The 72,089-nt window shown below is 39.6% G+C and overlaps 1 protein-coding gene across 1 annotated transcript; it reads right to left on the bottom strand.

Annotated features, from left to right (window-relative positions):
• Positions 1 to 16,002: 16,002 nt before the first annotated feature.
• Positions 16,003 to 54,325, bottom strand: TNFSF11 (TNF superfamily member 11). Its single transcript, XM_028526848.2, has 5 exons — positions 53,940 to 54,325; positions 46,832 to 46,999; positions 22,301 to 22,346; positions 22,122 to 22,220; positions 16,003 to 17,192 (listed from the first exon to the last, which is right to left on the bottom strand). The coding sequence occupies exons 1-5, from the start codon at positions 54,168 to 54,170 to the stop codon at positions 16,771 to 16,773; spliced, it is 966 nt and encodes a 321-aa protein (XP_028382649.1). The 5' UTR covers positions 54,171 to 54,325; the 3' UTR covers positions 16,003 to 16,770.
• Between the last annotated feature and the right edge of the window lie 17,764 nt (positions 54,326 to 72,089).

Here is a 72,089-nt window from a genome sequence, read left to right as displayed (position 1 = left end):
CAGATAAGACACAGCAGACGCTGTGACCTAAAAATGCTTCCAAACTGAAGTACAGAGACCAAAAATGATGGCAAGTACAAAGGAGAATTTGGATGTATGTGAGAAAACAGTAAAAAAGTCTAATATACATGTAATTGAAATCCTAGAGAGGGAGAAATGAGATAATACTTTGAAAAGCATATTTGGGAAAGTAAAACCAAAAGAATAAAATACAAGGCTAATCATCTGACTTCTGCATTCAGGTTCAGTATGGTATGAAGATAAGAACATTCTCTAAAATGTAAGAGGTAAAGATAAGGTAGAGAAGGGGCACCTTGAACAGTGACATCCAGATTCAAGAAATAACAAAGAACTAATGAAAACAGGACAGTTTTGTGAGAAAAGAAAAGGGAACTGAATCGAAAGAAGAAGATTGAGATGACTAAAGTGGAGAGCACTAAAGGCCATGTTTAATTCATTTTTTTTCAATATCCTTGGCACTTGGGCGATGCCTGGCACAGATTTGCTGAGTGAGCAACATCTGTTCCACAGAGAGGAGAAGGTTGTTGCTTGTTCCCTTTAGACTGGCTATTGAAGAGTTGCCTGGGCCATCTAGACACCCATCAGGTGCTACCCTTCAGATCCTTCCTTTACCTTCAGTTTTAATTTGTACTCTTGGCCAGAGATAAGACTTAAGAAGGAGACAAAGAATACTAGGATTTAGGATAGCATGTTGACAGCATCCTTCATTCTCACAGCTCCCTCCTTTTCTCTCTACCTGTCTTCATCCTTTCCTTCATGCTTCCTTCCTCCTTCCTTCTTTCTCTCCTTCAGTATTCCTTGGATAGCTTCCAGATGTTGGTCAATATGCTAGGCACAATTCGCACAGATAAATAAGACACTATCCCCGCACTAATGAGAGGGACAAACAGGTAAATAAGTAGTTACCATTCAAACTTTAAGCACCAAAGAATAAACAAATAGGACTTCATCAGAATAAAAAACTTCTGCATGTCTAAAAAAAATGAAAATGGAACCAACCATATAGGAAAATATATTTGCCAATGACACTTCGGACAAGGGTTTGATTTCCAAAATACATAAAGAACTCACACAAATCCACTCCAGGAAAATGAACAACCCAATTAAAAAATGGGCAAAGGATCTGAACAGACACTTCTCCAAGGAGGACCTACAGAGGGCCCAGAGACATACGAAAAGGTGTTCAGCATCACTAGCCATCAGAGAGATGCAAATTAAAACCATAATGAGATACCACTTCACTCTGGTCAGAATGGCCATCAGAAACAAAGCAACAAACAACAAGTGCTGACGATGTTGTGGAGAAAAGGGAACCCTAGTACATTGGTGGGAATGCAGACTGGTACAACCACTATGGAAAGCAGTATGGAATTTCCTCAGAAAACTAAAAATGGATCTGCCTTTTGACCCTGCAATTCCACTGCTGGGACTCTATCCTAAGAATACTAAAACACCAATTCAAAAGAACCTATGCATCCCAATGTTCATAGCAGCACAATTTACAATAGCTAGATGCTGGAAGCAACCAAGATGCCCATCAGTAAATGAATGAATCAAAAAACTATGGTACATTTACACAATGGAATTCTATGCAGCAGAAAGAAAGAAGGAGCTCCTACCCTTTGCAACAGCGTGGATGGAGCTGGAAAACATTATGCTAAGTGAAACAAGCCAGGCAGTGAAAGACAAATCCCATATGATCTCACCTTTAACAGGAACCTAAATAACAAAACAAAGAAACAAGCAAAATATAACCAAAGACACTGAAATAGAGGGCAGGCTGACAGTGCCCACAGAAGAGAGTAGAGGGAATTTCAGGGGACAGTGGGAAGGGTTCACAGGAACAAACTTAAAGGACACAAGGTCATAAACTAAGGGGAGGGTGGTAATGGGAGGGAAGTGGGGAGGGGTGGGAGGGGGGCCTGGATTGGGAGTAAAAAGGAGAAAACTGTATTTGAACAATGATTAAAATAAAATTTTAAAAAACGGGGGAGTTATGGGGATAAAATGGAGACAACTGTACTTGAACAACAATAAAAAGAGAGAAAATAAATAAATAAATAAATAAATAAATAAATAAATAAATACTTTAACAACAAACCAAGTGCCACAAGGACCCAGAGGAGGGAATGGCTGACTGATAGCCACAAGAACAAAGCCCCATGCAGAAGGATGTTTGAACTCCTCAAGAATGAGAAACAGATATGAGACAGAGAATGGGGAAAGGCTGCCTAGAGCAATCACAAAGGTGTGAAAATGTGTGTACAGTCAATGAGGCAAAAGGTGATATTTTAGTGTGACTGGGGCAGTGTGTAGAGCCCAGGGGACAGAGATTATAGAACAAAAACTTGCAGAAAGAGATTGATGTCAGTAGATGTTTTGCACTTAATCTGTTGGCATTGAGAAGTGATGTAAGACTTTAAGACAAGTGAGTGACATGGCTGTAACCATGTTTTAGAAAATTATGCTGCAGAGCATTATGAAAAATGATTGGGAGCAATGCAGGAGGGTTGAATAGGAAGCACTGACTAGACTTTGGCCACATCAACTTGCTGACACAAAATCCAGTGTTGTTCAGTCAGGAACATATTTCTTAGTCATCTTAATGACCAATTTCTATAATCATTGTCCCCATTGTACAATTGATGCAAAGCAGTTGTTAAGTCATCTAGAAACAAAATGGTTATTGCTCTAGTGTTTTGATCCACCACACAAATTTGGAAGAATATGCCTAGAATAGGTTCCATCATGCCAGAAAGAACTAATGTTCAAAGAATAGGAAGTTTTTATTGATGATCTTTGGTATGTTAGCCAAAGCAGAAGATTTAAGGGGAATTTCAGATTTCAGAAAAATGTGTGCATCCTAGGAATACAACCCTAAAGCACTACTTGTAAGCCAAGTAAGGATGGTGGGAAAGGTTCAGGTGAAGGTCATGCAGCTACAAATGGATTAGTGCACACTGGGGTTTTGCTACAGAAAAAATCTTCCAGTTTGTCTTCTGTACACAAAAGTGGTATAATATCCTTACCAATACTATGTTTCTAAAGCCAAGCATGTAGCTCCCTCTGCTTTCATTTGACTTCTGGTAAGAAGACAATTTGTGCATATTATTGTTAAGCAGCCTTAAAGGGTGGCAACTCATCAAGGCCAAGAGAAGAGGGGGCCCTTCTGTCTCTATCAAGATAAGCTTGGTTATGCTGAACCAACAAACAATTAGAAAAACAAGGGTTGATATCTTGCTCATGCTATGTGTACATTGTGGGAGTCTCTGCTCCACATCATACTCACTCCAGGACCCAAGATGTTGGAAGCTATGCCATATGGAATGCTACTGATTTTGACAGCAAAAGAAAGAGACCTCCAGATGGTTCTGCGCTGGGAATTAAATGCTCCTAACCAATACATGTCACATATCACTTAGCCTACAATCTATGGTCTAGAACTAATCACAAGAAAATAAAGATATGTAATCTGTTTAGATGATGGAAAAGAAAGGAGAACTGAATGTAACCGAATAACACATTTATACCACAGCTTTCAAAAGCAGAATCAGGCCTCTACTGAGCTGAGCCCCTGAGGAAAACTTCTCACTGTGTCTCCATGAAAAGAAACAGAGCATGGAGGGGCTGGTTCCCAGAGGCCTCAGGTGTGACAGCTCCATATTATGACTTGCCTTTTTCAGACTTCACTCTCAGTTTCCAGAGGAACATACATCTGATCCCACCAAGAATTGAAAGCAAGTTGTACAACTGAAGTCCAGGAAAAGTCATTTTTCAGGAAAGTATTTCTATTGACTCTACATTTAACTGTTCCACTCTACTCCATACCAGTAGAGTGGAAAAGTGCTCCCTGGTGTGCCAAGGAAGACCTAGGAAAACACAGTGTAATCTGCTCTTGGTCTTATATCTCTATTCTCCACCCCTCCTTCACTACTCTATTTTCATTAGAGTAGAGTTTCATTGGGGTTCCCTCCTTTGCTACAACTACCAAATGTGTCTATTATTTCAACTTCTCATCTTGCCCACTTAAGTTCTACTTTCCACTTCTCTCTCCAATCCTTTGCGTGCTTAGCTATTACCCAAATATTAAGGCTGTCTTAACTGTCATCTCCTGGAAGCCCTCTCTGAACTTTCTGGAATGGACACTGTGCCGCTCCTCTCTGTTCCCAAGCCCTAAGGGCATATTCCTATTATAACACTTTTTACCTTACATGGAGATCCACAGTCTGTTCTCAAAGTTCCTAAAGTTGAGAACTCTGTCATTCATTCCTTTGTTCCCATTTCCAGTCTGGCACTAATAGGTGTTGAATAAATGGAGGTATAAATTGCTACTAAGCTTCTTGGTTCAGGGTGGTGCCTGCAAATGTTCTTCAGAGTCCAAGCATGCTCCTTTCCTCCAGGCAGAAAAGTCTAACACTCCAGCAGTTGAGTTGCAAACCTGATGAGCCTGTGCCCTTCCTAAGAGCTGACTATTCATCTCATACCTAGCATAACACTGGGCAGCAAGTGGGCATCTGAAGCAGGAAGGCCATTTTCATCCAAGAGTTGGAAGCTTTCTAAGCTTTACCAAGATTTATTCTTCTGTCATGGTCCCTTGTTCCAGTATCAATCCATCATATGTTATGGAGTGGGAGGGAAGAGGACTGAGAATGGGGGTAGATCTTAAACCTCAATGGGATCACAAGTTCAGCTTAAACAGAGAAAAAGTTAGAAAGATGCCATCTCTCAGGAGAACTGACCTGTCCCCATTTGAGCCATGCAGCTGGAAGGGCAAAACCAGCCCAGGCTCCCACCCTCCTCAGTTCCCATGTCACCCAGCCAGTGGAACAGCCAATAATCCTCAGTGGAGGACAGCTCTTATTTGATAAAGCTTCCATGTTTGCTTGTTTGTTTGTTTGTTTGGTTGGTTGGTTGGTTGGTTGGTTGGTTGCGTTTTTACTAGTTAAGGCAGCCGCCATTAATTTATATATAAATCAGCAGATCCCAAATGCACTGTTTTGAAAGAAGAGGCACATGAAGAAAAGAAGGTAACTGCTTTGTAAAATGGAGTACTGCAGCTGTTATGAGAACTAGTAGCTCTTCACTCCATTGTGGGAAAAGCAGTCTTGTAAATTGTCTACATAGCTGATAATGTTTATCTCCTTCATAATGGATTTATTCTATGTAGGCCTAATAATTTGTGAGTGTGTGTGTGTGTGTGTGTGTGTGTGTGTTACTTGGCAGTTATTCACTAAATAAGTAGTCACTAAAGAGGGTTGCAACACCCATTGTGAAGAGATCTTGAAGGAGACTGGACCTGGTTCCAAACTATTCTGAAGGACTTGAATGGCCAGAGACCAACTAAGAGCTGCCTTGCTGACATTTACCAAAATTGGATGAATGCACTGCTTGTGAGCATGATGCTGGGATGAAAGGTTGGAGTTTCCTGATAGGTAGGAATTTCATACCTAGAGATTAGAATAAGGGGACACTGACACTGAGACATTCAGAGCAGAGAAATAACTTTGGGATTTGGGGTTTTCATGACAAAAACTTTAAGAAGAGGTTTAACTCCTGCCTTTGCCTTGACATATGGCATATTAGTTAAAGTAATGCTGCTAGCTACAGTAACAAATAAACTCCAAAATATCAGTGGCTTAACACAATAAAAGTATACTTCTCACTCACATAGCTGGTGTGCCTGACAAACAGATGGATTTCCTTCACTTAAAGTCTTAAAGATCCAAACTTTTCCCATCTGTGAGTCCTTTGACCCTTAGCATCTTCTTGCTTTCTGTCAGCATAGAGGGAAAGGAGTGCTTCTTTACCTTGGCTTGAGGTGACATTTCACTCTGCTCACATGCCATCAATGAGAACATGTTGTGTGGCTCCATGACATGGGGATCAGGAAATATAGTCCCTAGCTGGGCAGATTCTTCCCAGCAACAACCCCAGAAGGGGGAGACATACATTTCTGATGAACAGTTAACAGGTGTTTCTGCAGTCTAGGAATTTGGGGAACTTTTCAAAAATCGGTTCTCACTCAAAGTGCTCAGGATTTCAAATGACTTAGCAGAATGATTTGAGAACATCCAAACACAGGTATGTTGTCTTCAAAATTCAGATCAGTCCCAAAGCATTGAAACTTTGTGTTAGATATTGAGAATTTAAGATGTAGCAACTTGTCCTATATTTCATATCTTTGGTAGCCAGTACTGCAGAGGATTTCAGAATGAACCCTTAACCAAATTCCTGGGCAGTCTTAGAAGTAGGAAGTTATTGCCTAGGATGCTCTGGGAAACGTTTCCCTGCTCCTTAGAAAGGGATATGAAGAAATATGCCCTTTCTTCTGCTGAATGCTGTTGTACCTGGATTTGGTGCCCAGAACTGTTGTGACTATTTGGTTAACACCAAGCAGGTGAAGCCAATACATGAAGGAGAAGAGGTCAAAAAGAATAAAAAGGCAAGAGCCCTGACATATTACACCTGTTCGTGATTAAGATTTCAATTTCTTAATATGCAATGAAAAATTAGGAAATTTTGAGTCAAAGTTGTCTATTGCAGATAAAAGCATCTAAAGTTACACCACCCAAATAAATGAGAACACAGTGTGTGCACGCACACACACACACACACACACACACACACACACACATTCACTCACCCCAATATCTCTTCTCTAACCTACCCTTGCTGTCTCAAAATCTCCTTTGTGAGCCATTTTTTAAATTAGGGAATTTTATTTCTACTAGAACATGCATATCTCTTTAAGTCTTTTCATTTTTCTGAAAATTGGTTTAAATTTTACTCAGTATTTTTTTAATCCTTACAAAGTGCTATATACTCTAGAGTCTAGAGTGTGAGAATTTTAAGTTAAGGGAAAGGGCCAATAGACAGAGTGGTCTTTAAGGAATTATGTAGGCCACCATCTTTTTGGACTTCCTTCTTTTTCACCACAGGGCTCATCACGGGCTGATTGGTTCACCAGGCTGAGAAAGGAACATTATAGACATGCTCAGTGAAGATGAATTTGCCTCTGACACTCTAAGTCATTGCTACTTCAAGGACATTTTTACTTTGCCTGCAAGACAGAGAAAGTGATCCATTGCTACCATGATTGAAGTGTACTCCCCTTCCTCTTTCCCATTTCTCTTTTCTTTTAGAAAAGAAAATGTTTGTTTTGTCTATGGCCATACCACCCTGAATGCGCCCGATCTCGTCTGATCTCGGAAGCTAAGCAGGGTCAGGCCTGGTTAGTACTTGGATGGGAGAAAAGAAAATGTTTGGAAGAGATGGAAGAGATAAGCTTAATCTATACAATGTAAAAACAGAGTTCAACAAGAGAAAAATTATTTGAACTATCAAATCAAAGTAGAACTAATTTGAAGAACTGGGTCAACATAGACTCCAGGACACAATTGAGCCCATTGACCCCTAAAATCTTCCCCAGAAATGACTGCTGATTTGGGAGATGTCACTGAAGCAGGTATGAATGAGCTGGCATGGGAAAGCAGCTCTGGGAAGGCTGCTAGATGTTAGGCCGGTGCATTTGTGTCACTGCTCTCACTGACTTTGAATAATGACACTGTTCAATCCATATGACATCTTGGTGACATGTTGGCACATTTACTGGTTTACTTAAACCCTTAACAATGCAAGATAAGTGATGTGGCTATTATTATTTCAATTCTCTGAATAAAAAGTAGAGTTACAAAAGGTTAAGTGTTTCATCCAAAGTAATGAAAAAATTATTGACAAGACCAGATCTCTGACCTCTCAACATTATATATGCTCATTTTACCCCTCTGTTCCTTGACATGGGATTCTGTGCAAAGGCACACCTGAAAGAGCCCAGACACTAACATGGTCCTCTTGGCTTCATTCCCCCTTCTACTACCCACCCACTCTATATAGTACCAGCAAAAAATTGTGGTGAAAATTCAATGGATCCCTAAAAGCCACAGAGCAAAATTTGGGTGTGGACGTTCACAATTGACAGAGGACACAGATGAATTCATCAATCATGCATTCAATAAGTTTGTATTAAGTTCTTCTCTGGCCCCATCATGTGCTCAGCACATTTGGAACACAAGAGCAGCATGCAGAACACTGTCCTCATACTGAAGCAGCTCACACTCCTCTTGGAAGGCAAGACTAAGACTTAAGAAACAGCCAAAAGGTGGTAGAAGACAAGAGATAATTGAGTCTTACATTATATGGTTAAAACACAAAGGACAATAGGAGCTCACAAGGAAAGGGTGACTGATTGGTTCATGGGGTGGTGGGGCTTACACAGGATTTGAAGGATGGTGACAACTGGGAGGACATTTCAGTCACATTGTCTGCAACAGCAAAGGTGCAGAAGAAAAAAGCCAGATATTCATACATTCAAATCCCTAACACACACACACACACACACACACACACCAGAGTTCATTTAATAATTATGAGTCTATAAAATGGGTTAGTGACAGTCACTGCATCAAATGATAGTAAGGGTTAAATGAGATTTTGGATAAGAACTGCCCTAGCAGAATGCTCAATACTGAGGAGGCTCTCAATACTTTTTTGGCTAAACCTTAGAAGAAATGTGTCTTGCTACTGCCTAAACTACAACTTTCAACAATGGGATGAATGCTGGCATGTGTCCTCTGAAAGAGAAGAAAAAATACAGATATTTCTTAATCATTGATTTTGGCAAACAAAAATGCATGGAAATACATTAACCCAAAACACTAATTCAAAAGAACACAAGCACCTGTATGCTCATTGCACTATTATTTATAGTCTCCAAGATATAGAAGCAGCCCAAGTGTCCATCAGTAGATGAGTAGATAAAACAACTATAGAACATATACACAATGGTAGCCTTCTCAGCTGTAAAAAAGAAGAAAATTTTATCCTTTGCAACAGCGTGGATGGACCTGGAGAATATTATGCTAAGAAAAATAAGCCAGTCAAAGAAAGATAAATACCATATGATTTCCATTTTTGTGGAATCTAATGAACAAACTGAACTAACAAGCAAAACAGAGACAGATTCACAGATAGAGGACAGGATGGCAGCTGTGGGGAGCAGAGTTAGGGTGGAGGGATAGAGCAGAAAGGAAAAAGAACTCACGGACATGGACAATAGCATGGTGATTGCAGAGGGAGAGGGTATAGGGGAGTTAAATGATAATGTAAAAAACACAATGAAATTTTTTTCAAAAGGTAAAAAGTAGTCTATTGATAATTTTTAACAATTTGATGTAATATCTTCCATAAGCCCTCTTCAGGGATGAGAAGGGAAATTCTTTTTTGTGGAAGGACTGGTAACTACAGTGGTATGTGTTACACAGCTAAATTGGCTGGGCTGAAGGGGCTGGTGCCTGGGGAACTTGAAATGTAAGACAAAGATGAAGAGAATATTTACTTTTCTGTGTATCAGGAAGGAATTCATTTTTGGCTCCTGGGGCCATCCTTTGGGGTCAGACTCCTAAACATGTTCCTCTAACAGAAGGAACTAAGCAGGGGGATTCTGACGAACTCAGGAGTTCTTTTTTTGGAGTGGGATAAGCAAATTTGGGTCAAAATAGACCAGGTCTGAACTTTTCAGGGAAGCCAAAAGGAGACTTACTGCTGCCACCACAACCCCTTCTCTGCCCTCTTCTTCTCTCCTAAAAAAAAATCTTGAACAGGTACTTTCAAATATTCATTTAAAGTGGACTAGATTGGTCTACTCCTTAGAGTTTAGCACCTGCATTCTGGTAAACCCAGGGCAAGAATGACTCTTACCCTTTGAGACACCAGTGACCACAGGAATCTCCCTAAGTCCCCCATAAAAATAAGTTGTGGTCTGTAGACATTAATATTAGCAGTGCACAACAGATTCCAAAGGATTTTACTATAAAGCATAGGTAAGAAAGGCTTTCTAACCATGTTTGTTTGTTTCCCTCCTTTTTGCCAGCTTTTCCTGATCAAAAATGGTGGTCAGCCAGAAGCTTCACCCTGTTTTCAGGCCAGTAGGTGTTTCTACAGACTCCATTGTGTTACACTTCTATGGACCAATATTTCAGGCTTAAAAAAGAATTCTTAGGTTTTTAAACACCAAATTTCTGTTTTAAAAGAAAGACTTTAAGATAACCATCATAAACAAACCAACAAACAACAAGTGTTGGAGAGGATGTGGAGAATAGGGAACCCAAGTACATTGTTGGTAGGAATACAGACTGGTGCAGCTACCATGGAAAATAGTATGGAATTTCCTGATAAAACTAAAAATGGAACTGCATTTTGACCTGGCAATTCTACTGCTGAGATTATACCCTAAGAACCCTGAAACACCAATCCAAAAGAACCTATGCACCCCAATGTTCATAGCAGCACAATTTATAATAGCCAAGTGCTGGAAACAGCCTAAGTGCCCATCAGTAAATGAATGGATCAAAAAATTATTGTAAATTTACACAATGGAGTTCTATGCAGCAGAAAGAAAGAAGGAGCTCCTACCCTTTGCAATAGCATGAATGGAGCTGGAGAGCATTATGCTAAATGAAATAAGCCAGGTGGTGAACAACAAATACCATATGATCTCACCTATAAAGGGAACCTAATCAACAAAACAAGCAAGCAAGCAAAATATAACTGGAGACATTGAAATTAAGAACAAACCAGCAATAACCAGAGAGGAGGTGGGAGGGGATAATGGGATAAAAGGGGGAAGGGATTTCAGGAACATCTATAAAGGACACATGGACAAAACCAAAGAGGGGTAGGATCAAGGGTGGGAAGTGGGGTTGGCTGGGGTGGGGGAAGTGGTGGGGAGAAAATGGAGACAACTGTACTTGAACAACAATAAAAAATTTTGTTACAAAAAGGAAGACTTCTGGTCATTGATGGGGGTAAAAGGCAGAAAACTGTACTTGAACAACAATTAAAATAAAAAAGAAAGACTTTATTACCAATTCTTGTTATATTACAAGCAAAAATGTTCAACTGACTTTGAGTCCTTTCAACAATCCAGTAAACATACACACACACACACACACACACACACACACACACACACCTCCTTTAATGGCTATGCCACAGGATACTAATCTATCCAAGCAGCTTGCATGCTAAGGGGATATTTCAATTAACATGTCTCTGTCTATCAAGCTTACTATCTTGTTGAGGGCAGAAAACAAGCCAAGCAAGTTGTCCAGTCATCTTTTAAAAATTAGCTCTGAGCTTCTTGTGTTCACTTAAGGTGTTCAAGAAAACATTCTCCTTTGAAACTGTCCTTCTTTAACTTGTCTCCTAGACAAATGATGAAAAATCAGTGTTAGGAGGAAATGACAGAATATTGGACATGAAGCCTGGTCCCTGCAGGGTTTTTCAGCCCCTAATTTTGGACACAATCTAAGTCAAACATTGTGAACAGTGAAAGGCAGTACCCTGGGGAAAAGTCACTTCTTTCCCAACTGAAAAAGCAGGCTCCTCACTCCTCCACCTGATGCACTTTCTACTGCCTCTAGGGTATTGTAACTCAGAAGCACACAGGCCTTACATCACAGGCCCCTGAATTAATTTAGACCCCAAAGCATCAAAGTATTATAAGATGAGGTCATACTGGATTAGGGTAGACTCTAAACCCCATGACTGAAGAGAGGAAGATTTGAAGACATAGAGACACACAGTCACACAAGGAAGTAAGCCCATGTGGAGACACTGGGAAAATGGCCACATAATGACAGGAGTAGAGCTTGACGTGATGCAGCCACAAGCCAAGGACACCCAGGGTTGCCAACAGCCACCAGAGCCTGGAAGAGGCAGGAAGGATTCCTCCCTGGAGCCTTCAGAGGAAGTGTGATCCTGCAAACACCTTGATTTCAGATTTCTAGCCTCCAAAATTGTGGAAACAATGAACTTCTGTTGTTTTAAGCCACCCAATTTGTGGTTATTGTTATCTTGGCAGCCCTGGGAAATTAATACAATATCTATCTTGGTGTTTCCCACAAAGCAGAGCATAGTGCTTTGCTTAGTGAGCAAAGCACTGCACAGCAGCTAGAGAAAAAGAGGTCAGGCTGCATGCTTGAGCCTTAGGACTAAGGTTGTAGCAAATGGGAAGACAAGATACTAATGGCAGCTCCTCCCACCATTACTGAGCCTCTCTCATGTGCTAGTCAATCCTCACAACTCTTCAACAGAGTCAGGGTGACTCCTGCTTCATAAGGCAGGAAGTGAAATCCAAATGATGGCCACCTGCTCAAGGTTACCACACAAAAGAGCTTATATTCCAAACCTGGTTGACACCCAAACCTATGATCACTCTCCCAGAAGATGTTTATGACTCGTGAAGAGCTTTTGTTCCACCAATTTGAGATTGTTGAGATGAGGCTTTTGAGAAAATAAAGCTTCTGCAGAATCTGTAGGAAATGGGAGAAAATTGTTTTTGTCCAAGAGAGTGATATCCATGATTTTAGGACCCTCATATATAATCTTCAAATATTTCTTAATTTTAAGGGAACTTGTCTCTAAACCAGCCTTGATCCCCAGTTAGCTCTGGGTGTTGCTAATGGAGTAAGTAACTTCTAGCTCATTTCTTTGCCAACAAGAAGAAGCACTTCTTTGAATTTTTAAAACAAAAGATTCTATTTTGTCTTCTTTGTTTGTTTTTCATGGTAAGTGAAATAATATGGTTTTTATTCTTCACTGTCTAACTTATGTCATTTAGCATAACAACCTCTGGGTCCATGTATGGTGATAGATGGTTACTAGACTTAGTGTGGAAATCATTTCATAAAGAATATAAGTGTTGAATAACTATGTGGTATACCTGAAAGTAATGCAATGTTGTATATTAAATGTACTTTAATTTTTTTGAAAAATTTTTCTACAAGATTTCTCTATAGATGTTGAAAGCCAGTAGCAATATAAACAATGCTATAACTAATCTACAACTGATAAGATCAAAGAAATGATCACCACAAATAACTAGAATACTGGTCATGATGCAATAAAGCAAGCTCCTGTAAAGAAAATCAGTTCAACAAAGGAGCATGAATGTGAGGGTAGATGATTAGAAAATAAAACTCTTAAATTACAAGAAGAGAAGAGTAGAAGTATCATTAAAAATGTTATTAGTCAAAAGGATACATTTCTGTTTTATAGCTAAAATCTAACATTTGAGGTGTACAAAATTCTTATTGTAAATGCAACACAAGGCTAAATCATAATAATGTGAATCAATAACTAATTAGTATTTATAAATGCAGCTACTGGTAAACATATTTCAATTTCATAGCCAGGCAGCTAAAGGATCAACTAACAAAGCCAAAAGTGAAGCAAGAACATGCTTGGTGCTAAACATGAATGCTAACCCAGAATGACTCCACAGGCTAAACATGGGACTGAAAGTTGAATCAGAGTTGTATCTGCTACACATACAAGTATAATCCAAAGTCACTGTCTCAGATCAAATCAGAAATTGAACACAGAGTAAGGGTGAGGCTTGAGGTGCTCAAATTCCCACATATGTCACTGGGGAAATAGGTCCCTGGATATTCTAGGATGGCCCGAGGGTGATGCATGTCACAAAAGAAAGGGAGCAGGTGGGGAGGATGCAACCTCACTAAACAAGAATTGACAAATATGTGCTATCTGGGAAAGATTCAAGTTTGCCTGACTCTGGTATAGTTGCGTAAGTTGACTCAAGAAGACAGATGACTTTATATTTGCATGCTTTCCTTTCTTCAGATTTGGTATGTGTTGGGAAGAACATTAAAATGGAGTAGTTAAAATGAGCAAACAATCCAATTTGCCATAGCATCTAATATGTCGTTTCCTGATATGATCTTGTTCATTCCCCAACATGTTTAGTTAGCTGTCTCTGAGGGTGATATGGTTGCATTTCAACCTGGTTGCATTTCGATCAGATGCAGCAGCCTCTTCATTCCCCAAGGACCACCAGAGGAACTAAGTTGTCCTCTGAGGCAAGAGCCAAGGATTAGGAGGGAAAATGAAAAGAATAAAAGACAAGGATCAAAACACATGCAGAAGAGTTGAAGTAGAAAATGGGGTGAGTGGGAAGAACAAGCAGGATTAAAAAGTAGCATGTAAGTGGGAAAAGGTGGGGTTTGGATCCTGCTACTCAGATCCAGGAAAGCCTTGAGGATCACTAGGAAAGAGAGAAGGCCTTTTCCACACCTCCCAGCACATCCACTTGACACAGTTGCCCCCTTTGAGATGCAAGCCAGTGTACATACCATTTCATTGTCATAGATTCATTCCAGCAAAACTCTAAAAATCCCTTTAATGTACACAAAAGTTCCCATTACAGTCAGGGTGCTCTATAGAGGATTTCCCCTAGCATGGCAGACCACCTGCCACGTCAGTTCCCAAGTCTGGCTGGTGTCCCCATATATTGTCTCACTAGATCCCAGGTTCTTTCCATACCTAGACTTGGAGTTTTAGCTCATCTTGGAGGGAGTTAGTTTCAATAAATTAAAATAATAATTAATATTTAAAATTCACTTTTGGAGCCTTTCAGCCTACCCCCTATCCAGCTGGATTTCATTTCTAGACCATCTGCGATCCCTTAGATTGGGTTTGGTCCTAATACCCACTGCTCCCAAAGGCACGCTCCTCATGCTCCATATCACTTACCACACCAGAACGGAAACTACTCTAGGGCAGAAGGAGTGTCTTCCCCAGTGCCTGCTGCAGTGCCTACACATAGTCGGTGCTCAACAAATAACATGGAATGAACAAATGAATGTTTTTCACCTTTGGAAATGACAGAATTACATTATAGGAACACAGGCAGTTAATAAGGTTCTCGATCTAAATCTGTGTCTGTGGAGAGTGAAGAGATTCTCCAATTGCTTATCAAAATTAATTTTCCTTAACCCAGGGCTCAGCCCTTGGGTTATATAATATTGAAATCACATTTTGTACCAATCTACCTTAGATTTACTAGTAGTTTTATAACAATAGGTATGTAAAAAATTGGCTAATGATTGAGTCTCTCCATCTAAGCTCTGATCTTTATAAGTTCTTCTCTGTAACATCTGATATTTCTTTTCTCCTTCCATCCAATCACAGCCTTCAAGAAACATGTATCCACAAATAACCAAGTGCCTTAAATTATGGCTTCCTGTGCATCCCCGAGTAGCCAGTTTTCTTATCTCTCTCTCTCTCTCTCTCTCTCTCTCTCTCTCTCTCTCTTTCTCTCTCTCTCTCATGTGAATGACTAGCTTGGGCTGGACAGCTCACCCACATAAATTTTCATGTGGGTGATCATCCAGTCTACTGTTAATCCTTCTTCACCATGGTAAAGTATTAAATGTTCCAGGATTCCTCCAGGTCAAACTGTTGTTCTGCAAGGCATTATGAACTTGTACAAAACACCATTTTTTCCTTATAAGTATTACACAAAATTTTCTTTTTTGAGTAAAAGAAGCCTCTATTTTTGATCTGGCTACATTCTTGCATACAAATCCCTCACAAAATATTTTTCAAATTCCAAGGTTCATTCATTTAATTGAATCTGTTCCTAATTTTAATTAAATCTGCATTTCTCTGTTACCTTTGGAAAGATAGAAGCCACATTACCATACTAGAGAGGACAAGATCACAGAGCAAGACAGATATTACAGAGAAGCACAAAATCACAAGGCAGATTTTCTTATAAATTTATTTTTGTACCAAAAAATGTTTTAACATTCAAAGGCAACGTTTTTATTGTACAGTATAAAATAACTTCCACTAAATTAAAAAATGGGATTCTTTTGCTGATAAGTCACTGATAACTTTTCCATTTAATATAAAAACAAAATTTATAATTTTCAGCACTTGTAGAAAAACAACCTGTTCAATAATTATATAAATACTGTTGACAGATTCCAGTCGCCCATTATGTATCTTTTTTGGCAATGTCAGCTTTCTAAAGTCAATTAGCTTCTAAATTTGAAAGGCACCTGGTGGCGAACATCCAGTTTATTATTCAAGACATCCATTTTAATTTTTTTGCACAGATTTGACAAGTCTGAAAAATCTATTAAGTTAAAAAGAATGAAGAAATATAATACAGTTGATATTAACAAACAGCATTATTTCCCTTAGCTGCAAGTTTCCCCTAGGGGATTTACAAAGTGCACCAGTTAAATATGTCTGTACATTTAAAACATTAAATATGTCAACAGTAAGACATTTTTAAATATTTTGAATCAAATACTATAGCACAAATATAATTTACAATACTTTGCACAGAAATCATTACATCTGAAATATAACTTTAGATATTCTATAAAAATACATATATTCTCTCTCCTCACTAGAAAAAAGTATTTATTTGCAGGTTCCAGCATGACGTAACAATTCAAAAGAACATAACCCTTCAGATGGACATCCATTTGCAATTACATAACAAACATGTTCTCTACTTCAGCTGCACAGTCGCCATAACTAAGGGCTAGATCCAGAGGACTAACTCCTCTCATGGCCTAAATGCAGTTTTCCATAATTGCTTCAATCTGGTTGAATTCTAGGAATTCATTAGAAAATTAAAAAACCACTGTGTAAGAAGGCCCTTCAGACTGTAACACACCTTAAGTCCAACATCTTCCTTTGGCTGTAAATACACATGTTCTCTACAGCATCAAAAGCTTAGATATAGTCCTCTTATACCATGTGGCCATACCTCTTAGTAGTTTTACACACCTATATACATCTTTCTTGGGTTGTTTAAAAGAATAGTTTCCATACATCCTAAGAAATACATGATAATGCTCCACAATATAATGGTCAATCTAAATCTCGTACTTTAAAGGCCCCAAAGTACGTTGCATCTTGATCTGGATCCAGTAGTGAAGGGTTAGATACCTCAACACTTATTTCCTCACCAGACCGAAACTTAAAAAACCCTCCAACATTTATGGAGTAAAAATGGAATTCAGAATTCCCTGACCAGTATTTGGTGCTTCCTCCTTTCATCAGGATATGAGAACTTGGGATTTTGATGCTGGCTTTAGTGACATACACCATCAGCTGAAGATACTCCGTATCAAGGTCTCCCAAAGTTTCATGATGTCGAAAGCAAATGTTGGCATACAGATAATAAAAGCCATCTTGGTTGACTATTAGTTTTCCATTGCTCAAAGTCATGTTGGAGATCTTGGCCCAACCTCGATCATGGTACCAGGAGGACAACCTTACTTTGTGGGAACCTGAGGAAAGGAGAGGCACATCATTTAAAATCCACCTCTTCAATGACAAGGACATCCTCACAATCCTATGAGGTTGGAAAAGAAACATAGCATAATAGTCATTGTTCCAACAGGAGAATAACTTTTCACAGTTTACTTTCTAAAAGGGGAGAAATACATTAAGATGTACTTGTGCTCTCTGGTAGGAACTCACTTTTCCTACCTTTGAGGAGCCTACAAGTACACCAAGGATAAATATGGTATGTGTTCAGGTAGGAAGTCAGTCATGAATCCTAATAGGAAAGGTGCAGCTAATTGCTATGGGAATTTGAAAGAAGGAGACATGGCCCCCTAGAGCAATCAAGAACAACTTTGTTGAGTTGCTACTGAGCCTGAGAACTCAAAGGAGAAATAGAACTCAACTCACAGAAGCAGAAAGTCATTCAAGGTTGAAGAAAGAAAACGAGCCGAAGGCAGTTGAGAAAGGATGCAGAAAATAAGGAAAGGTAGAGAATTTTCCTACTTCACAGATCCACCTTCTCTTTTAATTCATGGAAATGGTATGTAGAAGGAGGTGAAAGTCTGGATCACAGTAACTTTGACCAAAAGGTCAAATTCCTAAAACTCTATTCTCATTGCTGATTTCCCCCTCCTCCAACAATCCAAATGCCTCCCAGGCTCACATGACTGAAAAGATGCTCCCAGGGGAGTTCAAGAAGAAAACATCCCTGCCATTGCACTCCAGCTTCACAATTTCACAGGATCCTTCATGACCAAAGTGTCACAGAAACCCTCCTGATGGACCAGAATTCCTTTTTAGCCCCTTCCTACCTGAAATGTGGAGACAACCATCCTCATGCTGCTGTTCTGGAGCACTGAAAATTTCTAAAGAATCTTCTAAATCAGCAGTGTGTCCAATGTTTTTCACAGCTTAGGTCTTTAGTGTATTGTGTTAGGTTAAAAGTTGTCAATACCTCTATACCAAATTAATCAATCATTTGTGCTTATGTGCCTATTGTTCAACAAGGTATTAACTAGTGGGGGCGGGGGTTGTTAAGCTATTAAAAGTCCAAAAACACATTTGTCCTCCAAAAGACCTTATAAATACATATGCTAAACTAAGGTTGGCATCTGTTAAGATTTCAATAAGGCAAAACAGAGCTGAGCAGTATAAGACTGAGGTTGGGTTAGCCTCTGCAGCCAAGGCAGCTAAAGAGAAGTTCATGGCTGCCTGCCACCCACAAAGAAACAAATAAGCCTATGATGGGTCTTAGGCTTAAAGTAGATTCCATGGATCCATCAGAGTTGGCAACCCTCTGGTTACAGTGGGATTTTGGGAGATCCTTGCAGCATCAATGACCCATACTGGCTATCTTCCCAGATTAGTCTGAATCCTGGAGAGCCTTGAACACCTGCAGCTTTCTCTAGAGGGCCACAAAAAGGAGAATGCTCCACTGTTTCTGGAGGACCACTAGGTAGCCTGGAATATGGTCTGGAGACCTCAAAACCAGGCTGTTCCGAGAACCAACCGGGTGGTTGGGCAAATGAAAAAAAAATGCACAGAGGCCAAGCTACAGTGGAGCAACCCACATTTAAGCCTGTGAAGTGAAGGCCTGTATGACATTATATTTACTAAAATCCACATCTCATCTATGGGAGGGTGCCAGAATGAGCCTGAGAAGATTTTACAGGCTCTGCTGCCTCCAGGACCCACAACAACACATTCCCTTTTTTACTAGAAGTCCTACCTCAGGTCATCCCAGATTCAAACATCCCAAATGTAAATGCTATCCCATAGACCCAAGTGAGTCCAGGTGCAACTACAAGACTATTCATCACATCCTCATAAATACCAGTAAAGTAATTTTGCCAGACTGATAAATAGCTACACAATCCCTTGGCAAAGCTAACAAGATTAAAGATGTTTTCCACCTCAAATTATCATGTTTCTTTCCTTCTCACCCTTCTCCTGAATTCAATTGTTACACAATCATTTGTCTTATAGTTTATCTCCTATGACAGCTGTTAGAGAGAAGCAGAATGGCAAAGGTGAAGTCTGCCCTCTCAATGGGATAAGTCTGCTAATGTTAAACCAAGTGCTCAGAGATATGGCCTTGCAAGGGAAGAAAGGAACATGAACTGGAGAGGGGAGAAGATGGGACCCTTGACTACACACCACGCCTACTGTCAGCTAAAGTCAGGTGGAAGGAGTGTCATTTCCTATGAAACACATCTCTGTTTTTATCCACTCATTTATCCACTCACTGATCAATTTAGTTGATCAACCATTCAATAACTGATGTACTTTCTATGGGCATTCCACTTGCCCATAATTGAGAATTCTATTAAGCAGTATACCCTCAAGGCAGTAACCACCAGTAGTGGAGAAAACTAGAACTGGGCATATAAAATGAAAATATAACATTTTTGTTTCTGCTTGTCACATAGCCCATGGTGAAGTTCAATTGAAACAATTGACAGTGAAAGCTCCAGAAATTAACAGCAATCAGGAGAGGTCAGCCCAGGGAAGAAACAAAGGAGCCAGAGCACACAGAGGACTTGGATCAAACTTAGGTGGGCTGAGAAAAGAGAGAGTATTGTCAGTGAGACAAACTGTTCAAGTGAAGGATGGAATACACACAGTGCACAGAGGTGAAAGGATGACTCCTGAACAGACAACAGTGGGCGACAAGATGGAAGATGATGCCTCAGTCACGCTGAAGGGCCTCTCATAGCAAATTTGGGTTTCCATCATTAATGAGGCATGATGATGACCTCTCATCCCAGTTCCCCAGTCCTATGGTCACAGGTGTTAGGTTGGAGAAGGGGCCTCTACAGATTTTTAGCCTGAGGATTCCCCTAAAGAAAGCCACATATTCTGACCTCACAAAACACTTTTCAGTTCATTTCATTCAAAAAGTCTTGCCAATCCACAAGCTAACAGTCAATAGAAGGAAGATTCTGATTTTTCTTATGCGTAATTAAGTATTAAGCAGAGGCCCAAAGTGAGCATGCAAAATTAAAGCCATCTTCCTCTGAAATATCTAGTACTGGCCAAAACTGGGAGATAAAGATAAATTGGACTCAAAGGGCTGTTGGTTCAGCCAGAGGAGGAAATTCTATTTTCTTAAAGAGAAGCATACACTACCATATTTCACTCAGTCTTAAACTCAATAACCATTGGAAAATAACCAGAAATTTTGCCTTGTTTTTTGGCAATGATTTGATGCTAGGTGCCTGGAGAGAGAGCTTTGAAAGTAAAACATGCCTGTTATTGCCAAACAGTCTTTGGCACACAGTCTAATGCAATATTTATCATATACCCTATAAAATGAACTGAAGAGATAGATGCAGAGTACATTCATAGCACACACAGCTGATACATCCATATAAATTTGATTGCCTTTGCTAACATGCAAATAGTTTTACACTCAGAAAATTAGTGGAGCTCCACCATAAGGCACATACATGCACACACAGAGAAAATTTGTTTATGAAGCAAGCACCTGCAACAGAATGAATAGTTTAGAAAAATCTTCTGAAAACTAGAGTCAGTTTCTCACTTTCTATGTCTGCAGTCAGGAAAAATCAATTCATAGCTCACGTTATAATGATAGTGGTTTCAAAATTGTTTACTAAAACCTGGATTTTTTAATTCCAATAAATACCTGCCTTAAATAATTTTTAGAACAAAACAGAATATGTATAATTATTTAATTAAACTCAAATAATAATAATAAATTGTGGTCCCTGGGCACTTACTAAATGTCAGTTTCCACATAGGAATGTTAGTGCATTACCTCATTAAATCTTCCTAGCTACCATGAGGTAGATACTATCACCATCCCAGTGAAGAAACTGAGGTACAAATGATTCTAATAACTTGCACAAAGTCACACAGCCAGTAAATAGCACAGTGGGGCCACAAACTAGGCAGTCAGACTTAGAGTCCCTGCCTAATAAAACTGCATCAATCTACTTTTCACAGAAAAAAAGAGGAACATAAGAGCTTGGAATTTATTTCCCTCTGACAAATCCAATTGGCCACAAGGTAATTAGATAATAACCTATAACATAAAAAGCATAAACTTGGGAATCAACTAGAGTAGAATTTAACTTCTAATCCTGCTACCACTGTGACCCTGAGCAAGTAAACTACATGGACCTCAGTTTCCCTGTCTGCAAAATCTGAATGATAATCACTACCTTGCAGGGTTGTAGCAAGGATTAGAGATAATGAATATAGAATAAAATGCCTGATATACATAGTGTGTATCGAATAAATGGCATAATAATAATAATAGCAATAAATGCTAAATTGTCACTCTATCATAGCGTTCTTTGTAATCTTTTTGATGCTCCAATATCCCAAAAGTAAGCAGTGAGGATAATATGAGGAAATGGCTGGGGCATTTAGGTACATGATGCCACAGAGCTCTGGGCTTCCTCATTTCCAAGACATCATCAGACCTCTGTTCACTGGAAGAGGACTATGTTTCATTTTCTAGGGAAATATTGCTTCTTAAATATCACTCTGTTGAGCCCATACCTAGAACTCTGAGGAGATGGTTGACTATATGACTACCTGGATGACTTCATGCATGTCCCAGGTCATCAGTGGGGATGTGTCACCTTCAGCTTGGGTAAATATAGATGAGCATAATAATGGATTGTTTTTCCCAGTTATGCAATCTCAATTGGCAATCATTTGAAATAAACATACTCTGATGATCTGAAAATGAATATACTGGTGATGTCCATTTTGACATGACTGAGAATCAGTTTCTACAATGTGGATCACCCACTGAAGACTAAATGATCTTTTTTCTGATCAAGAAGTTAAGTGTTCTCAGAAATTTGGTAACAGGCTAATAATAGTTCTGAGTAATCAAATGGGGCTGATAAACAACTCTTGAAATATTTTTTAAGCTGGAGACAAGTGCAGCTTACCTGATGGGATGTCACTGGCATTAATAGTAAGATGAGCATAAGGTTGAGTATCAGGCTTGCTCCTCCTGGCCAGATCTAACCATGAACCTTCCACGGTAGCTGGATATGAGAGAAACCATGTTAGCCCCAAGAGTAGTGACCTTATGAGATTTCAGATATTCATACAGAGCCATACTTACGTTTTTCTGCTCGGATGTGTTGAGATCTAACAATATGCTGTAATTCCTAAAATAAAAAGAAAAAACCTATTTATACAAGAATTCAGGACTGTTGGACATACCATGAATAATTCTCTTTCCTTTAAAATATGCTGGAAGTATAATCATAGGGAGTAAAAGTTTTTGATGTTCCAGACAGCTACTTGATATCTGGAAGTTCACCTCAAAGAATAATGTTGATGTACTTAAAAAGTATACTGTCTAACAAAATACTGTCTATCAAAATACTTCAGACAATAAGAGGAAAAAAAGACAAGGTAAATTATGAAACACAGAATAATTGAACATAATTAAAAATTTGTAGCAGGTACACAAATGGAGATAAAGTTATCTAGGAAAATGACAATTACCACAGAACACAGGACACTCTTGAATCTTTACAGAGGCTCTTTTTATGTCTATTTCATTAGTAAATGTGTGTTATAACACTACAGGAAAGAGAGAGGTACCTTGCTCCCAGTGGTTAGTTTTTACTTTAAAAAGCCATAGTTTGTTTAAAGCGCTACATGGAAGTCTAAGAGCTTTTAGAGTACCAATAATTAGCTTAAAATATTGCTGCAAACAGGGGTTTAGAAGCATGAGTCAGAAAAAGAAAGAGCACAAGTATGTAAAGAGAGTAGGTAATTGCGTATCTTAATTGAACCCTGCAAATGGAGCATCCAACAAGTGAATGCATGCGCATCTGAATCATATCCAGCACCCACTTATCAAAACTCTCAGCAATGTGGGAATAGAGGGAACAAATCTAAACATAATAAAGGCCATATATGACAGACCCACTGCCAGCATCATACTTAATGAGCAAAAACTACAAGTGTTCCCCTTAAGATCAGGAATAAGACAGGGATATCCACTTTCACCTCTCTTATTCAACATACTACTGGAAATTCTAGCCACAGAAATCAGACAAGAAAAAATAAAAGGAATCCAAATCAGAAAGTAGAAGTAAAACTGTCTTCATTGCAGATGACATGATACTGTACATACAGAACCCCAAAGATTCCACTAAGAGACTACTAGAACTGATAAATGAATTCAGCAAAGCAGCAGGATACAAAATTAATATCCAGAAAAAAGCTGCACTTTTATATGCCAATAACAAACTAACAGAAAGGAAAATTAAGAAACAATCCAGCCCTGGCTGGCATAGCTCAGTGGATTGAGCACGGGCTGTGAACCAAAGCATCGCAGGTTCGATTCCTAGCCAGGGCACATGCCTGGGTTGCAGGCCATGGCCCTCAGCAACCACACAATGATGTTTCTCTCTTTCTCTCTTTCTCCCTCCCTTCCCTCTCTAAAAATAAATAAAATAAAAGTCTAAAAAAAGATATAGTAAGTAAGACTGTGTACTATAAAAAAAGAAACAATCCCATTCACAATTGCTTCCAAAAGAATAAAATACTTAGGAATTAGCCTAACCAAGGATATAAAAGACCTGTATATGGAAAATTATAAGACACTGAAGAAAAAAATTGAAGAAGACACAAATAAATGGAAGCACATGCTGTGTGCATGGCTAAGAAGAATTAAGATCATTGAAATGTCCATACTACCCAAAGAAACCTATAGATTCAGCACAATTCCTGTCAAGATTCCAATGACAAATTTCACAGAACTAGAACAAATATTTCAAAAATTTAAATGGAACCACAAAAGGTCCTGCATAGCAACAACAATCCTGAGAAAGAAGAACAAAGCTGGACCCTGGCTGGAGTAGCTCAGTGGATTGATTGAGCACAGGCTGCGAACCAGGCATCGCAGGTTCGACTCCCAGTCAAGGCACATTCCTAGGTTGCAGGCCATGGCCCCCAGCAACCGTACATTGATGTTTCTCTCTCTCTCTCCTTCCCTCTCTAAAAATAAATAAATAAAATCTTAAAAAAAAACAAAGTTGGAAGAATCACACTACCTAATATCAAACTATACTACAAGGCCACAGTATTCAAAACAGCCTGGTACTGGCATAAAAACAGACACATAGATCAGTGGAACGGAACAGACAGCCCAGAAACAAACCCACAGTTGTATAGCCAATTAATATTTAACAGAGGAAGCAAGCACATACAATGGGCTAAAGATAGTTTATTCAGTAAATGGTGTTGGGAAAATTGGACAGATACATATAGAAAAATGAAACTAGATCACCTTCTTACACCACATGCAAAAATAAATTTAAAAAGGATCAAAGACTTAAGTATTAGACCTGAAACCATAAAAATCTTAGAAGAAAACATAGGCAGCAAAATCTTTGCCAGTGTTCATAGCAATTTTTTATTGGCTATATCATTCCAGGCAGGGGAAACAAAAAGAAAAGATAAACAAATGGGACTACATCAAACCAAAAGTTTTTGCATGGCAAAGGAAAACATCAACAAAATAAACCCAGAGAATGGGAGAATGTATTCGCTGATACATCTGATAAGGGGTTAACATCCAAAACTTACAAAGTACTTACAAAACTCAACACCAAAAAACCAAACAACCCAATTAAAAAATGGGAAAAGGATCTGAATAGACACTTCTCCAAAGAGGACATATAAATGACCAATAGACATATGAAAAGATGTTCAATGTCACTAATCAGAGAAATACAAATTAAAACCACAATGAAATACTGTCTCATACCTGTCAGAATTGCTATCATCAATAAAACAACAAAAAACAAGTGCTGGTGAGGATGTGGAGAAAGCGGAATCCTTTTGCACTGTTGGTGTGAATGCAGACTGGTATAGCCACTGTGGAAAGCAGTGTGGAGATACCTCAAAAAATTAAAACTGGATTTGCCTTTTGACCCAGTGATCCCACTTCTGGGAATATATCTGAAGGACCTGAAACATTAATTCAGAAGAACATAAGCATCCTATGTTCATACAGCATTATTTACAATCTCCAAGATGTGGAAGCAGCCCAAGTGTCCATCAGTAGTTGAGTGGATAAAAGAGCCATGGGACATTTACAGGATGGAATTCTACTTGGCCATAGAGAAGAAGAAAATTTTGCCATTTGCAACAGCATGGATAGACCTAGAGAACATTATGCTAACTGAAATAAGCCAGTCAGAGAAAGACAAATACTATATGATTTCACTCATATGTGAAATCTAATGAACAAACAGAACTAACAAGCAAAACAGAGATAGACCCATAGATAGAGAGCAGATGAAAGCTAGTAGTGGGGGTGGGGGTGGTTAGAAGGTGGAGGGATGGAGAAAAAAGGAAAAAGGACTCATAGACATGGACAACAGTGTGGTGATTGTTGGGGAAAAGGGAGGTGTATAAAGGACTAAATAGTAATGGGAAAAAGTACAATAAAGATTAATTTTTTAAAAAATAGCAAAATAGAGAAGAAAGAAATCTTTTTTATTGGCTATGAGGAATAAAGTAAATTTCAAGTAATGGCAAGCTTTTATCACTTGTATTTTCCTAGCACTGAATCCAGATAAGGATACCATAAAAATAAAGATATTTTGCCTTCCTAAAAACAAAAGATCTTAGCTACCATTAAATAGGTGGCGTGAACAACACTTTGGGCTTTGACCTTGGTTCAAATCCTTGCTCAGCCACCTATTTATATTGAGGATATTAATAGCAACTCTGTTGTCGCTGGTGATTGTGAAGATTCAATGAGAAAATGCATGTAGGCACTTAGCAGTGTCTGTAAATTCATATTTCTAAATACTAGATTAGCTCTGGAGAGACTCCTAATTTCTATCATAGGAATGACCACACATGCTAATTAACCATCCCTCCTCCATGATGTTTAAAAGATAGACCATATAGTTTAAGTTCTTTGAGTGTCTGAAAGTAATTGCTTTGAAGAAGATGGTAGATAGACATAGTCAGACAGAGATGCAGTGATGCAACTTCAAATGTTAACAGTTAGAAGGATTCTAGAAATGAGACAACACTGACTCTTTTCTCTACCTCTAGAAGCCCCGAGATAGATGAGAATCTGTTGCATTTGTAAAGACCCTTGGAGAAGACAGCACAGCTGACTTTATCTATTCAAGAATCCTAAGGAAATCACAGTGTGACTGACTTTTAGAAAGAAACCTTAGAGGCTCATCCAGGGCCACCTCCTGCCCTTGCTTTGACCCATGGCACTGCACCACACCGCTCTCTCGAGCACCATTTACAGGAAAGTCTAGGCAAATGCTGCCCCTTTGAGTTGTGTAAGGCAGTGGCCCTTACCAGGTATTGTTCTTCTCCCCACACCAGCCGCTTTTCTTTCTTTCCCCTGCTGACCTCCTATCTCCTAAGTCTTGCTCGTAAACTTTGGATTCCCAATGGTATCCTGATTTCTGGAATTTCCTGGTTTGGTCTCTCCTGCATTTACAACAGAGATTTATATATGCACAATGTAACTCTATAAATTTAATGTATGTATGTAAAATATAAACATGCATTTACATACACACATATGTTTCCTTATACATTTATAATGGATATATAAATATATAGTATATATTAATATATTTATAATACAATATATCTATATATTTATATATGTAATATATGTTTACCTGATTATTATCTCTTAAAAAGTTGGAATAGGAACCTTCATGAGAGAGTAATTCAGAGATTTTCTGCCCCTCATTTTCCCTCTAGCTTGGCTCTGCCACATCATCAGAGGGAAGGAGAGGAAAAGGAAGCAAAGTCAAGTATGACATATGCCTACAAATTCCCATTTCATGCTTTTCTACTGAGAAAAACACACATTATTGAGAGAAACAAGGAAAGAGGCTTTGTGCTAGCTCAGTGGTTTTTAGACTTCAGCATTCTTCACAGTCTCTCAGAGGTCATGTTGAAACAGTTTCTGATCTGAGGTGAGGCCTGAGAATTTGCATTTCTAATAGGTGATCTGGTGCTGCAGGCCTGGGGCCTCAATTTGAGAGCAGCAATCCCTCTCACGCCCCAACAGACATCGGGGATGGGCAACTCTGAGACTTTCTTGAAGCATGAGACCTAGGCCAACGAAAACACAGGCTCAAGTCACTGATGGAGCGGGCAGGGAAAGTTTTTTTTCCCTCTCTCCCAGAAATGGAAGTCTCCTGCCCACTAAATCAGTGGTTTTTAGGCCAGAACTGTCACAGAGCCTTTCTGTTACAGGAAAATTGAATAAGCAGCACCATTCAGAAGCACTTTCAATGTGTGCTTAAAGAAAAATAAAAGACCTGTGGCATAACCAAGGATGAATTAAAACTCTAGCTAGAGACTCATGAGGTACTGCTGCTTTCAAGTCATATCTGTTATTGTGTACCCATAGATTGCAATTCCTCTCAGAAACAATACAGAGAAGTTTCCATGAGAAAAAGGGGATAAATATTATGTCTGTAACCTTAGACTACAAAAAAGAAAATTCTCACTATCTGTTCTTGTATCCCCACCCCACCCATAAATTTTTTGCACGCTAAGATTGATATTATTAATCTGCATAGATAATAGCCACAAACAACTTTCTTCTAAGACTACACTTTTGGGGTGCCCTGGCTCCAAACTCAGCCAGTCTAACTCAACTAGATGTTGACTTGGTAGTTTTTAAAAGAAGCTCCCTCAGGTGATTCTAATATGTAGCAGGTACTGAGAAACATCATTGCTATTGAGTGTTCCTGTGGACAGTTGTTTGGTAACATCTCTATTTAGTCATAGATGCATTATACCCTCACACTTTGTATCTATTCCACCTGTTGAAATTAAATAATCTCTTACATTCATAGCCAACAAAGGATTTTCCCTTCTATGGTCATACTTGATACTTACTAGTATCAGAGGCTAGGTAACTATTATTAACCTAATTTTTCAGACTGGGAAATTGAGGCAATAAGAAACACCTTATAAAGCTGGGAATTGACCCTGTGCCACCCGACTCTTCTTCTAGTGCTAAAAGCGCATAACCCTTTTTAAGACACAGTCATCAAATATACCCCTGAAAGCTGAGAGAAAAGTGTCAGTGGACAGTGATGTGGTTCAGCACATGCTACTCCCCAAAATGGCACCTTGGCATATTGAATACTTTAAAGCTGAACAAATCTGAGAAAAAGCAGGTGCAAGAAGGACTACCTGACCGCCTCCTTCTCCCCCTGAAGCAGGTCATAAGACCCTCATGTAAGAGATGTGCTCTCCAAACCTGGAGGAAAGAAACATCCCTATCTTTAAAACCAAAGGATGCTGAGACAGATCAGAATGAACAGGCCTTGCCAAGTTTACCCCAGTTCCCTGTCCTCAGCTCATGCCCCTCTGCCCTATCACATTGTCCCGCACCCTTCCGCTCCTCATCAAACCTAGTTGAAGCATTCAGTTAACTGTTTCTGCAGGTCTTCATTTCCTTAGGAAAGTTCCCATGTCACATAAAACATATACATTTGCACACTTTTCTCTTGTTCATCTGTCTTTTGTCAGTCTAATTTGCAGGGCTCCGGCTGGAGAACCTAGGAGGGTAGAGGGGAAAAATATCTTTTTTTTTCTTCCCTACCACTGTGAAGAGCATGGTTCCCTCCCCGAAGTAATAACTCAGAAAGGAGGCACAGTTTGAGTGGGGATCCGATGAAAAGAGACTCCACATCAGGGAACATGGTCTCAGAACTCCCAGGGGCTTCTGAAAACAGTGGGCTCAGCCCTGGCTGAGCCATGCTCAGGGTCTGGCTGGCGAAGCCCCCAAAATAAGCTGTGCAGATCCTGGGCATGAGGGAGGGGCACCCCATCTCCAAGTTCACTCCAGAGAGAGAAGCCACTCTGTTTTGTCATATTTCTCAAAATCAGACACTTTGCTATGTACATCTAAGCATGGATCTTTCTTGAATTCCCTCCTAATTAATGTTTTCATTTTCAAGATTGTAGGAAACCCTTCCAGAGGAGTATCCAAATTCACTCCAACTGACAATTCCATTTATTTTTTAAGCTTTGAATTAACATTTATTTTCTTCCACATTAGTTCTATACTTCTGTCACATTAATTTAAGTGTTTTAAAATTTGTAGAGTTCTTTATTCCCCAGTCTTATCATTCAGATATTGTTTCTGGTTACTTTAAATTCAGAAAATTCTGATTATCTAATTTGGGGAAACACTACAAAGAATATCCTAATTCTTTTCCTTTGAACAAATTATTCAGATGAGATCTTTTTTAAAAGTGTTTTATTTTAAATCCAGTTGTATATTAATTTTTAAAAACTGATCAGACAGCTCTCTGGATAAACATCCAATGCAATTATACATTGTCTACACTACCAGAATGCCCACAGTTTTGCACAGAAGTGTAGATAGCTTTGACACACTCCCAGCAAACAGCTTCTAGCAGAAGCTAGAAACAGTCTCCAGGGTGAGGAAGCGGAGCAGAAGGCCCTCCCTGCAATCTTCTCTTGGCTAAGAGCCACTAAGAAGAACCCAACGTCCTGTTCCCCAGGAAGACCAGAAATCTGTCTTCTCAGAATACAACATGTTTAGCATCTGTTACATGCAAGGGACAGAAATAATTGCCTCTGGGTTCTATCAACTACCCAGGACAACTTAGGATCATCACCTATAAGTTACTAAGAAAATTCGCATGACTGAACTTATTTATAGTCACACTGTAACAAATAGGCTTTTCAGAGAATTTATGCATTTTTAGATAAACATAATTTGCACCTAAATTATGATACTTCATTTGGCCCTTCAAAACGGGACAAAAAGGAAAACTGAACCACTAGCTGGCAGCCAAATCGCTGCCAATTCAGTGACATACTGCCACCTAGTGGACGCTGTCCAACATGGACAAGCCCGAGGCGCCACAGCTAGGTTTTGCAGATTTGGAACTGTCTTCTGTTCCCACTCCGAAGTCTGGAAAACAATAGAGATGAGGAAATTTCACAACGTTTTAAAAAATCGTCTCATTGTGGTATTTTTATATTTATACTGCATTAACTTTTCATCTTTGCTGTCAAGAGTACATTTGAACAGACAGAAAACAAACGATAATGATTTTTTTTAAATTCCTCTTTTATTTCACTCACAGAAAAATGTTGGAATTTCACAATTTATCCTCCAGGAAAGAAAGTACACAGAAGATCAATGTGGTACCTGTGGTACCTAACATTGCTTTTCTTCAACTTTTCCTGAACTCAACATCCAAGAAGTGCAGTTCCCGGGGGCGTGACAGGGAAAACATGAAGAGAACAGACCTTGTCTTCAGTCTGTTGGGGCCCACCAGGCTAATGCTCATCTTTCTACGTGTTTTAGGATCTTTGGCCAAACATAAGAAGTAGAAAGACACCCCAGAATTTGCTCAATCTTGATAAGTCTGGGCCACTTAGGAGAGGTTACACTATATAAGAATAAAAATACCTATGAGTAGTTTTAAATCCTTTGAGCAGTTATGGGAATCTTACTCAGGGTAATTCCAACATTTACAGCAAATGGCAACTAAGCCTGCCTCTGCAGACTCAGCTGGATAACTGACCCAAACAAGATTTTGATAACATTTCAGTTCAAAAGCAATGTTATTAAGTGGGTCTTAAGTTTGTTTGACTGCAGTGGGCTGTTTCCTCCTTTGTCTTAAAAAAAATAGTATAAACAGATTTAAGCTCCCACTGATGACATCCCCAGCCATAAAGATTCCCTGAAAAGGCCAAACTGGTGCAGTCTGGGTTTGTCAGACCAAAATCCCACCTGTGCATTGTGATGTGAACTGTGTGATCCATGTGGTACCCGTCAATCTGAGCATAGAAGAAGCAATTTGTACAGCCAGATGCTTCGGAAACCATTGGCACCAGCTCCTACCCAGGGTCTCAGGTGGCTGCCTCCCTCCACAATTCAGGCAGCAGCTGCAGGGACATCTGGCTGGTTGAACAAGGATTTAACACCCCGTTTGCCAGATATAATACAGGGTTCATACACTTGTTAACATATGTAATGCATTTATTTTAACATCTTAATGATACTCTTCAAGTAATTCTTCTCCAACCCAGTTACAAGAACAGTGTATTCATCAGCCGAGTTAGCACATGAATGCTACACATGTGTTTTTTCTGAAAATGAATAGTCAGTTTCCTATTCCTGCAGAGAAGTCCTGCAGACTTCCACCTTGTAGATAGCTCAGAAATTCATCCCCTCTTCTCCAGCCAGACGACCACTGCTTTCCTTCAAGCTTCACATTTCTTATTAGGATTAAGGTAACAGCCTTCTACCTCCTTTCCCGGTCTCCTGCTCTCCTCACACCGAGAGCACACATGGGAGCAAGTCCATTCTCTTCTGAAATCCCTTCAGGGGCTGTCTGCACATTTCAGGAACAAGTTCACATTCCTTACAGGGGTTGTAAGGCCTGATAAGGAGACAATTCTGAGATGTTCTAAATTAAAATCACAGTGGCCAGAGAGTAAAAGAGACAGAACAGTTAGCCTTGTTAATAGCTGTGGACCAGCTCGGACAAGACTGCTCACATTCTTGTATATCTGTTGGAACTTCAGATTAATTCCCAGGTGACTATTTCCATGGATTTCTGAGTCAGGCACCACCCAACTTCAGAAGCCTCCATTTCTTGTTACCTGTGGACTTTCTGGGTGCAGCCCACAGCCGATCCACCAGACTAGACACTTCTCGTTATAGACTCCGCCTATCCCAGAGCTGCCCCCTTTCACTTACTCCCTCCTTTGCTTGTAGCTAATGTAAATTCTTGCAGAGGACTCACATCTTTGTCCCCTCTCGCTGCTTGATGTATAGAAGTCTTTGCAAACTCCAAAATGATGGACATGTTGTTTTTCATACCTAGTCATGCTGCTTAGTGGTTTAGATTCCATGTACCAACCCCTGCCCCCCCCTTTTTTAACAATGGCCTAATGAGCACTCTCTTTTAAAAAGAAAGTTAATTTTGTTTTGTTTTGTTTTTGTTTAATAGGCCTTGCACAACTAGGCTACTTACTGTTTCAGGATTTTCTGTTATTCCTCCCCTGTGCCTCCAAACCCCACCACCCCTAAGGATACCCCCAGGTGCCAGAGGTTCCAGTCACGTGGAACTACTCACAGCCAGTTTTCCCCGAAGCATCCTGCCCTCCAGTTCACGAAGACGTGTGTACAGCTGCTCCCTCAGGTGGTTCACATTTGTGGTAAAGATTTTATGCTAGTCTTGTTTACAAGGTACAGAAAGAATACCCACCAGGTGTGGTGCAGAGACAGGACTAGAATCAATGTCTTAGCCTCTTGCCTTCCTCCTCTTCTAAAGCTCACAATAACCTTCAAATGCACAGAACATGGAGGGACTTTTCATATGCACCTGGATGAAGCTGGAGACCCCCCCTCCAGTTCCATATGGAGAGTCAATGATGACCATTCAAAACTACCTCAAAGCAAACTCAGATCAGACTGTGATCTGTCACTTATGTATATATTATGAGCGGTGTAGTGAAGCCTATGTCTCAGCCCAGGCCCTCTGGAGCAGAGCCCTACAGGTTTCCAGGGCTGGAGAGGACAGGAGCACTGGGGCGCAGGGAGGGGTCCTCACCATCCCCGCTGCAGGGAGAGGGACACTGGCGGGTGGAGAGCCACCAGCAGAAAGCGGGAAGGGAGAGGGTAGACATAGCACAGGCTCCAATAATCCTGAAGGTAAGAGCCATCTCAGACTTAGATTGGTAACTTTACATTTTGATCCCTAAATAATTTATTTCTTAATATGAATTACTCATTTGAAAAATTGTCCTGAAGATAAAGCCTTCTTAATGAGCACACTACCTCCCTTACATTTGAGTACCCCCTCTTAGCCTCCTAATCTCTTTACCCCCTGCCTGAATCACCTGCCACCACCCCTCGGCAGCCCTAAAAATTCTCAGGGAAGAACTTCACTGCGGTGTGGACTGATCTCCTCGTGTCACCTCAAGCACAGTCCCCAGGGGCTCATTTCTCTCAGAAGAAGCTGGCTGACTGGAAAAGATGTGTCTTTGCAAACAGATAACATGGTCTCCCCACCAAGGGGTTGAAAAAGAGAGCGCTTTTGTTTCCTAAAGCAGAGGGATGCTTTCCTGGCGGTGTGATGGCAATGCTGGGAAGAGAACATTAGTTTTTATTGTTTAACCTTCATGGTTTAAATGACGATGCTTCTTCTACAGTTAAAGGTCCCCTTGGATTTTCATAAAGCAGCCTTAAGACAGCCCTGTTTAGTCTCCATAAACAGCCCAATTTTAAAATGTCTTGTGCTATGGTACTTATTTAAAAAGTGTGGTGTCAGGGCTTGGCAGTGTGGTGTCCCGGTCGGCCTGCTGTGTGCCATGTCTCTGCCTTCTTCTGCCACTTGAAACATTACCATGGCCCCAACATGAGGACAGCTGTCGACATTCATAAAGTATCACCTACTCTGAAGAAGGCTCATTCTCACACATCCTCCCAGAAGTGTTTCTGGCACTAGGATGAGACTTAAAGAGAAACAGAGGTACCAGGCCAGCCACTGTGGACAAATGAGGCCCAGAAGGAAAGGGGCAGAGTGGCCAGTGAGGGGTGTCCCACCTCAAGGTTCCTAACATGTGGATGCTCCAAAGAGGCAAGAAGCATTCCTCTCGAAGAAGCAGGAAAAACAGCATGCTTGGGAATGACTTCTAGCCCTTCGCAAATCTTTCTGGGCTAGCTTCTGACAATATTAACCAACCAGCCACTTGATGACAACAAAAGTAGGGATGGGCAGAGATCACTCGCTTATTCATTAAACTGGCTGGTTCTTTAAACTTTTGTTGAACACTTATTGTGTGCCTGCCAATGAGGACAGAAACTACACATCACACAGTTCATGTCCTTGCAAAGCTCACATCTGAGTGAGCCCCAGCAATGTTAGACTCACACAGCTGATGAATTTAAGGGTTGAATACAAGAAGCCCTGGGCATGCACAGGAGGGGCTACTAACCCCAAAGGTGGGAAGCCAGGCATCAGTGTGGGCCTCCTTCTGGAAGTAATGCCTGAACTGAATTTTGAAAGACAATTAGAAAACTAATTACAAAAAATGGCCTTGAATGGCATAAAAAGGACCACATGCAAAGACTCATAATGCATTCACTCTTCCATTCCATTCCATAAAGTCGAGCGATGGCTGCCAAGGGCCAGGAGTCCCGTGGGGAGCTCAGGATGCTGTGTTCCCAGGATCACAGCAGAGAGGCAGAGGGGGCTGGCACAGCCAGGTTCGGGAGGGGCCGGCACTTCGTGCTGGTGCGGCCACTGAGCACAAACAGAGGCAGGGTGATGAGATGGGGCACAGGCAGTGAGTCTGGAGACTTGGGCTGGAACATGGAACACACAGGACTTTGTGGCCGAAGTTCAGCAGCTCAGACCTTAGCCCGATGACTCCAGGGTTCACCAAAGAATTTTTTAAGCAACAAAGGACGCGACATGTTCAGATTTGCATTTTAGAAGTCTCTCAGCCGCAAATAAGTGCACTAGAGGCTGTGAAACCATGGACAGGGTGGTCACTGCACTGACCCAGGCAAGAAATGGTGGTGACACCTACATTGAGGAGACAGCAGTAGTAACACAGAATAGGGAGAAGTAGTTAAAGGTTTGTGAAAAGGTGGAATTCACAGGATGGGGGTGGGGTGAAGAGTTGATGAGTAAGAGTGTAAGACCATCTTTTGGCTTCCAGTTTAGGGTTTCGGGGATGACAGTGTGGTCATCCCCATCAGGGAAGGGTAGGTCAGATGAGAGGTACTGGGGAGAAGAGATCTGGAGCTCACCAAAACTTTCTGATGAATATGGGCCTTACAGTCTAAACAAAAATAATAATAATAACATTATTCTTTTTACTACTGTCGCTGCCACTGCTACGACTACTACAACTACCACCACCACCTCCACCTAGTGTTCTTGAAGGACAAAGACTGAGGAATGGGGTAGCACCCTAGTGATGAGGAAACTATGTGGGAGTGAAACTCTTCCAGACGCTGAACCTCAAAAAAGTTCAACCAAACCATGTGTTGTCTGCTCATCTCAGATACAGACTGGTCTCTGCAATGTCTCAGACCCATCTTTTTATACCACACAGGCTTGTGTGGTATAAAACTAATTACAAAAAATGGCCTTGAATGGCATACACTACTTCTCAAACACAGTCACTTCATTCAGTAGTGGTTCCCCTGTCCTCCAGCAGCTCTCACCTCTCCTTACGATGCTTACACACCTTCTCAGTGCCGGGTACTATATGAAGCCCTCCTATAAAGACAGATCAGCCCTACCGGGAGAGGATTTCCAAAATCATAGAACCTAGTCCTGAACTACCAAAACAGAATATTTGTGACAGATATGGGAGTGAGTGAGTGAGTGAGTGAGTGAGTTATTTATTTATTTAAACAAGGATCTCAGGTGATTAGGATCAGCAGATATGGGAAACACTGCCTTGGGCACCCTTCTCTCCAATTCCACAGGCTATAGGATGAGCCACTCCTAGTGGAGTGTCCAGTCTGTGTTTCACCACCCTCCTCTGCAACCCAGGACCCTCAGTTCTGTTTGCTTCTGAAATCTCAGCCCAAGATTCCATGCCATGCAATTAGATACTCCTCTTTCTGGCATGGCCTTTCCCATCTCTATTTCTTTAAAAATGTCAATCCAAAATGTCTTTTCTTCCATCCTGTAGTACTTCTAGCATGAAAATAGCCCACCTTTAATGACACCACTCACTGGTTATTTCCCTCTTGCAAACCACCCTAACTTTTGTCCCAGATCTCCCCTGAGTTGAGCACATTACAGCCAATAGCCCATGGGTGGGCAAAGGCAGTATATGCCCTTGAAGTTATAGGAAAATTCTGTGGATCTTACCTCAGCTTTCCCATAAAGACAGCTTTTATAAATGCTAGATACGACTGGGGTTGATTGAATTGCAGTTCCCAAAACTGTTATGGCAAACAAAGATGAAATCCCATTGGAAAACCACTGCATGACTAACATCTTGATTTGAGAACATCAGTGCCCCAACCCAAAGTTTCCTTGTGGGTTTACAGAAACTTTCTTTGGATACATACTCTTATACACAAAGGCAAAGGGAGATGAATGGAGTTTAATTTTTTTCACCTTATTTTGTTGGTGGTGTGTGCATGCACTTACTAGGAAGCAAATAAGAAATAATGTCTATATAACAACTCTAATGATTATGATTTCATAAGCAGCTAAGATCTACTCAAATTCTATTTAATTCCCCATGTACTTTAGTTTAAAAATGGAAATAAGCTTCTTGTAATAACTGACATAGGAATTATAAAGGAATCAGCTTTACATATAGAAAAAATGCACTTTAATGAAATTTCTGGTTTTAAATTAATGTTCTTGAATCCACAAAACCTACTAAAAACTGCAGATGATGATCAAGTTTTATTCAAAGGTTACAGAAGCATATTCCTAAACAGACTTTTGAACATTCCTCAAAAAGCTACATGGTATTAAATTTACTTTTAAATTTCTATTTCCTGTAAGTTAAATATTTCTAAACTATTTTAAACTTTAAGAAATAAAATCTTGACCATTCAAATCTTTCACGGATTTGTATATTCACAGAGTTAATTAACTCTTACTCACATAGTGACCTCATTTTTCTGTCCAAAAGGGTTTAGTGAATACTAGAGACTGCCCATTGTCCCCTAAAAGCTACTCTCTCCTTTTTTCCAAATAGCTATAGTAAATCCCCTTCCTCAGGCTTCACTGGGAAATGGCCACTCAGCTAGAGACAATATTGTGCAGCCTTCCTGGCACCAAAGTATGCATAAGTTCCTGGCACCTATCATAAGTTCCACCAATAAGATACTACTACAGGTGAGGATGTGTCAATTCCCAGGTACTGCCCTCAGTTTTTCTTCCTCCCTCCCTTTCCTCTGTCTGGAAATGACAACAAATAAAGAAAGAGCTTTGTTTCAGAGATGGAAGGGAACTGTTGAGGATGGAAAAGCCTTCCCATTAGCCCTACACTGCTCCCCTCTAGATTATTGCATGCAAGAGAAAACACTTTCTTTTACTGAGTTCACTGAATGATGGGTCTCTTCATTATAGTAGCATAGTCTGTACCAATAACAGTGAATATTTCATTGAGAATCAAAGCATGTGAATTTGGGGGGATGAAGTTCTTACTATCGGGGAATAGTTTGCATTCACATTTTGAATTCTGCAGGAAACAAGGTTAAGTATGTACTGACCTCAAGGAAATAAGAAGAAGAATTTCAAGTAAGATTTAATTGTTCAAAAATAATGACTCTCTGGTCTTATTCCTCATTTTCCAGTAAGTGTTTGGAGGGTCAGAGGCTTCCTGACTCCAGGAAATATGGGCAACCCTTAAAAATGGGGGGTTTGGGGAACCAGCCCCCAAAACCTTACTAATAGCCTACTGTTAATGTAGGTTAGTGAAGACTTACTACTAATAAAAACAGTTGATTAACATATTTTGCAAGTTATCTGTATTATATTATTACAAGAAAGTAAGCTAGAGAAAAGAAAACATTATTAAGGAAATCAGTGGCCAAGATGGAGGTATAAGTAGATATACTTTGCCTCCTTGCACAACCAAAAGAAAAACAACAACAAATAAAAAAAAAAAAAACAGTACTGCCAGGAAATTGAACTGTATGGAAGTACAAGAACCAAGGAGATAAAGAAGAAACATTCATCCAGACTAGTAGGAGAGGCAGAGATGGGAAGCTGGGCAGAGAGGAGGTGGCAAGGTGGTGGCAGGCAGTCCCATATGTGTGTGTGGATAAACTGGGAGGAACTGCTGTGGAGCGAGACAGACCATGCAACCAAGGGTTCCAGCGCAGGAAAATAAAGCCTCAAAACCTCTGGCTATAAAAACCTGTGGGGGTGAGGCAGCAGGAGAAACTCCCAGCCTCACAGGAGAGTTTGTTGGAGAGACCCAAAGGGTTCTAGAATGCACACAAACCCACCCACCCTGGAATCAGCACCAGAAGGACCCACTTTGCTAGTGGGTAGCAAAGAAAATGACTGAAAGCCAACCAAAAGCTGAGCAAGTGGCATTGTTCCCTCTTAGACCACTCCCCCACATGCTGTGCCACAACACAGTGATATGGGTTGCTCCACCCTGGCAAGTGCACAAGGTTCTGCCCCTTACAACGTAACAGGTGCACCAAGACAAAGTAATATGGCCCAAATGAAAGAACAGATCAAAACTCCAGAAAAACAATTCAGCAACAAAGAGATATCCAGCCTATCAGATGCACAGTTCAAAACACTGGTAATCAGGATGCTCACAGAAATGGTTGAGTATGGTCACAAAATAGAAGGAAAAAAATGAAGGCTATGCAAAGTGAAATAAAGAAAAATGCACAGGGAATCAACAGTGAAGGGAAGGAAACAGGGACTCAAATCAATGACTTGGAGGAGAAGGAAGAAATAAACATTCAACCAGAACAGAATGAAGAAACAAGAATTCAAAAAAATGAGCAGAGGCTTAGGAACTTCTGGGACAACTTTAAACATCCCAACATCCAAATCATAAGGATTGAAGGAGAAGAGGATGAGCAAGAAATTGAAAACAATGAAGGAGAACTTCCCCAATCTGGCAAAGGAAATAGACTTCCACAAAGTCCAGGAAGCTCAGAGAGTCCCAAAGAAGTTGGACCCAAGGAGGAACACACCAAGGCACATCATAATTACATTACCCAAGATTAAAGATAAGAAGAGAATCTTGAAAGCATCAAGAGAAAAGGAGACAGTTACCTACAGAGGAGTTCCCATAAGGCTAGCAGCTGATTTCTCAAAAGAAATCTTGCAAACAAGAAGGGGCTGGAAAGAAGTATTTGAAGTAATGAAAAGCAAGGACCTACATTCAAGATTACTCTAACCAACAAAACTTTCATTTAGAATGGAAGGGCAGATAAAGTGCTTCCCAGATAAGGTCAAGTTAAAGGAGTTCATCATCACCAAGCCATTATTATATGAAATGCTAAAGAAACTTATCTAAGAAAAAGAAGATCAAAACTACGAACACTAAAATGACAACAAACTCACAACTATCAACAACTGAATCTAAAAAACAAAAACAAACTAAGCAAACAACTAGAACAGGTATAGAATCACAGAATTGTAAATCATATGGAGGGTTAACAGCAGGGAGGAGGAGGAGGAAGAATGGGTGGAAAAGTACAGGGAATAAGAAGCATAAATGGTAGGTACAAAATAGACAGGGGGAGGTTAAGAATAGTATGGGGAATGGAGATGCCAAAGAACTTATATGTATAACCCATAGACATGAACTAAGGGTGAGGTGTTGCTGGTAGGGATAGGGGGAGAAAGGGGAGAAAAAAAATGGGACAACTGTAATGGCATAATCAATAAAATATACTTTAAAAGAGAAAACATTAAGGAAGAGAAGATATACTTACAGTATTCATTTGAAAAACATTCACATACATTTGGACCTGTGCAGTTCAAACCTGTGTTATCAACGGTTTACTATAGTTAGTGAAGAGTATGCCAACAAAAAAACTTATTGGTTGTTGTTATCATCATTGGTTTTCATATACTGGGGTGAAATTGGAGAATTTTATAAAATCATACTCATAAAAGGAGACAGGGCTATGTTTTTAGTTCACATGATAGGCCTGCTTCTGTGTAATTTACGGGCTATGAGGAGGTGAAGAGACCCAAGAAAAAATGTGACTAAAAGTGAAATCAGGATGAAGATAATTTGCAAAAAAAAAAACCTTCATTATTACCTCTGGTTATAATATTAATAATTATCAACTGTAACATTAGAAGGACATCAGATAAATGAGAACCGGGTTTATGATATTCGAATGACTTTATGAGTTGTCTACTAATGTCTGTTTTTATTTCAAAATACTAGTTCACAGAATTCAGTCAGTCGTCGAACACTTATTTGCTCCTTCCCCTCATTCCTGAAACTGACTAAGGTGCGACAGGAGAAGCGGGAGCCAAACGCTGCGGCTCCTGTCCTGAGGGAGCGTTCGGCTTCATTTCATATTGCTAAATATTTTTGATTGTGCAGCTCTTTCAGGATAAAAAATTAATATTCCCAAACCTACATGTTTATTTATTTAAATACAATTTTTTAAAAAAGCCTGTACAGGGTGGGCAAAAGTGTGTACACAGTTCTTGTATTTTATTATTTATTAATTATTTTTCCATATGAACCACTGTAAACCTACTTTTGCCCAGCCCTGTACATTAGGTACATTATAAAATAGTCACAAAAACATAGCTTCTAAAAAAAGCTAATACTAGCCCTAGGTGTTGTGTATCAGTGAATTGAGTGACACCCTGCAAACCGAAGAGTTGCCAGTTTGATTCCCAGTCAAGGCACATGCCTGGGTTGCAGGCCATGTCCCCAGTAGGAGGGTGTGTGAGAGGCAACCATACATTATGTTTGTCTCTCTCTCTTTCTCCCTCCCATCCCCTCTCTAAAAACAAATAGAATATTTTTAAAAAAGAAAAAGAAAAAACTTAAAAAAATAAAAAAATTTTAAAAGCCAATACTAAAAATTACATATACAGGCAAGTCCCCATGTTTCCTTCCCATGTCCTAGGGGATCATCTTGAATATACTGAACACCTCACTTTGAAGAGCAAAGGGCTTGTGTAACTAGTATATTGATCTCTCTCTTGCATATTGTTCTTTCAAATATATTTGAAAGTAAGTTTTAGGAAGTTCTTCACAAATGAGTATCCAGTGTGAAATCAATAATCTGGCATACTCTAATCAAAGAGAGTCAGAGCCCCAAATTCTCCGACTGTACCATTAATGCCTAAACAGATGACTTTCCACTGAGACTGGCCAGGAGGCCTGAGAGCCAGGTGCCCACCCGGCCCATGTGAGGCAGGCCCATGCTCAGGCCTGAGCTATTGCTTTGCTCCTGGGCTGGCAGAAGCCACAGAGGCTGCCAAGGCTGGAAACAAGAATTGCTTTATAAATCGGACACCATATTTGTACTAGTGTTTTCTTTATTGCCATAGACTGTTATGATAGACTTTGAAAATTGTGGTTGGTAGGACTGGATCACTCAGAGGCTTTGGAGTTCTGTGCTAAAGGGGAAAAAAGCCAAGAAAATCCAGCCACAGACAAAAAAGGGGGAAAAAACAGCATTACTTGTCTGACCAAAGACGGGCTGGGTAAACACCACTTTTTGCACACATACAATGTGATATTGTGCTTATGTCTAGTATTTGTTACCACTAGATGGGTTGATCTCTCAATAATGATTGCAGCCACACATGTAATTTTGTTTCACGGGTTCACTCAATATCTATATTAGAACTAAAACTAAGACACAAACCTACTTATAAATGCCTGATACAACCAGCCTATTTTCAGCATTGGCAAAATAAATGAGAAATCTGATTATTTTTGGCAAGAATGAGTAGAATGTCACATTAACTAATAATCCTTATCAAAGGATAACACATCTGGAAAATCATTATTTGGCAAGGGTAAGAAAAGCATAAATCACTAGGCACAGGACATGTGATGGCAAAGTGCCTAGCACAGTATGAACTTAACAAACACTGGTTGAATCTAATGGTGAGGTATGAACAGTGCTCATCTCCTTCCTAAAGATCCTTTGGTCTGGAGGAAGAAATCTTCTACCTCCAAACACACATTGAGAAGTCATGATTAAAGAAGGATTACCTGTGTAATAGTATTACCTGTAGTTAATAGGTAAAGTCCTATAGCACTACCAAAACAAATGTGAAACTAATAAAATAATGTTCTACGCATTTCGTTAGTCATACCACCCTATTAGTATAATTAAGACTGTGTGCCTTTAATAAGGGAAGTTCACTATTCTTGTCTGCCCACAAATCTTTCTCCTAGCTTGTCAGGTACTGAATCTCTTATAGTTAACATTACTCATTTGGAATGAGGCACCGTGTCTCCAAAAGACTCCTAAAATAGTAAAAATTCTGCCTTTGTTGCTCATCAACATCTTTAAGTACAAACTGGTTTATCTACAATCTCAGCAGTCACTTAGAAAGCTCAAAGGGAATGGGACACTGAACAGGTATGTTCTGATAGGGCAGGTAAGGGCAGAAAAGTTCATGGAAGCCACAGAAGGTGTTGCACAACTGTGAAGGAGCAGCGTTTACCATGGAGCGCTCTCTCTAACGAGGATTTGTTTTCCCATAAAACATCAGATAAGGTTATTGCCCTCTAAAAATATTAAATTATTAAATACATTATAAGTTTATTAAAAATTGTAAATAACTAGGCCCAGAACCATTTTTGTGTAATTCAAACTATGCCCGCTTATTTAAAATCATTTCATATTATGTTGAGTTATGACACACACACAATAAGCTCTCCTCTAAGGTTGGTGTTGTCTTTCACGGATTTAGACTTTGCATAGTTACTTCTTCACATTCTCCAATCCAATTTAAATGCTACTCTAGAGTTTCCTAGTTTTATAGGAAAGCTTTGTACCTTACTTTTTAAGTTTACTTTAGGGAATATTTTAAAGGTATGTATTGACTGTCATTTGTTTTCTAATTATTGTTTAAGATGAGAGGAGCCAGTGAATATTAGCTTTTTTTATCTTTTTAAAATATATTTTATTGATTATGCTATTACAGTTGTTACATTCCCCCCCTTAACTCCCCTCTACCCTGCACACCCCCTCCCACCCACATCCCCTCCCTTTAGTTCATGTCCATGTGTCATAAGTTCTTTAACTTCCATATTCCCCATACTATTCTTGCCCTCCCCCTGTCTATTTTCTACCTACCATCTATGCTACTTATTCTCTGTACCTTTCCCCCCTCTCTCCCCTGCGCTCTCCCCTGTTGCTAACCCTCCATGTGATCTCCATTTCTGTGATTCTGTTCCTGTTCTACTTGTTTGCTTAGTTTGTTTTTGTTTTAGGGGTGGTTATTAATAATTGTGAGTTTGCTGTCATTTTACTATACATGTTTCTTGTCTTCTTTTTCTTAGATAAGTTCCTTTAACATTTCATATAATAAGGGCTTGGTGATGATGAACTCCTTTAACTTGACCTTATCTGAGAAGCACTTTCTCTGCCCCTCCATTCTAAATGAAATCTTTGCTGGATAGAACAATCTTGGATATAAGTCCTTGACTTTCATGACTTGGAATACTTCTTTCCAGCCCCTTCTTGCCTGCAAGGTCTCTTTTGAGAAACCAGCTGACAATCTGATGGGAACTCCTTTGTAGGTAACTGTCTTCTTGTCTCTTGCTGCTTCTAGGATTCTCTCCTTCATTTTAATTTTGGGTAATGTAATTATGATGTGCCTTGGTGTGTTCCTCCTTGGGTCCAACTTCTTTGGGACTCTCTGAGCTTCCTGGACTTTCTGGCAGTCTATTTCCTTTGCCAGGTTGGGAAAGTTCTCCTTTATTATTTGTTCAAATAACTTTTCCACTTGTCGTGCTTCCTCTTCCTCTTCTGGTACCTCTATAATTCAGATGTTGGAACATTTAAAGGTGTCCTGGAGGTTCTTAAGCCTCTCCTTATTTTGTTGAATTCTAATTTCTTCATTCTTTTCTGTTTGGTTGTTTGAGTCCCAGTTTCTTTCCCATCACTATTGGTTCCCTGTGCATTTTCCTTTATTTCACTTAGTATAGCCTTCATTTTTTCATCTAATTTGTGACCAAATTCAACCAATTCTGTAAGCATCCTGATCACCAGTTTTGAACTGTGCATCTAATAGGCTGGCTACTTCTTTGTCACTTAGTTGTATTGTTTCTGGAGCTTTGATCCTTCCTTCATTTGGACCATTTTTTTCTTTTTTGTCTCAACACACCTGTTACGTGTGAGGAGCGGAGCCTCAGGTGTTCACCAGGGCGGGGCAACCCAGTTGCTGGGTTTTGATGCTGTATGTGGGCATGGGGTCCAAGAGGGAACAATGGCGCTTGCTCCGCTCTCTGTTGAATTTCAGTCCCTTCCATGCTTCCCCCAAGCAAACTGGGTTTTTCTGGTGCTGATTCCCATGTGGGTGGGCTTCTGCACATTCTAGGACCCTGTGGCTCTCTCCAACCAACTCTCCTGTGATGCTGGGAGTGTCTCCCGAAACCTCAACCCCCACAGGTGTTTCCTATGGGCGTTTTGAGGATTTTTTCCCCACACTGGGACCCTGGGTTGTGCAGTCTGGCTTGCTCCCTAGTTTCGCCTGGTTTATCTGCACACGAATGTGGGACTGCCCAGTTGGTCAGCGGCCTTGTACACCGCGCCCCTCCATAATACAGTGCCTCGCTGGGTTCGCCTGTTGCCACCCCGCACCCAGGGTCTGCCAGCCACTGCTTTTTTTGCCACGACCCCTCTCTGCTCAGCAGCCCAACTCCACCCCTCCTACCAGTCTGGATGAATGTGTCTATTTTAATTCCTTGGTTGTCGGACTTCCATACAGTTCAATTTTCTGTCAGTACTGGTTATTTTTTGTTTCTAAATGATTGTTGTCCTTATTTTGGTTGTGTGAGGAGGCACAAGGTGTCTACCTATGCCTCCATCTTGGCTGGAAGTCTAAATATTAACTTTTATAAACCATTTTATTTTGCATGTAGCTTTTCAGTTCATTTTGATTCTCCCAAGAATACAATCACATGACATACAAATTCTACCTTCTCCATGCATATATTTTCATATTGCACTCTTTTGTGTATTTACACTAGCTAGTACACTCTCAGTGGTAAATAACATGAGGATACTGGGCATCTTTGCTGTGTTCCTGACTTTAAGAGAAATGCCTCTATTTTTCAACATATGGTAACTTTCAGTTTGAGCAATTACAGATGACATTAAGAATCCAACTAGTTTTATTTCTTAAAGCACTTTAAATATCAGAAATAAAAGAAAAATTTTGTCAATCACTTGTTAGTATTTATGACATGATAATGTTTTTCTCCTGTGACCTGTTAAGATGAACCATTCTTGCATTCTCAGATAAATGCCAATGGTGTCTATTCTTCTTAACATTATTTATTTTCAAAATCACCTAGACTGACTTGCATACTTATTTTTTCAGAAGAAACAAAAAGGACAGTTTTTAAGAGCAATCCAGTGGAATTAAAAGTTTCCCTTCACTGTAAGCATATACAACCTGGGTTGATCTGAACAGAAAACTAGGAAATAATCATTTACCTAGCCAGAATTACCATAATCAGGGGTTCAGTTTTGAAATAACAGGTTACCTCTAGCACAAGTAAATAATTGTTTGCAGAGAGATTACTAAATATTGGGGAAATAGAATAAAAAGCAGACCAATGAAAATCAAGCATAAAACAAAACAAAAATGAATAGACTAGCAGAATTGCTATCGCTATACCTCAAAAATTATAAGAAAACAAGATTGAGTTTAAACCCACATTTTAAGATATGCATCTACTGCATAAAGCTAAGCACCTACATATTAATTATAATGAAAATTTAATACTTACAAGCAACAGGTTGTCATAGATATATGAGTGATCTGCACTTTGACTCCATGATGCACTTTTCTTAAACATTTTAAATGTAATCTAAAAGATTAAGGTGCAACTAGAATCTATGACAATTGTGTTTAATTTCTTAGTCAACATTTTGTTCTTTGTGATCCTCAAAATGATAAAGTCAGTTGAAAATTGGTGCTATCTCAACTTTAAGGGTTATACAAATAGCTTTATCTCCCTGCCTTTAACTCGAATCCTCTTTTAAAAAAATACTATTACTACTTTATAGATTTAAAAATAAACTCAATTCAAATTTAATTTAGATTTAAGGAATTTGAGAACTTTAAGATTTACTGTAAGATGATCAGAGATAGCCCAGGGAGTTGCAAACTAGAGGCTGGGATATAAGCGTGGATGCAAGAATCCATGCCGGTACACAAGCACTGGAGTCCCTGGGCTTTACCCAGTCAGTAAATGAAATAATTCCAAGGCTGATGGATCCTCAAGTGACTTTATCCAGAAGAGTAAAACATGCACTTATTACAGTGTTTCTCAGTTGGAGTTGTCAGCATAACAGAAGCCACCGGTGTTCTCTGTCCCCATTTCTTCTCTTCTCACCCAGCTCTCCCAGAGAATGAAAAAATGGACACAGACTATCTTGCCCATCACATCATGTCCTGTTCTGTTTGCTTATCTCATCATAAATGACAACAATGGACCAGTTACAATTATTCTCAACAGAACCCTGGATCAACAAGTATAGAACAGGAGATCCTACCATGACAAAACCAAATATAAAGGAAATAGCTAGCAGAGTCCTTTGAAGTGAGAGAATGGTTCTATGGCAGGGAATTAAAACTAGCAAACTGACCCACTGTCTCAAGAAGGAAGAAGGAAGAGGAGGAGGAAGAGAAGGAGGAGGACGGGAGAGGAGGAAGGGGGAAGAGAGGAAAAAAATAATATTTCCATAACATGAATGTCTCTGGTCGCCATATTCAATCAACAACTTCAAAATAATTCTGCTAATCCATTAAGTCTCTTTAGCTCTTTTAAAAATGCTTAAAATAAAAAAGAACAAAATCAACAGCACTTAGACTATTTTAATTTCATTATTAGTGGAATCAATGAGGGCCCTCGACTTATAACCTCAACATGGACTCACCTTTCCCACAGCTGCTTGAAAGGCCTGTTTAATTCTCTTACACGAGTCAGGTATTAATCTTGTGTCTGGACTCTCCAGACTTGTGTCTTGCAAATCTGAGTTTTCATGGAGTTTTAAAATTCTATTAATGCAGTGAGTGTCATCTTCTGATATTCTATTAGGGTCCATCTAAGAAACAAAAATGTAATGACATTAGAGTATTTAACATTAATCTTTCTTCTATTTAATAAAATGTGTGTTAAGAACAAAACATATGTGTATTTTTGCAAGAGTCTTCATATCCTCAACAATTAATAGTTAATACAATTACCCTCAAATTGGTAAAAACACTGAATTCTATATTATTTTTATGAGTAGCTAACTACCATCCTCAACACAAGCATACACATGGTGAAATTGTCAAAATCATCTGACAAGGCAGAAGTCCTCATAGGGAATGAGGCATCAAGGAAAGCACATTTGGCCAGTGCAGGGGGAGAAAATTTTTGTCTTTAAATCATACGCAGCATGTTGGATAGGATTATGAAGCCCACTAAGATATTCCAAGCACAAAGCTTATATAAACCAAGGTAAGTTAACATCCTATTTAGCCACCATGTTTGTCTGACCTCTTTCCTAAAATAATGTATATTTTAATCAGCCAAACAGGGTAACAGAAATCCATTTCCTAGTCCCAAAGAAAACCTGAAGCCAGAGATAATTTGCCTTTTTATTGAACTTTTTATCAGTGTTTCTCAACGTGGAGAGACACAGCTGTCAGGGGCGCCTGAGCATGTGTATAAGTGAGATGGTGTCGCTTGGGACGAGAAGGGCTGCATCGGGTCAAGCAAACTATATGGGTATGTACTGAGGGAACCTTAAAATTCATGTAAGGTGAGGTATCGTCCCACCCAAAATATCCCCATCGGGTTACTAGCTGGCCATCTGATTGAACCAGGTGCCAGCAAAAGCATTTAGTATCATTTGTTTCTTAGAATCCTCTGCCTACCCCTTCCAGGGCTCTAACATGCCTCTGAGGTGGCTTCAACTGCCAAGTAAGGGTAGAAATAATTAGCTATTAATTGGTTTCATCATAATAGTTTAATTTGTTTCCCTTTTATCTCAAAAATTGAAGGTACTTCCTATACATTTACTTATTAGTAGATACAAACTAGACAAAAAAAATAAAAAGGAAAAATTATATAAGTTTACAGTAACCAAAGCTCAGCCAATAATACCAAGTCTCTATTCCCAGGTTTAATTATCATTTTTAAAAGTAATCAGAAAGATGTTCAAATTTATTAAAGAACTATCAGATATATACTGGGAAGTATCTTATCCATATCTGAAATTCTCAAGATGGAATGACAGCTTTTCAACAAATGTGCATCCACTAATATAAATTTTATTATTCTAGTCTTACAAAATATAAGTATTATCTATAATCACAGGAAAGATATCACTTATAAAGCAAAAGTACTTGCAATCCATATTTACTGTTATATTCTGTTTAAAATAATTATTATGAATCAATATTTGAGTTTTTATATAATGTAATTCCCATTATATTATGTAAAATGGAAATAATGTAATGTAATGTATATTTCCATTACATTATATAAAGCCCCAGGCTTCACATGCTTTAAAAAAAAAAACACTCACTTATGCCAATAAGTTTCCCACAAAAGCAGAGAAGCCTGGGCAACTGATATGAGGGTCATTGAGTTCAGACCTCAGGAAAGAAGATTCATGCAAGGGCCTTGGTGGCTACCACCAGAAAAACACTGAGCTAAGGAACAATATGGTATCAATGGGGAAATGCCTGGGGACCCTAAAGCAGGTTCAGCTCAAGTCTTGCCAACAAGCTAAGCATCATTCTAACGGAAACAGCAGTCCCCAGTACTCCCACTACTGAAAGTGCAACCCAAACACCTGCAGCATTAGTGGCCCAGGGGGAGCTTGTTAGAAATGAATGTAGAATCATAGCTCCCTGCCCCCACTCACTGCCTGGAAATCTCCATTCTTACTAGATCCCAGGTGATTCTGATGCTCATTAAAGTTTACAAGTAATGCTTTTAAATGTCAAATATACAAATATAGATTTCTGCTTTAAAGTGACTTCAAGTTCCCTTGGACACCAATTTTAAAATGTTTTAACAAGTAACACCAATTAGTACCAAAATATGCAGAACTTAATAATGGTTAATGATTTGATGCAAAGATCTATAATGCAAAGATTTTGTCCTCTCTCTCAGGGTAAAAAAAAAGACCATTTCCAGAATCTCCCTTCCAATTTAATCAACATCCCTAAGGGAAAGGGCAAACTGAATCCCACTACAGGTGTTGCAAATGTGCAGTTGATACCTTTTGACCTAACAATTCCACTGCTGGGATTATACCCTAAGAATCCTGAATCACCAACTCAAAAGAATCTATGCACCCCAATATTCATAGCAGCACAATTTACAATAAATAGCCAAGTGCTGAAAACAGCCTAAGTGCTCATCAGTAAATGAGTGGATCAAAAAACTGTGGTGCATTTACACAATGGAATGCTACACAGCAGAAAGAAAGAAGGAGCTCCTACCCTTTGGGACAGCATGGATGGAACTGGAAAGCATTATGCTAAGTGAAATAAGCCAGGCAGTGAGGGACAAATACCATATGATCTCACCTATAAGTGGAACCTAATCAACAAAACAAACAAGCAAGCAAGATATAACCAGAGACATTGAAATAAAGAAGAAACTGACAGTAACCAGAGGGGAGGGGAGAGGATATAACCAGAAAAAGGGGAAGGGTCATCAAGGAACATGTATAAAGGACACATGGACAAAGCTCAAGGTGGGGGTATTATTGAGGATGGGAGGTGAGGGTGGGTAAGGTGGGGGGGGGGAGTGGTGCAGGGGATATGAAGACAGCTGTACTCGAACAATAATAAAAAAAGTTTAATTTTAAAATGTGCAGTGGATAATCACTGTTTCAGAATGTATCTCCTACCCCACAACCTATCTTCTAACAAAGGAGTCTGGCCCTGGCTGACATAGCTCAGTGGATTGAGCTCGGGCTGAGAACCAAAGTGTCGCAGGTTCGATTCCCAGTCAGGGCACATGCCTGGGTTGCAGGCCATGATCCCCAGCAACCGCACATTGATGTTTCTCTCTCTCTCTCTCTTTCTCTCTCCCTTCCCTCTCTAAAAAATAAATTAATTAAAAAAAATAAAAATAAAGGAGTCTGGACAGAGAATCCACATGACTAAAAAATGATACTTTTTGGTCTATTTTAGTCACCAATTAGATAATTCACATGGTACAGATTACCAATGGGTACCTTTCTAGTGTTGCAAAGCATTCGAAAAGCTTTTTCAGTAAATTAAACAAGCCAGCTACTGGGCTAGATGCTGCAAATTAGGTAATGAACAAAACAGACAACCCTTCCCTCATGGAACTTACCCTCAACAGAGAAACACAGAAATTAATAAAAAAATCACTGTAAGCTTAGTTACAAATGAATTCATTGTACTTAGAAATGTCTGAAAAGATTAAATAAATCTTGACTATTTGATTTTAAATTGACGCTTTTAATGCCTTTATCAAATTATGTAGTTCATGTGAAATAAACCCAGTTGTTTCAAAAAAAAAAGAATGAAAAACAAAACAAAACTTCCCTGAAATTTAATCAGTTGTAGGGTTAAATGAGGCAGGATGCTTGACATTTGTGCTACTTCCTTATCTGTTTTTACACACAGGCAGCCTGCACACCTCTGCATCAGATTTGCAGTAGTGACTGCTCTCCTGTTTGGGTAGCAAACAGCCAGAGTCGGTGTACACACTGCGGGGTTGGGGGAGGGAGTTAAAAGGGCAACAGAGATTGAGTTTTCTGAAAAGCTTATCTCCAAACTTTGAATATGGTTGTAGGGATGTTTTAAAAGTGCGCATACATTTTACAAGCAACTTTCTGAAAATTTTTTTTTGTAAACCAAAGTATGAATACTATGTGGTAAGTATATAGCACAAGCCACATGCTATTTTTTTCTTTGGCAAGGTTGGTGGTGGAAAAGCCAATCTACACTGGATCTATCACCCTTTTTTCTTAATCTAAGCACTGAGATCTGCAAACATTAAGGAGGCTGACTCATTTTTAACTATTAAAATATAAATTGAGAAGGAAAAAATTTAAAATCACTAATTCTTATACTATTCTGTGCATTCTTCTAAATGCATTTAAAGCTAAACTGTTTTTTGTTAAAGATTTGTATGGCTTCCCCTCTATCACTTTAAACAAAAACAATAAAACTGGCCCCTTTTTCTAGTAAACTGCAATGTTACCTGACACTAGATGATTTCATTCTAATTCAGACATATTCAGAAACCCCAAGTATAATAGTTGAGCCACAACTTCAGCGGAAGTCAAAAAACTATCTCTTATTCAGTACCAAGTTCTAATCCAATAAAGTGGAGGAAAGTTAAAATGTTAAATTAGTGACAGATCAAATTGAATTTATTATCTTAGCCAGAACTTTGAAAGAAGGCCTCCAGCACATCTAAAACTGTGTATGTGGAGTGAACTCGCACATACACATCGTGAGCTTCGACAGTGGCCCAGGCAAGACCAACCTTGTCTCATCTCTAATAACCACTTCCCTTCCCTCACCCTCTCCACCATTATTCGGAAACAAAATCCAGACTTCATAGCATCTCATTGATAACTACTTCAAAACATATCCCTAAATCATTAGGCCTGTTCCAGGTATCAAATTTAGATATCATTTTTAATAAAATGCAACCAGATCTAGTGGTGTATTCTTATGAACACATCGCTCCTGATATTACTTCTTTGCTGAAGGAAATGACCTTTTACAAGTACAGCACAAAACTGGACTCAGAGTAATGGCAAATATACAGGGTTCAGCAAGAAGCAATGCCTGCTTGAGTGTGGTTGGTAGAGTAATAATATGGGTATAAAAATTTACAATTTTAATTCGAATATCTCACTTGAAATGTCACAGTTCACACTCATACTTGAGTGTGATGTTATTCTGTTACAGAACTACATGCTTATGATTTTGTAATAAAAGGGGCATTATTTATGCTGGACCCTGTATTCTGCATATCTTAGAAAAACCCAATCTTCATGTCATTTAGGAAAATTGTCCCCAGAAATATCATGACATTACATTCTCTAAATAAAACTTCTCCAGCGAGGCTGACTAGCATGTCCACTTTGGGAAAAGGGTTGTGGGAGTCTCACTGCTATCCGTGTGACATGGAGACTGCTCAGTTATGACAGGTATCAGAAGGCCATACCCCTCATTAACATTGAGAATTTCTACAAAGAAGCTGAGCAGCTGTAATAAGGGCCCAGCAGGTCACTCTTTCCTATGTGGCCACATTGATTTCCATGGCTCCTGCCACTGTAAGCTGCTCCTGGTCCCTAGAGCTCATTTATTCCCTACTGCTCTTTCAATGCTGAACACTCACTTCACTATTGCTATATGAGATGTCCTATCCAAAGGTGTTGGGAAAGATAACAGGTAGCAAACTAGTTCATCTTCTGGCCCTCTTCTGAATGCTGCTGTCTTGTTTGACTAAGAATTTTAAGTATTTTTTGCAGGGTTTTCCATTAGCTGGCACCATGCCATGCACATAGTCGGTTTAGACTGTATGTTGAAGAAATGATTCTTAACTCATATTCCATAGTACTTAGTAATGCCATGTGCAGTGCAGGCACTTAATACACAAGCTTGAAATGGGTAGAAAACAGCATGCTGGCTGGGAAAACGGATAAGCCACTCATTCTCCAAGGCAGTGTACTCCAATGGAAGAAAAACATTTCATCACTTTCATATGGGTTTGTGTTGTAAGTAAACCACTCAAAGTTTGTCTTAGAAAAAAATGTCTCAATAGATTATTTTTATTACTATGTAAATACAATTTTTCTAAAGTACTGGTCATATTACTTCTACCCTGTTTTAAGCAGATAATGAAACTAGGTCTACAAATCACAAACTAGTGCATAATGAAAACGTAACAAAAAGCCTATGATACCAAGTAATGCAGTTCAAGACTGTGGCTCATGTCAAAAACCCTTACAACCCAAGCAATGCCATGTGTTGATGCATCTAGTTAGGTTTAGTAATCACCTTTGAATCTGAAAACCAGTGAAGTCCAAACTCGACTCTCTTTCCCCATAAAAAAAAAAAAAAAAATGCACAGTCAGCCCTCCACTTCCTCTGAGAAAAGAGTTCACTGCACCAGACAAGAATATTTGAATGAATCCAACCAACTGCACTGCAATTTCCAAGAAAACACAAGAGCTTAAACCACCAGAAAGCATAATATTACAAATTTACTCTTTCCTTTCTATCTCTCTGCAGTTCCCAAGCTGCATTCCTCATCTTGTAAAAGGTTGGTCATTTGCTAGATGGTATCGAGGCTGTGTCTGGGCAGAGAACCTCACAGTTGCATACACTTTGCTTCCTTCCTCTACGCACCTTGGTGGGAAGGCATGAGGGTCCTTCCCTCTTTTTTCAACCCGCCCAAACGGAGCTGCGGTTGCAAGACCGGCCTTTTCTGGTCGCGCTACCATTCGGCCCTCCTGGAGACTTGGGCATCATCACCCGGGACTCTAGCAGCTGCTGTCTGGACCAGTACTGCGGCCTGGAGCATACCTACAATGCAGCCAGCCTCAGACACCCAAACCCTCTCGTGGGCAGGAAAGGAAAGAAAGGCTCGATGCTGAAGTGAAGCCGCTCATTTTTTTTTTTTTTCCTAAGTGAACATACATTAATTCTTAGCTCCCGGTAAGAAAAGGATGGGGAGAAAGTATGCAATCTCCAGAAGAAGTGAGCGGCCAATGCTGTCTCGCCGGGGGAAATTCAAACGCACAACGCCAGGAGCGTCCAGCCTCCGCACGCTGGGAGGCCTGCGCAGAGACCCACGGCCAGCGCGTCAGTCCCCGCACCAGATTGTCCCGCGTACGCTCCCTCTTTAGAATCACTTTTCTCTCCTGAATATGCAAGATCTGGAAAGCCGATCCGGGAGGCTCGACTCAGTTTCCCATCGGTGGGGGAGAAAGAAATAAGGTGGGAGCGCCCCACCCGCGCGTCCCTGAGGAGATCATCACTCACCTGTGCTCGGAAGTAGAGGAAAAGTGCAACGCTGCAGACGACCTGGCCCAGTCCCAACCCCAAGAAGGCCACGAACATGAAGCGGGAGGTGGCTGCGGGCGGCTGCGCCACCGGTGGGGCGGGTGGCGGTGGGGTGTGCAGGGGGCCCTCATGAGGGGAGCCGGAGCCACCGCTGCCCATCTCTTCAGAACCACGCAGGTACTTAGTGTGGTCTCGGCTAGCGCGGCGCATGGCGCTCCACCCGCTCTCCCCGGCGCTCACCACCTTCTCGCTTCCTCCGCTGCAGATCTGCCAACTCCAAAGGCAGCCCGCGCTGGGCCAGGCGGGCCTCGACGTGGGGCGCTCAGAGCCAGGCGCAGCTCCTGGGCGATCCGGCGAGCGGGCAGGGCGCCCGGCCGCCCCAACTCTTATAAACCGCTTGGAGAGGGCTGGCCTCAGTAGCCAATCAGCCCTGGGCGAGGCTGCGTCTTCCACTCCCACCTCTGGCTTCCCTTCTTCCTTTCGCCCTCCTTTCTTACTCTCTTCTCTCAAAGGTCTCCTCCCCATTGGGCCCTCAAGAGGAGGAGGCTGTGGGTTGTTCCAGCGGTTACAGACAAAACTTGTCCATCCTCAGATGTCCTTTTGGAAGTCCGAGAGACGGGCCAGGAGACATACAGATGCACGTCTTGGTTAAGGATAAAGGTGACATCAGACATTCCTCAGGCAATTTGCATTTTTGAACCTCAGTCTCCCGTATAGGATTTAGAAAGTTGGACTTGGTGGCCTCTGAGAGCCCATCCTGTCCCTCTCTCCTCCTCGTTCCTTTCACCCATGGGGGGGAAAATCAGAAAGGACCATCCTCAGGTATCCTGGGAAGGCAGTTTCTATCATGGTTCCAAATATAGGTACTTAACTAGTATTTTGGCAGACTTAGGAAACCAGAAACCCCCTTTTCAAATGCCTATTTCTGCACCCTCAAAGTGATTTTGAGCAATGCAGGTTTTGAATGTGGCAGCAGAGAGCCTATAGCTACCAACTCTGACTTCATTTTAAAAAAAAAAGATACAGAGAGAGGGGTAGGACCCGTTAGCTTCATATCAATATATAGAATCATATATCACATTCTTTCAGAGTTCGCTACATGCCACCTCTGCTGCTTGGCAGTTATTTTCCCTCAGAGCCCTAAAGATAAGAGAGGGTCACGTGGCCTGTAGGCAGCCCCAAGGGCTCACCTAACTGTCAATCAGGAAAGAGGGATGTTACACAAAGTTGGTGGCGCAGTTAAATGTTAGTTTCATTGCTGAAGAAAATTGTCCAGGTCTTTTTAAAGGCCTCTATTCAGAATTGTGCCCCGCAGTGGGAATGTGAAAATATGAACATTGCTCACAAATTCTCATACATTGTCAGGAAGGGAGGTTCTGGCCAGTTTAAACACCTGTACAAACTTAGGATGTTCCAATTTTCATTAGTGCTTTTTAACGGTGTGTCCTCTTTCTGCATAGTTCTCTAATGGGCACTTCTATAAGCAAGATTTATCACATTTGCACATCTCTACGTTATCAAAGCTGCTTACCACAACTGAGCACTTAGAACTCAGCACACATTGAGAAGGAACAGCCAGGCTGAATAAAAGAGCACCCGTGCAAAATAAATGACTTGTTCAAATTCAGAAGTGCTTTTAACATTTATATTGAAACTCTAATATAGAAATAATTCTACTCCTTGCAATCCTGGGTGTCTTTCTACTCTGTTCATTTTGGTAAGTAGGGATTTTTTTCCTCCTCTTCTTGTCCTTCTTTTGGGAAACATTTCTGTAGCTCAGAGTTTTTCTAAACCTTTATAAGAATCAAAGATTTTGTTATAACAACTAACCCACAATGACTTTACTGCAGCCCATGACACCTTGTCTCAATGTTTTGTCATGGTTTTATTCCTTGATCTCTTGATACTCAGATTGCAAGAAGCTTCCTCAGATGTCCAAATCATGTGCAGGTATGTTTGAGCCAGTAGCTTCATGTATGGGACCCCACATTACATTTCTACAGACTTCTTCATGTGACACTCCTACTGCTTAGCAGTGATTTTTCCTGTATTACCCAAAAGGTGCCATCCCATTGCATTCCAGTACCCACAGGCTAGCTTGGAAATTCCACTTTCAGCCTATTTGTTGCTCCTTCAAAGGTAATAAAACCTTTCTGCCTGTTTATTTACGTACTCATTTGTCAACATTCTATATTCCCAAATTAATATGTAAACCCCATATTTTCAAGGACTTTATTTGTACTACTCACCATTCTATGCCTATTTCTTAGATTGTTGCCTGGTACACAGTAGGTGCACAGTAGACACATGTTGAATAAGAGTGACTGAGCAGCCCACAGAGCCTCTGCCCCTGCCCAGTGGGAGCCACACTGCTCACCTGGTCGCATCCCCTACCCAGTCCCACTACCTCCAGTCTCGTTTGCCCCTGAACCTGTTTGCTCACATGGATTAGGGTTTCCTTTTTAAATCAAAGAGATCTATCATTTCCCTATTTTCAGTCTTTCAATGAACTCTAAGTATAAAGTCTAACTTCTTGAGATAAAAACCTCACAATCCAACTCCAGGCTCCTTCTCTGTATCAACTCCAAACTCCAAATACCACCACAAGCTGTAGCATACTTCTCTCCCATCTCCCCATACCTGGGGGACTCTCCTACTGTCTTTTCTCTCAGCTCAAATGTCCCTTCTCCAGAAGTCCTCTGTTCCTCGAGCTTGGGTTGGCACCCTTTGTTTTATGCTTTTGTAGCACCCTTAACTTCTCCTATTATGACATGCATGCATTCATTCGTTCACTCTGCAGATACATTGGTGGCAACCCACAATAAACCAAGTGCTAGGCTGGACTCTAGAAACAGTGTGGTGGTCAAAATAGAACATGAGGTTTACATTCTAGTCAGGGGAAGCGATAAAAGCATGATGAACAAATCACCTAACAAATTATTAACTAAAACCATGATAACTGTTTAGAAGGCAAAGTGCAAGAACAATGAAAACATCTTGATAATATTGTGGTCTAACCTATTCTGGACAGTCAGAGAAGGCTTGTTTCTTGGGCAAAGATAATGATTAAAACTCTTCCCTGAGTAAAGCTATGCAAAGAGGAAGTGAACAGGGGACTACCTTAAACAGAGGATGATTGTGTTAGTGTAATTACTTGTTTGCCACATCTTCCCTGTTGGACTTGTATGTGAGTTCATTAATATTTTTATCATTATGTCAATTAATCAGTTAATTTGTGAGCAAAATCAAAATAATTAAGTCAAGGCCCTACTACACTGAAACATATTAAGAGATACCAAGACCAAGGACACAATTGAAGATTCAAGTTTATATCACTGCTCAGCTACAAACAACACCTAACTAGATTAAACTCAGATACTTCTCAAACTGAATTTTCTGGTACCCTGGCACATTAAGGCAGGATTCTTTTGGATACAGGTGACAATGTAGGAGTTCGTATATCTGAAAATGTAGGGTTAGGTCTAGATTAGGCATGGCTAAAAGTGCCTTTCCCTGAGCCTGAGGACTGAGCTACCCCAATCTGAACCACATGGGCTGACAGAAGGGAAGAAATAATTCCCAAAGGAAAATTAAAGTGCAGGATCCAAAAGATAAGGAGTTGATGCTATGTGGAAGGACAGGCAAAAATAAGAGCTATCCATTACTGGTAATTTTGCTAAGTCAGCAATGTCTGAACTCTGGCCTCAGGACTCCTCTATGGTCTTAAAAGTTAATGAGGACCCCAAAGAACTTGTGTTTATATGAGTTGTATTTATAAGTATTTGGCATATTAGAAATCTAAGCTAAGGGATTTTTAACCTATTGGCATGTTAACATAGTACGGTTTTGTTTTGTTTTTAAGTAGGGTTTTTTTTAGATTTTATTTATTTATTTTTAGAGAAGGAAGGGAGGGAGAAAGAGAGACAAAGAAACATCAATGTGTGGTTGCTGAGGTCTGTGGCCTGCAACCCAGGTATGTGGCCTGACTGGGAATCGAACCTGCAACACTTTGGTTCACAGCCTGCGCTCAATCCACTGAGCTACACCAGCCAGGTCTTAACATAGTACAGTTTTAAAAAAAAAACACTTTTTTAAAGTAGAGAGTAAAGTGACACTGTTTTACATTTTTGAAAATTTCTTTAATATCTGGCTTAATAGATTCTCATATCCACCTCTGTATTTAATGTTATAATATTGCATATCATGCAGCCTCTGTAGCACCCCACTGTACACTCCTAAAATAATGAGAATGAAAAAGAGAAGCGATTCCTCAGTGTTATGAAATGCTTTGACTTCACACAACCCCTGTGAGGATCTCAGAGACTCTTAGACATCCCCAGACACACCATGAAAATGGCTATTCCAGCTGACATTCACTTAATAAAAGGGGTGATCCCATGGTCAGATCAGTGTGGAAAATACTGTTAAGCAACCTTAGTTGTTTTATGTTTAATGCAAATCTTATCAGTGGCATTAATGTACAAATATGTATTGTAAACCTACTAAAAAGAGATTTGACATTCACTGTTTTCGAAATTATTTATCTTTTGGGGGTGTCAGGAGGTGCAGTTAAGCAACAAGATTTGGTAAAAACTATATGAGAGACACCTGTAGGCCACAAGTGGACAGTACAACACAGATGGCCTAAGTGTCAGTAAAATAATCAATAACTGGGGGACATATGGGGAATGAAGGACAGAAAGAGGAGAGACAAGAGATAAGACCATGGAGAACACTGAAGAATGTGGCAAATTAGAGAAATGCATTCAAATCAATTCTAAGCATCGTGTTTGGCCCCACAAAGCATTTCCAGACCTGCATTTTTAAGTCCTTGCTAGGGCTTCATGGAGCCCCCTTAAACACCACTAGTCAATCAGATTACCCTCAACCTCCTTAGCATGGCTTATAGAGTCTTCTGATTTCTACTTTGTTGCTTCATTTTTCCCCTCCACTCTCATACTTTATGTTCCAGCAACACACAACTACTTGCATCCTCCCATTTCTTACCTCTATACCTTTGGCCATCCAGCCTCTTCCACTAAGATGACCCTTCTGTGACTCTTTCATCTAATCACTGGCTTACCTTCACTCAGTTAAGACCCCTAGTCCTTATGCTGCCTAGGTTGGGATCCATGATTCTTTATTACACTCTGCTCATGTGCTGATCATAGCTGTGAAACTTCTTTTCCCAATTGTTAATTTACTTCTCTGTCTCACCTACTGGACTGTAAGCTCCCTGAGGGAGGTCATCTTTGTACTACTGCCTAACACAGTGCTTAATGAATGTTTTTAAAATAAATGAACAAGTAAAAGAATATACAAATGTATCTGGCATTCCAATAATAAAGGGCTGAGCTGAGCAGAAAGCTAAGTGTTAGAGAGGAAAGTACCCCAAATAATATCACTTTTGAAATATATTGATATTTTTCATTTCTATTTTTTCTAGCTGACAATTGTTTATTTTTTTAATCAATTTTTATTGTTGTTTGCATACAGTTGTCTCCATTTTCCCACCACCACTTCCCCTATCCCACCCACCCTCATTTCCCACCCTCAATCCTACCCACTTGGGCTTTATCCATGGGTCTTTCATGCATGTCCCTTGATAACCCTTTTCCTTTCCCCCATTATCTCCCTCCTCCTATATGATCAATTAATATTCAACAAAGGGTGCAGAAGCATAAAATGTAGTAAAAAAGGCCTCTTCAAAAAATGGTATTGGGAGATCTGAACAGCTACATGCAAAAAATATGAAACTCAACCACAAACTTATACCATACACCAAAATAAACAAGACTGATAAGAGACTTAAATATAAGTGGTGACACCATAAAAGTCCTAGAGGAGAACATAGGTGGGAAAATCTCAGATATTCCACACAGCAATATTTTCACCAATATGTCCCCTAGAGCAGGGGACATAAAGGAAAGAATAAACAAACGGGACCTCAATAGTCTAATTAAACTAGAAAATCATACTTCAAATTTAGAGCATAAGATGCCCAGACAATATGAAGTAATAATAATATGTATTTCTAGTGCTAATATTTTAGAATTTTAATAACAAGCTTATAAAACTTAAGAAAACTTGAACTTGAGTGATTTTCAGATTTTATATAATTATCTACATAGTAGCAGTTCTCAATCTTTTTAGTCTCAGGACCTTTATGCACTCTTAAAAATCAAAGACACCAAAAAGCTTTTTAAATGTGGGTTATATCTATCAAATACCTACCATATTAGAAATTCAAACAGAACTTTTTTTACTCATTTGAGGTAACATGTAACATAGTTTATGAAAAATAACTATAAAAATAAAAATATTAGTGAAAGGAGTTGCATTATTTATTTTTGTAAATTTCTTTAATAGAAGATAATTGTATTATCCTCTGTGCTATGTATGCACTCTGATGTGAGACAGTTTTTTTCTTGAGTTGTATGATGAAAATTAGTCTCAGACAAACATATCGTTAGAGAAGGGAGGAATAGTTTAGGAGGAATTGCCTTTCCAGACAGTTGCGGAGTTCTCCTTTTCTATTACACCCAAACACAACAAGTGGTCATTTCTTAACCATTAGTTGCACTGTGGAATCTAAAACCATCAGTAAAGTTTTTCTCCACTGTTATAATAATATCCACTGGTCTATCTTCTTCTTTGAAGGGATCTTTTACCCAGAGATAATTTTGCATCAAACATTGGTCATTTAGAAAATATCTGTTCACTGAATTCCCAGATATTCCAAATGTTGACAGTTTTTATTGTAAAGTATGAAAAACCTGCATTCATTAATATCACCACTGATTTTATCAGGAAAGTCTTCAGTATTGGAAAGCTAAGTTCAGTGTCAGATAGGATTTTGAAAAATTCTATTTTTCCCTTGAAAGCTTGAATTTCCTTGAAAGCTTGAATTACAATCAGCAAATCTTGCCGATTGTTTTCCTTAAATCAACAGGCTCACTTTGTTCATTTTCCAGACAATATCTGCCAAATATCCAGGTCTGAAAAGCAGAGTCTGCTGGCACTTGTTCATCTTGCAGCTCACGCAATCACATGAGTGCTTTCCCCATGACAATTATACTTAGTTATACAGTAGAAGTGCTTCACATAATATTTAACAATGCATATTCCAGTGTTAAGATTTAATAAAATAATTTTGACTGCTTCATCAAAAATAATCTTAAGTGAAATTGGCTTTTTTTAACCATGATGTGTATAGCAGTGAAGAATACAACGACCACCAACACAGTCCGTGTCAACTGTATTTGATTTGGCACCAGCTGTGCTACGGCTCCAACATCTTACCCATCAGTGCAAATGTCTACACAGTAAAAAAAAAGAAGCAAATTATGAACTTAGTATTACTATATAGTTAACTTCTATTGTGAGGATCCCATGAACTGGTCTCAGAGAGTACTGGATGTGAGGACCTCTTTCTGAGACCACTGTCTATTGGGTGGTGGCATCTCTTGGAGAGAGGGTCTACACAGGACTTCCTAGTTCCACTAGGTATGGAAAGTAGTCAAAAGAAGGTCTGGGAATCGCATGCAAGGAAGAAAGTCCCATGGCACAGAAAAAAGAACGAGGCCTAGAGGACTGACACAGGGTATTGGGACACCACTTCTGGGGATGCCTCTGTGCCCAGGCCCACATTCTTTAGCAACCTGTTCTGTCTGTTTCCCTCAGACCTCCAGGATGTTTTCTCACCTGGCTAGCTAGTGCAGGAACTAGTGTCTTGGCTCTCTCAATTATCTCTCATGTTGCTTTCAAATCCCCACTGAGGGATTCCTTAGAGCCCCTCCTTGAACCACCAGACCATCACAAGGCGAGAGCTTCAATCTGAGCTGGTCAGGCTAAATGTTTTATTGGTGTTAAAATGTTAAACTTTTATTTGAAGAAAAAGTTCTATTGTGGAAAGCAACAAGCATAATCAAACAAGCATATTATTTCCAGCAATAGCAAAAGTAAAAACAAATTTAAAATAGGAAGCCACTGTTGGATTTTAAGTATGAAAGTGATATTGGATGAGCAATTTAAAGATCTGACCCTGGGGGGCATAGCTGAGGTTGGATTTGAGATGTGACTAACTAGAAATAGGAAGACCTGTGAGAAGAAGGTGTAGGCATCTAAGTGAGGGGTGGTGGGTGTCAGGAGGGCAGGGAAGGAAGATCTAATCCTGATTGTGGGGGTAGGATGCCTGAGGAGAGGCAGTTAAGTGCTGAGTAACTGACTAGAGCTAGTCTGTCTGGTTACAAACAATAACTCCACTGCTTCCTATCCATGTAACTATGGGCAATTTACTTAACCTCTCTGAACTCTCTTTATAAAATAGAGATGGTGAGGTTCCAGCCAAGATGGAGGTGTAGGTAGAAATGCTTTACTTCCTCACCAATAAAAAGAAGGATAACAACCAATCAAAAAAACAATAAACAACCATAACTGCCAGAAAATCCAACTGTATGGAAGACCAACAACCAAGGAGTTAAAGAAGAAACATTTGCCCAAACTGGTAGGAGGGGTGGAGACAAGGGATGGGCAGCCAAGCTGAGAGGAAGCGCTGCAAGGCGTCGTACCATATGGGCAAGCAGAGGTTGGCTGAATGGAAAACTAAAGACTCAAAATGAGCTATAAAATACTGTGGGGGTTGCAACAGTGGGAAAAATCCCCAGTCTCACAGAAGAATTCATGGGAAAGTGGGGCTAGAACAGAGTAAGTGAGTCGCATCGTTCCCTCTCTGTCCCCTCCCCCACAGACAGTGCCCCAATGCAGCAAAGAGGGTTGACTTGCCCTAGCAAATAACTAAGGCTCTACCCCCTTACAACATAACAGATGCACTGAGAAAAAGAAATACGGCCCAAATAAAAGGACAGATAAAACTCCAGAAAAAGAGCTAAGTGGCGAGAAGATAGCTAATCTATCTGATGCAGAGTTCAAAGCACTGGTAATCAGGATGCTCACAGAACTGATTGAGCTCAGTAGCAAAATGAAGGAAGAAATTAAGGCTACCCAAAGCAAACTAAAGCAAAATATACAGGGAACCTACAGTGAAGGGAAGAAAACTGGGACTCAAATCAACAATTTGGAACAAATGGAAGAAATAAACATCCATCCAAAACAGAATGAAGAAACAAGAATTTAAAAAAAAAATGAAGAGAGGCTTAGGAACCTATGAGTCAACTTTAAGCACTCCAGCATCTCAATCATAGGAGTGCCAGAAGGAGAAGAGGAAGAGCAAGAAATTGAAAACTTATTTGAACAAACAATAAAGGAAAATTTTACCAATCTGGTAAAGGAAATAGACATCCAGGAAGTCCAGTAAGCCCAAAGAGTCCCAAAGAAAATGGACCCAAGGAAGAACACACCAAGGCACATCGTAATTACATTACCCATGATTAAAGATAAGAAGAGAATCTTAAAAGCAACAAGAGGAAAGGAGAGAGTTACCTGCAAGGGAGTTCCCATAAGGCTAGCAGCTGATGTCTCAAAAGAAACCTTACAGACACGAAGTGGTTGGAAAGAAGTATTTGAAGTCATGAAAAGCAAGAACCTACATCCAAGATTACTCTATCCAGCAAAGCTATCATTTAGAGTGGAAGGGCAGATAATGTGCTTCCCAGATAAGGTAAAGTTAAAGGAACTCATCATTACCAAGCCCTTACAATATGAAATGTTAAAGGGAGTTTTCTAAGAAATAGAAGAAGATCAAAAACTGTGGACAGTAAAATGACAACAAACTCATACCTATCAACAACTGAACCTAAAAAAAAAAAATCTAAGCAAATAACGAGAATGGGAACAGAGCCAGAGAAATGGAGATCACGTGGAGGGTTTTCAGCGGAGAGGGGGAGGGGAAGAATGCGGGGGGAGGTACAAGGAATAAGAAGCATAATTGTTAGGCATAAAATAGATGGGGTGGTGGGGTAAGAATACTATAGGAAACAAAGAAGCCAAAGAACTTATATGTACAACCCATGGACATGAACTATGGAGGGAGAGGGAATGCTGGTTGGAAGCGGGTTTCAGGGTGGAGGGGGATAAAGGGAAGAAAAAAAATGGGAAAACTGTAATAGCATAATCAAGAAAATATACCTAAAAAATAAATAAATAAAATAAGGATGATAAAAGGAGTGCCCACACCATAGGATTATGGGTAGAGCAAAACCTAACAAAGTCGGCATTAATTTTTAAATATTTAAGAGATAAAATAGATAGAACTTGACATGAGAAGCAGCTGGTGAGATCAATGCCAGAACCTCTGGCTTGGGTGATTGGGTGGATAGTGGTACCATGTATACAGATAAAGAACATAGAAGGTTTGTGATACTGGAGAGAATGAAGTCATTGTGAATCAAGATCACATTTAAACTTTCTGTTTCAAATGTCATTTTGCTTGTACTATTTAATCTATTTATCTAACTACCTCTATATGTTTACTCATTTTTAAAGATTTTAGTTATAGCCCTGGCTGGCGTAGCTCAGTGGATTGAGTGCAGGCTGCGAACCAAAGTGTCGCAGGTTCAATTCCCAGTCAGGCCACATACCTGGGTTGCAGGCCATGGCCCCCAGCAACCACACATTGATGTTTCTCTCTCTCTCTCTTTCTCCCTCCCTTTCCTCTCTAAAAATAAATAAATAAAATCTTAAAAAACTGTAATGTCTTTAAAAATAAGATTTTAGTTATTCATTTTTAGAGGGAGGGAAAGGAGGGAGAAAGAAAGGGAAAGAAACATTGATGTGTGAGAGATACATCGATTGGTTGCCTCTCACAAACCCCCAACCAGGGACCTAGCTGGCAATCAAAGTATGTGCCTTGACCAGAAATCAAACTGGTGACTTTCTGGTTCACAGGCTGGTGCTCAATCCACTGAGCCACACCAGCCAGGACTGTTTACTCATTTTTAAAAGTCTTTGATCTTCCTTCTTTTTATTGCATTACTTGAATATATATATATATATATATATATATATATATATAGTATACACATATATAATAATCTATTATCAGCTATCTTTGCTGTAAACAAATATTTTATATATATACTCAGTGTCTTTGTAACAGTGAACAAATATTTCATAATCTAAATTTAGTGATATAAAAAGTGTCTCACCCCTGATGTCCTCTTACTAGACAGTTTAAACAAAATATTCCATAACTATTTTATCACTGTTTTTATAAATTTTCTCTTTCTATGAAATTGCATTGAAACCCCTTAGCTAAAGACATTGAGTCTCTTTCATTTGGTCACTTAATGAGCATTTTTAATAGCCTGAAAAAGTTCTTAGTGTTTCCTACCCTCATAATTTAGTAGGTAAGAGATATTTAAGCCAAATCAAAATATGGTTCTCTAAGAGCTGTCTTGAAAATATGAAGAAAATGCTACAAGTAATCAAAGAAAGTTCAGATAACTCTGCGGGGGATGGGGTGTTAGTCAAAGAGGTTTTCACAAAAACACTTATGAGCCTGGGTCTTCAGAGATGTACAGGCATCTGTGGAGTCAACAAAACAAAGGAGTGCTGCACATTTGGGGAAGAGACCACACTGACTGCAGGGTGACTGAACTGATATGGTGGGTTCAGGCCAGATCTTGGAGAGTCTTTTGAACTCCTGAGAAAGTTGGACCTTGAAACACCAGGTATCCACTGACAACCTTTAAACAAAGGAACAACACACCAGTTGACTTTTTTAGTTTATTTTAACTTAATTGAGGATGGTGGCTTGTAAGAAAAAGAAGGCAGAAATAGGAAGGTCAGTTAGTTGGTGGCTACAATTGTCCAAACTGAAATGATGAATTCTTGAATTAAGGCATAAAGTGTCAAAATGGAGAAGTGGTACCTGATCACAGAGATATTTAGAAGGAAAGGGCAACACTGACAAGGGTGTAAAAGAGAGAATTGTCAAAGGTGACTCAAGTTTCTAGATGGGATGACTGTCTTAAGGTGAAAAATCAAGAGAAAAATCAGGTGTAGGAAAATTGGTGCAAAGAACAATTAGTTGTATCTTAGATATGTTGAATTTGAAGTGCCTGCTACTCTGCAATTCAATTCATTTCTTAAGCATTCTTTTTTTCCTTCAGAGATTAAATATTTTAGCTGTATAGTTAGGAGTTAACATAATGAAAATGCAATCCCTATCAAAATGGCATTTTTTATGGATCTAGAACAAATAATTTTAAAATTTATATGGAGCTACAAAAGACCCCAAATAGCCACAATAATCTTGAGGGAAAAGAACAAAACTGGAGGTATCATGTTACTTGGTATCAAACTATACTACAAGGCAAAACAACATAGTACCTACATAAAAACAGACACATAGATCAATGAACAGAATACAGAGCCCAGATACAAACCCACACCTTTATGGTCAATTAATCTATGACAAAGGAGGTAAGAACATAAAATGGGATAGAGACAGTTCATACCATAAGTGCTATTGGGGAATCCAGACAGATACATGCAAAAAAAAATGAGACTATCTTCTTATACCTGAAACAAGAGTAAACTCAACATGAATTAAGTATTTGAATGTAAGACTAGAAACCATAAAACTCCTAGGAGAAAACAGGCAGGAAACTCCCTGACATTGTTCTTAGTAATAGTTTTTCTGAGTTTACTGTCTATATTCTCCTAGGAGTTTTATGATTTTGAGTCTTACATTTAAGCTTTTAATCCATTTCTGAAAATACTCAAATGGGACTTTGTTCAAACTAATATGTATTGAATGCCTGAGCAAATGTCATATGAGTTCTTACTAGAGATCTTATGCTCTTCCTCTCATACTAAGCTGTCTCTCATAAAATAGTACATGGGTTTTTACCAAAGTCCCCATGAAAAATAAAGGATAGAAATAAGTGATCATTACCTTGACTGGTGGCTCAGTTGGTTGAGTGTCACCTCACGAAGCAAAAAGTTGCCAGTTCAATTCCCAGCAGGGGAACAAGCCTGGGTTGTAGATTTGGTCCCCAGTCATGGTGCATAGGAGAGACAACTGTTCAATATTTCTCACATCAATGTTTCTTTCCCTCTCTTTCTCCTCCATTCCCCTCTCTCTAAAAATAAATAAAATCTTTTTTTTAAAAAAGAAAGAAGTGATTGTTTAACATGCATATATCCCTGCTCTATTTCAGAGTTAAAACTCTAGAAATCTATCCTGAAACAAAGTGGCTGAAAACAGAGACTCTGAGGCCGTGTGTCCTGTGTTTAAATCAAGGTTCTTCCTCTTACAGATTGGGTGGCCTATGTTTTTATGCCTTAGCTAGCTCATTTTAAAATAAAGAAAACAACATTTAACCTATGAGGCTATGATGAATACAGTATGACTCAACATACCCCAAATCTTTAGAATAGTGCTTAATATACACGTATCTCCTCTTATCATTCTTGTTGGCATCATTGTTGTTACTCTGACTAACACACAGCATCACTTATTGGCCAGTTAGATTTCTGTCAACATCAGTCATCATGAAAGTATGAAGAAGGGCACTCAGAAAAAGAGTTGTCCCAAAGTCTATGCATTTACTTAGTGGAAATAATTAGGAATCTTAGAAGAATAGTCACTTCGGGTTTTCATCTTTAAACATAAATCCAGTATGCATGAAAAGAGTTTAAAAAATTAGAGCAATGAAATCTCTTTTGTAGTAAGCAATAGCCATCTGCAGTTAAGCATGATCAGTGAGGACAGTGAACAAGTCAGAAGAACTAGGGCACAAGTAAGGAAGACACAGTAGGGCAGCTGCAAGGTCACAGCTGGTGTGCCCCGGCAGTGCACTGGCCCAGCCCAGCACCTGAGAGCTAACAAAGACAAGACCTTTAGAAAATGCTGGCCTACATCAGTATGCCCTTGCTTACTCAAGCAGGGACATTCTATGGAAATATTTCTATCATGATTGATAATCATTCTTAAGATGTGGGTGTGATAAAAGGTAAACTAATTTTTTCATATGGAAATTCTCAGTTTTCAATGGTAAGATATTTTTGAGAAAGAAAATTAATAAGAAGTATCTAAAATAACTATTAGAAATAAATCATCCATTTGGCTATGTTAATATGTTCAAGCTTATTTTTTATTATTACATTAGCATACCACAGAACAAGTGGGCAGACAACTGCATAGCCTCATTTTATTTTTGGCATTTGCATTTACATTTGACATTTAAACTTTCCATACACAATTGTAATGGAAATTGTGTGACTCATCTATAAAGACATTTGTAATAATATGGAATTCCTTAATATTTTCAAAGAAAAATTAGCATTTCTAAGAGCCAACCATTTTGGACTAAGGTGAACTGACCAATAAAATCCACTGTCTTGAAAGGCAAATGTCTACTGTTGGAATTTTCAAGCCCAACATAGAATGAGGCTTGGAGAGGATGTTGGAGAGTGGAATAATCATCAGATGGGTAGTTAATATAGGTAATCTTTAAGGTTGTTTCCAGTCCTGAGATATAAATTAGCAATTTTAACTGGCCCTTCCAGGTATTACAGGCTGCAGTTTACAAAATGTTTTGAGATAAAAATATTCCACATGAACCCATATTTGTTTATTGACTACATTTGCCCTGTCCAATAGAACTTTCTGCCATGATGAGAATGTTCTATATTTATGCTGTCCAATATGACAGCCATTAGGTTTGCATAGCTAAGGGGCTAGTACAACAGAAGAACTGAATTGCCTCAGCTTCTCACCAGTCACTAAGGCTAGTGGCTACCTTATTGGAGAGCACACATCATATTCACACTTTTATCTCTGATTTATATCTGCTTATCAGTATTTTGCATTTAAAACACTGTTTCACAGGAACTGAGGGTCAGTATCATTCAATAACTCTAAAGATAGCCCAGCAAGTAGAGCTCTTGCAGAGCTGAGAAGAAAATGTACTTTCACTCTGATCCCAAAGCCTGACAAGCATAGTGCCTGGCACAGAGAAGCTGTCAACAACATTATACAAATTTCCTTGAATTCCTTGAATCTCTTAATTCAAAGTCACTCAATTCAATTCAATTCACTCAATCCCATAGGCTTCTTTTAAAGACAGTGCCAGTTTCTTATTTCATTTTCACTGTGCCAAAAGTCCAAGGATAATAAAAGTTCAAGAACTTCATGAACCAGCTTAGCACATGAACTCAGAGATTAGTCAACATCTTAAACAAACAAGGCTGGCCAGCTGGTCCCTGCTCTATTTTACCACAGTCTAGGGCAGGGACAAAGCTATTTAGGAAAGAACTTGCAAGTGTTTCTCTTCCTCATCACCCATCCCCTTCACTCCAGACCTATCAGTTTAATCTGCAAAGTGTTTAGATGATGATGTGTGAGATAGTAGCTGGTCCTGGGACCACTGTGGTTGCCCCACAGTTGTGCTCAGGAAGGTCTCTCTCATGGGTCCTAGGGAACCCGTGTCATGCAGAGCCTCTTCCCAGTGAGACGCAGCCTGTTTCCCTGGGCCTCCCCTCTGTAGGCCTGAGCCACAGAGTAGATGACTACCGCTGCATGCACTCTCAGTTTCTTGTTGTTTAATGTCCTAGAGGAGTAGCTCTGCAATACCAAGAAGAGCTTAGACAAATAAACATGATCAAGACAAACTATAATTAATGGGCTCCACCACATAGCCAAACTGTCCAATTTCATAGTTTCAGACTACTTTGGATTAACCATAGAACACAGAACTTGCTTTTTCAGTAACTGCTCCATTTAGGAGAGCAAGTCCAACCTAGGCTGGGATTTAGTAGGTGGTTCCTTCAATACCTGCTGTTAGAGTGGAGTCTTTCATGCGGTGTTTGCTGGTTGGTTTTCTTCAGCCCCCTTCTTATTGGTGAAAAAAGTGGAGGACCCCAGATCTACAGACTCTAGAGATGGGTGACTATTCCTATTCTAGAGATTACCATATCATAAAGGAGTGGGCTTTGTTATGGGTTGAATTGTGTGCTCACCAAAATTTACATTTTGAAGTCTTAACCTTGGAATGTAACTGTATGCAGAGATAGGATCTTTACAGAGGTAATTCAGTTAAAATGAGGTCTTTGAGGATGAGCCTAATCTGATATGGCTGGCATCCTTATAAGAAGAGGAAATTGGGACACAGACACTTACAAAGGAAAGATGATGGGAAAGATGAAGGGAGAAGACCAACATCTACAAGCCAAGGAGAGAGGCCTAAAACAGATCCTTCCCTTGTAGTTACCAGAAAAATCCAAACCTGCTAAGATTTTGATCTCAGAATTTCAGCCTCCAGAACTGTGAGGAAACTAATTTCTTTTGTTTAAGCCACCCAGTTTGTGGTACTTTGCATTACAGCCGCCCCAGCAATCTAATGCAGGTTCCTCCAGCTCCATCTCTGTAGGCCCACAAACTTTCATGAAGGACTATGATCTCTTGACCTGGTGCATTCTTCTACTATCTTAAACATATAGCCAGAAGAAACACTCCTCTGCTCCAGGTTAGTGCTATTTTTCCTCCCCTGAACACTTTTATACTAACTGTAGCAAATAAGTAGTGTCAATTAATTTGATATCTCTCGCTTTGCTCCTTTCTTTCCCATTTCCCAGAATAAATGAGTCTTTTTAGCCCCATAAAACATCTCTAGGATGAGGCTTGCCAGGGAGGCAAGGGAAGTTCTAAGGAGTTCCCAGAGTTCAGAACAAATCTTTGAAACTTGGCCTTAAGAAAACCCAGGCTGCCGTGAAAGTAGCTCTTACCAGATACTTCTGAGCCAAGTAGTATTTTGTTAGGACTCATGAGACTAGCATACCTTCTCCATAAAACATCCTCTTCCATATACTGTCCCCAAATAGTCAAAATTATTATTAATTTTTCTATTACACATTGTCCTATTTTTACCACTACATTAAACAGTTGTTAATCTTTTGAGAATCCCAAAACCACTGTAGACCACAGGAGACTCTCCTGCCTTCTCCTGAGACCTATCTTAGTCTAGATCTGTATCCATGAGAGAGCTGGGCCTCAGGGATTAAGAGTAGGGGCAGAACAAAGTGCAAGGTAAGAAAACATTCAGCTAAGGCTGTTTCTGGCTTTGTTTAAATTCGTCATTGAATCTACCAACACCTAGCACTGTGTGATATATGGGAGGCCATGCAAGAGGTAGATCAACTCCAGCCCTCAGGGTTCCATCATTTACGATGGGGGTAGGGGCTTATCCTGAAAGGGGGCTTGAACAGAGAAGGGTGGTGAAAAATAGGAAATGTATTATGATAGCTGGGCTCTTGGGACAGGTATGTGAGCCGCCTCACTAGCAAAGCACTTGCCAGAAGAACCATGGCCATTTCTTGCAGCACTAAACTGTCCTTGCTCTGTCCACACAATTTAACAGATATTCAGAGCACATGAGGTATTCAGTAGTCCAGATTACCCACCCCTCAGATTTATTAACTCTTCAGGAAAAAAGCAAGTATCCTTTCCTCATAATTCTCAGTGAGGAAATAGACGCACATTTTACCTGAAGAGCTCATTTCAAGTATCTAAACACATTTTCTATCAGTAAGTTCTTACAATGAGCATGTGGTGACAGGTGTTTACTACACTCACTGTGGTGATCACCACACAATACATACAAATATCTAATTGCTACGTTGTGCATTTGAAACTAATATAACGTTACACGTCAGTGATATCTCAGTTAAAGAAAAATACCTGACCAGTAATGCCTCAAAACTTTCAAGGTCATCCAAAACAAGGAAGGTCAGAGAAACTGTTACAGTATAGAATATCCCAAAGTGATACGACACTAATTGTAATATTGTATTCTGGATGGTAGCCCCAAACAGAAAAGGTGCACTAGGTGAAAATTAAGTAAATCTGAATAAACTAGGCAATACTTTATCAATATTGGTTCACTAATTGTAACAAAAGTACCATACAAATATCAGATGTTAATATTATGGTAAATTGGGTTAAGAAGTGTATATGGAACTTTCTGCACTATCTCCTCAATTGTTTTTTAAATTTAAAACTGTTCTAAAAATAAAATTATTTACAAAAAAAGCTCTTCTTTATAGTTAACCCAAAACATCATACTGTCATTTTAATTATCAATATTTTTATTATAAAATTTTATTTTAATATAAAAGCAATATGTACCTATATGAAAAAGTATATAAATGTAAAGAAGAAAGTAA

Source organism: Phyllostomus discolor, chromosome 11 (assembly GCF_004126475.2).
Source record: "Phyllostomus discolor isolate MPI-MPIP mPhyDis1 chromosome 11, mPhyDis1.pri.v3, whole genome shotgun sequence".
NCBI lineage: Eukaryota > Metazoa > Chordata > Mammalia > Chiroptera > Phyllostomidae > Phyllostomus > Phyllostomus discolor.
This window is presented reverse-complemented; position numbering and strand designations above follow the sequence as displayed.

What these genes read in the sequence shown, in the direction of transcription:
- TNFSF11 (XM_028526848.2), bottom strand. Translation starts at nt 54,170, where the DNA reads ATGCGCCGCGCTAGCCGAGACCACACTAAGTACCTGCGTGGTTCTGAA. An exon ending in TTCAAGCAGCTGTGGGAAAG is followed by an intron (nt 22,347 to 46,831) that starts GTGAGTCCATGT and finishes TTTTTATTTTAG; the next exon opens with GAATTACAGCATATTGTTAG. An exon ending in ACACATCCGAGCAGAAAAAC is followed by an intron (nt 22,221 to 22,300) that starts GTAAGTATGGCT and finishes TCTCATATCCAG; the next exon opens with CTACCGTGGAAGGTTCATGG.